Below are 72,089 nucleotides of genomic sequence, written 5' to 3'. Positions count from 1 at the left end.
GTATAAATAGACTCACGCGTGCTACGTTAGTCCTAGAATCGACTAAACTGTAGCTCTGATACCAATAAAATTGTAACACCCCGTACCCGAGTCCGTTACCGGAATCGGACACAAGGTGCACACAGACTTAACTATTTTCACAGTCCATTTAGAAATTTCCAGACTAGCTGGTCACTGCGTCACTGTCGCCTTAAAAATCATATCTTGAGTTTCAAAGCTCGAAAATTAGTTTCGTAATTTTTTCCTGAAACTAAACTCATATGTCCATCTACAGATTTTTTTCTAGAATTTTTGGTCAAGAAAATTAGTACAGTTTATTAGTTAAAGTCTCCCCTATTCCAGGGTTCGACTACACTGACCTTCGTGCGTTACGAATTAAATATCTCCTTGTACAGGGCTTTAATACTGATGCCGTTTGTTTCTATAGAAACTAGACTCAGAGAGGAATCTATACATATATGGAATGACTCCTAATTATCTCTGGTTAATTTACAATGAATTTCCAAAGTCGGAACAGGGGATCCAGAAACCGTTCTGGCCCTGTTTCACGAGAACTTTAATATCTCTTAACATATAACTCATATGACCGTTTCGTTTCTTCCATATGAAAGTAGATTCATCAAAGTTCATTTACATAATTTATTCACTATTTAATACCATTCATACTATTTTTAGTGATTTTTCACATCCACATCACTGCTGCTGTCAGCATCTGCCTTTAAGGTAGGCTTTACCTATTTCATGATTTCCATGATTCAATTGGCCCTTTTTGCATACATAGCACAAAGTGTGATCATGATTAACCATTCCAACGGCTAATCGTTTCAAAACAATTCCATACCTCATAATGATCAACATACAAACGATTATGGTACTATGCTAAAAACGTATATAAGCCATTTTCGCATGGCTATCCAAGTTTACACAAAACCGAAAGGTACATGACCTTCAACAAAAGGGTAGTCCTATACATTAACCAAAATATCCTCTCACTACTAGTCTATTCTACACATGCCATAAGATATTCCAAAACATAGCAGTACCAAACAGTGGATAGTGATAGTGTGACTAGTTGCTGACGATCCCGAGCCCTGTAGCTTCGCAATGAGACCTATGAGGCAGAGGAAACAGAGTAAACGGAGTAAGCATTACAATGCTTAGTAAGTTTTAAGCAGTGTCAACAGATAACAATCAAATTATAACATAGTTGTTCGTATTTTTATTTCACTCTTCCTTGGGCATACCATCCCTTTACCGAATATAGACATCTCATCATATACAATAGGCGATAAACTCTCACATAAAAGTGAGCTCATGTGACATAGATATATCGTAGATTTCACATAACCTCTCACACAAATCAATGTCACATAATCATAGGAATAGTCCCATAGATTGCTCTCGTATGCATCATATATAAACTTGGAGTACATACCTGTTTAACCTTTCGCATTGCGTATATTTATAAGCAATTCTTATTACGAAGTCTTACCCGGACATAATCTCCACACGTAGTCATCGGGTCGTGCCCGGACATAATCTCCACACGTAGTCATCGGGTCTCACCCGGAACATATTTCCAAGTTTCATGTACACTTAATCACATGTTACAACATTCACGTTAGCCATTCGGCTTTACCACATATATATATATACACTTTCACATTCATCACGTCGGCCATTAGGCCTTATCACATATATATACATTTTCACATTCATCACATCGGCCATGAGGCCTTATCACATATATATACCTTTTCACATTCATCACATCGGCCATTAGGCCTTATCACATATAACATATATATACACTTTCACATTCATCACATCGGCCATTAAGCCTTATCACATATATATATACTTTCACAAATTTTGATATCAAAGATCCATCTAACACTCATGTATCATTTTACAATATCACAATTTAGAATTCAAGTATGGGATCAATCAATAGCTGATGGGCAACTAAAACAAGTTTTTATCCATGTTTACAACAAAATCACATATTCGCTACGAGCTGTTTTCCTGAGCAATGGTTACTAAATTATTTATACCCGGAGCTACAAGACTCCAAATCACTTGCCGTTAATTTTCTCAGAATATAGACTCATATATCTTCCATCCATGAAATTTTCAGAATTTTTGGTTTGGCCAATCAATACCAGATTTTTCTTAAAGTTTCCCCTGTTTCACTGTTTGACTAATCTGACCACTCTTCGCTACGAATCAAATTTTTCATTGTACAGAATTCATAATGTGTTCTATTTGGTTCCATTTGAAACTAGACTCATTAAGGAGTCTAAGCATATAAATCTTATCTTATAACCATTTTTGTACAAATCATAATGATTTTACAAAAACAGAACAGGGATTTCGAGTCATTCCGACACTGTCCCACAACTTTAAATATCTCTTTATAGGACATTTCTTTGCTTCCACGGTCTCTTTTATAAGAAACTAGACCAACTAAGCTTTGATTACATATTTTATTCAGCCTATAATTCCACACCAACAATTTATAGTGATTTTCTAAAATCACATTACTGCTGCTGTCCAAGCAAATTATTACAATTTGCTCTTAAATTTCAAGTCCAAACACTTATGAACTTACCATTTGGGTTTAAGACATATCATGGCCACATCATATCTTATTAAATCAACTCAGTATGTCCTATTATGATTGAATTTAATCAACGTTTAATCACTTAAAACTTACCTCGGGAGTGGTCGACGACTAGATATCCACGGCTATTCGTTTACTTTCTCTTTTCCCCTATCCGACTTTGAGCCTCTTTGCTCTTAAGCTTGGATTACACAAATTTAACTTATTGTTAATCAACTAATCAAGCATTGTATCATGAGCATATTCGGCTTTCACACATTTTAAACATAGTAATAATCATGCACATTAAAATCAAAATGCAATTAATCCCATACACAAAAATATAGGACACTTCACTTCCATCTACTTATATACACGTATCACATAAGACTATTTCATACTTTCTATCACCTAAACAAACAACAAATTTTCCAATTAATTTCTTGAGTCCACATTCGGCATCTATATCCACAAAACACATTAGCCAATTACTATAAATCATCTAAACATCTTTCACTTAAATCACACATACATATCATGCTAGCACATAACACCATGATTTTGTCCTAATTTGGACAGCCAATAATTTAAGTATTACAGCAGCATATTAATTAGTAATAAACTATCTTAAGTTCAATTTTAACTCCCTCATGCAACAACCACACAGCATGCAAGTTAACTTCCAACATTCGGTCAAAGCATTTAAATAAAAGAATATGCATGCTAAATTTCCAGCATTTGGACAACATTTCAACTTGAAATTTTCCAGCCTTTCACCTTCAATATTTGAATATTCAAAAGCAAAAAGAAGAGTACAACTAATCAATTAAATTTTTTGAACATAATTCAAGGTATATGTTCAACTAAATATTCATGTTAACTCATAATCAATAAGATATTAAGTAGAAAATAAAAACATTATTAGCATGCATGCTATCTACATACAACAACCATTAGACTTCCATCTATTATCAATCCTCAATACACAAAACATCAAAACCCACATCAAAGAAATATAAACATCTATGACCAAATGTCATCTTCATGACATAGCAAAGATTTGAACCATGGGCTAGCTAGAACTCAAGCTAACAAGTAAAACATGCATGAATCTCATGGCACAACATCAAACATACCTCAATCTAGTTACATGCATGGCGAACCTCTTCGACCTTTTTCTTCCTTCCTCCTTAAAATTTTCAGCCAAGGATGAACCAAAGGATGAACACTTTTTTTTGTTTTCTTTCTTCCATTCACGGCAAAAGGGGGGCATGGATGAGACCATTTTTTTTTTCATCACTCCTCCATTTCATTATTTAATTACCATGCTCTTTATTTTATTTTTCCTAACATACATCACTAACCTAACATGTTTGTGACATGTTTCCACCCATAGCATGGCCAGCCACTATGCCATAATTTGGCTAATTTGACATGCAAGGACAATCACTTTCCCACATATATTAATAGGCCACTTGAACACTTGCCTAGCATATTTCTAAATTGTCTCACATAAGTCCCTACTAATAAATTTCACATACACTGACCAAATTAAAGTATGGAACTATCACACAAGCATTTACGCACATCATAAACACAAAATATAATCTTTAATTATTTATAAGACTCGGTTTCGTGGTCCCGAAACCACTCTCCGACTAGGGTCAATTTAGGGCTGTCACATTTCTAGTGAAATTCACATTTATAACTCTAAATTAAAGCATCAAAAATGTCACATATGAGTTAACACATATTATAGGCAATAAAATAAATATTAAATTATTTTTATGCCTCGATTTTGTGGTCCCGAAACCACATTCCGACTAGGGTCGTTCTAAGGCTGTCACAACTCTCCCCACTTAAGAAATTTTCGTCCCGAAAATCTTACCGTAAATAGATTTGGGTATCGCTCTTTCATAGAGTTCTCGGGTTCCCAAGTAGCTTCTTCCATCCCGTGTTTGAGCCATAACACTTTTACTAACGGAACCCTTTTGTTTCGCAACTCTTTTACTTCACGAGCTAGGATGTGAATCGGTTCTTCTTCATAACTCATATCGGCTTGAATTTCAACCTCTGATGGACTAATTACGTTCGACGGATCAGATCTATAGCGTCGAAGCATTGAAGCGTGAAAGACGTCGTGAATCTTTTCGAGTTCGGGGTAAAATCAAACGATATGCAAGCTGGACCGACTCGTTCGGATATCTCATATGGCCCGATGAACCTCGGACTCAATTTGCCCTTGCGCCCAAATCGAGTATCTTTTTCCAAGGCGAAACTTTAAGAAACACTTTATCTCCCACGATACTCAATGTCTTTTCGTTTCGAGATCCGCGTCGACTTCGATGATCGGAGGCTATCTTGATTTTCACGGATTACTTTTACTTTCATTCAGCATCTTTAATCAAATCCACTCCAAATTTTGCTTTCGCGAGCTCGGTCCAAAACAATGGTGTACGGCATTTACGCCCGTACAAGGCCTCGTAAGCGCCATCTTAATACTTGATTGAAAACTATTGTTGTAGCGAATTCAATCAAAGGTAAATACCATTCCATGAACCATCGAACTCGAGAATGCAACATCTCAACATATCCTCAAGTATCTGAATTATCCGCTCGGATTGACCATCGGTTTGGGGGTGAAAGGCGGTCTTGAAATGCAACTTGGTACCCAAAGCTTCTTGCAATTTCTTCCAAAATCGCGAGGTGAACCTCGGATCTCTATCCGACACAATGCAATCGGTACCCGTGTAATCTCACAATCGAGAAGCGTACAATTCAGCTAGTTTATCCAATGAAAATCCGTGCGCACGGGGATAAAGTGAGCCGACTTAGTCAGTCTATCAACAACAACCCAGATCGCATCCTTCTTACTTGCTGACAATGGCAGTCCGGACACAAAGTCCATTGTGACTCGATCCCATTTCCACTCGGGTATCGTGATCGGCTGAAGTAACCCTGAAGGCACTTGATGTTCCGCTTTCACTTGTTGACATATTAAACATCTCGAAACAAAGTCGGAGATGTCTCGTTTCATACCATGCCACCAAAACCAACGTTTCAAATCGTTGTACATCTTCGTACTCCCCGGGTGGATTGCCATCCGGCTACAATGGGCTTCGTTCAGAATTATCGAAATAAGTTCCGAATTCTTTGGAACACACAGACGACTTCTGAACCTCAAACAATCGTCATCATCAATTTGAAACTCCGATTCCTTGTTGAACACACTCACCCGTTTTGCAACCAACTCATCGTCAACCTTCGAGCTTCACGAATTTGATGAGTCAACAATGGTTTGGCCTTTAATTGGCTATTAACACATTGTCGAGTAGAATAGACAAGTGTACATTCATAGCTCGTAAAGCAAGCAAAGATTTTCGGCTTAAGGCGTCCGCAACCACATTAGCCTTTCGGGTGATAATCAATGACAAGCTCATAATCTTTTAACAACTCGAGCCAACGTCTTTGTCGCAGATTTAAGTCTCTTTGAGTCATCAAATATTTAAGACTTTTGTGATCCGAATACACATGGCACTTCTCACCAAATAAGTAATGTCGCCATATCTTTAAGGCGAATACGATGGCGACCAATTCGAGATCATGGGTCGGATAATTTTCTTATGTGGCTTTAATTGTCTCGACGCATAGGCCACAACTCGACCCTCTTGCATCAATACGCAACCTAACCCAAGTAGGGAAGCGTCACTATAGATGACAAACTCTTTGCTAGATTCGGGTTTGTACTAGTCTTGGAGCTTAGTCAAATGAGTTTTCAATTGGTCGAAACTTTTCGACACTTTTCCATCCATTCAAACTTGACATCTTTACAAGCGGTTTCGTCATGGGTGTGGCTATCATCGAGAATCCTTTTACAAACCGTCGGTAGTAACCAAGCAAGTCCCAAAAACTCCGAACCTCGGTAATATTTCTCGGAGGCTTCCGGTTAAGTATGGCTGAAATTTTACTCGGGTCGACTCGAATACCCGATGCAGATACCACATGGCCCAAGAAGCTAACCTCGCTTAACCAGAACTCACACTCAATAGGTAAAGTCTTACTGGATGCTAAGGTTTCGCATATATAAGAATGAGTAGAACCAGGGTCAATCAAAGCAATCACATTAGTATCAAAGAGAGTGAAAGTACCGGTAATAACATCTGGCGAGGAAGCATCCTCGCGTGCGCATATAGCATAAGCCCTAGCAGGAGCGCGAGCCTCGGATCTGGTCGTAACATCTCTAGATCCTCTCTGACCACCACTAGCATTGCCGTGTTTCTAGATGGTCTACCTCGGCGGTGGTAGCACCGGTTTCCCACTCGATCTACATTCATTCGAGACAACCTCGGGCAATCTTTAATGAAGTGGTCAATGATCCGCACTTATAACAGAGCGGTCACAGAATCTACAACTTCCAGAATGCCATTTGCCACAATACTGGCACTCCGTTCTCTCTCGTCGATCATTCCCACCACTGGCGATCAAAGTGACTCGTGTGGTCACAGGGGGTCGATCGCGATCTCGTCTAGAAAAGCCCGAAGTGTCTCTAGACCGGCCTAAGCCATCTCTAAATTTCTTTGATGACTGTGGGAAGGGCTTCCCCGAAGACCTCTTACGAAACTCCCTTGCTCCCACTTCAGCTTTTCTTTTCTCCATACTGAGCTCCTCGGCTTTGCACGCTCGATCGAAAAAGAGCCACAAACTCTCGGATTTCCAAAATGCCAACATACAGCTTTATCTCATCATTCAGTCCATCTTCGAAGCGTTTACACATCATAGCTTCTGAAGAAATGCATTCTCGCGCGTCTTGGCTCGCCTCACAAATTCGTTCATAGTCGGTGAACCGACATGGAACCTTGTTTAAGTTAGAAATTCCTTCCGTTTTTATCCATAAATTTACGATGATATACTTTTTCCAAACTCGGTTTGGAAAAACTCCCAAGTTACTTGCTCTCGGGCACTGTGAAGTCGAATACTCCACCAATAGTAGGCAAAATCACGTAGCAAGGAGATAGTACACTTTAGGCATTCATCGGTGTACAAGATAGCTCATCGAGTGCGGATCGTGTTGTCCAACCAAAATTCAGCTTGCTCGGCATCGTCGCTATCCGTAGCTTTAAATTCAGTAGCCCCATGTTTTCGGATTCTGTCCACTGGGGGCTTATTCAACCTTATTTGGTCGATTCTGGAGGCATTGTAGGTCTTGGGTCGTATTAGTCGGGAATGGAGGTTGTGGAGCAGTAGTGTTAGTTCGAATGTATTGGTTGAACCAATCATTCATCACGCTATAAAAGGCTTGCCTAGCCTCATCATTTGGATTGCTAGCAATAGGGTGAGAGTCCGCGGAGCTGTCCCTTGTCTTGAGGAGCAGCTACACTCTCAAGATCATCACTACCGCTCGGTCGGGATCGGGATCCATTACTATAAATAAACACATATTCAAACGTCAGAAATCACCACACTATCAAATAATCACATAAAATGGCATGTATAGCTAGACCCAAACGCATTACGGTAGTCCTAGAATCGACTAAACCGTAGCTCTGATACCAATAAAATTGTAACACCCCATGCCCGAGTCCGTTATCAGAGTCGAACACAAGGTGCACACAAACTTAACTTAATCATTTTCACTGTCCATTTAAAAATTTCCAGACAAGCTGGTTACTGCATCACTGTCGCCTTAAAAATCATATCTTGAGTTTCAAAACTCGAAAATCAGTTTCGTAATTTTTCCCCGAAATTAAACTCATATTTCCATCTACAGATTTTTTTCTAGAATTTTTTGTCAAGCCAATTAGTACAGTTTATTAGTTAAAGTCTCCCCTATTCCAAGGTTTGACTACACAGACCTTTATGCATTACGAATTGGATATCTTCCGGTACAGGTCTTCAATATTGATTCTGTTTGTTTCTTTAGAAACTAGTCTCAAAGAGGAATCTATACATATATGGCATGACTCCTAATTATCTCTGGTTAATTTACAATGAATTTCCAAAGTCGGAACAGGGGATCCAGAAACTGTTCTGGCCCTGTTTCACGAGAACTTTAATATCTCTTAACATGTAACTCCTATGACCGTTTCGTTTCTTCCATATGAAATTAGATTCATCAAGGTTCATTTACATAATTTATTCACTATTTAATACCATTCCTACTATTTTTAGTGATTTTTCACATCCACATCACTGCTGCAGTCAGCATCTGTCTTTAAGGTAGGCTTTACCTATTTCATGATTTCCATGATTCAATTGCCCCTTTTTGCATACATAGCACAAAGTGTGATCATGATTAACCATTCCAATGGCTAATCGTTTCAAAACAATTCCATACCTCATAATGATCGACATACAAACGATTATAGTACTATACTAAAAAGCGTATATAAGCCATTTTCGCATGGCTATCCAAGTTTACACAAAACCGAAAGGTACATGACCTTCAACAAAAGGGTAGTCCTATACATGCCATATCCGGAGTTCAACTAAAAGAATACCAAAAGGGCTTTGATAGTGTGGATGACTTGACTTGATGATCCCGAATCCGATAGCTAACGAGCAAAATCTATAAAAGCAGAGAAGCAGAGAAGCGGAGTAAGCAATTTATGCTTAGTAAGTTTGAGCAAGGGATTCCAAGACAACAAAAGCATAGCAATCATATAGCTAACGGATAATTTCGTATGCACAAATTCTCAATGTCATACTTATTTCACATTCCAACCCCTATATTCATACATAAGGGATCATCTTAGCCAAATACCGGAAGCTCATTACTCGACTGAGCGAATATCATTCGAAGGGAATCAACTAATTTCAAGCACATACGAACATACCTCATTGCTGGAATTTTTCAAGCGTATTAACTGAAATTTTTACAGCAAGAACGCTCGTTCTCGAATCACGTACCTTCGGAATTTAACCGGATATAACGACTAGCTCAAATGCCTTCGGGACAAACCCGGTTATAGTAACTTCACGAATGCCTTCGGGACTTAACCGGGTTTAGTAACTCGCACAAATGCCTTGGGCTTAACCGGTTTATTAACTCGTACAAATGCCTTGGCTTAACCTGATTTATTAACTCGCATGAACGCCTTCAGATCTTAGTCCGGATATGGTCACTTAACACAAAGCCTTCGGGACTTAGCAGGACATCATTCAAATAGCCAAGCACAATTATCAATAAATCATGACACATTCAGTATTTCATTCTCATTAGCAAAATTCAAACACAAGTCACTTATCACATTTGCAATTTCGGCTCAATAGCCACACACAAAGAGCATGATCTAATCAAATCATAATCTAAGTTCCATTACTCGAGAACTTACCTCGGGCGTGGTCGAACGATTTCGACGGCTATTCGACGACTTTTCCTTCCCTTATCGGTTTAGCTCCCTTTGTTCTTGAGCTTAATTTAACAAATAAATTGGTTTTATCATTTGAGCATCGAAGAGAATTCAAGGTACTTAGCCCACATATTTTCATTAAACATTAAAGTCACATATGTACGAAATCTTGATTCAACTCAACACATTAGTTAGTACTCTCCTTAGCGGATTTTCTAAGCCAAGAATAGGCATCAATATGCTTGCCTCTAACCGAATGCATGCACACCATTTCCCTCATGTGGCGAATATGCATGTCCATGTTGAGGCCAATTATACATAATACCACACAAAAAAACAGCATACATTTTACTAACTAACGCATTCCATATTGTAACTCAATACACATCTATCATTTCCTTCATAACCAAACATCATCACAAGCAAATATACACCTTCAAATAGTATACATGTCATACCAATACATCATGTGCAAACATATATTCATGTAGGTGCAAGGGCGAATCTCAAGTTGCTTATATCCAAATATAAACATATATCCAAAGCTCAAATCTTAGTTACCATGCAACATGCATGAATCGTACTTATGGATATACCATGGCGAATACACCACCACACCATACCGTTTCAATTTGGTCATGGTTAAACAAAGAACTTAGTATCTCATTCAAAAATGCTAAAAGAAAATCTAAGAGTCCTCAATCCCCCATCACATGTATCATTATCAAGCTTGATATTTAGCATGCAATGGCATTAACACCACATCCACTTTGGCCGAATATCATTCCATGACATAGCAAAGATTTGAACCATGGGCTAATAAAAACATCAAGCTAGCAACTAAAAACATGCATGAATCCCATGGCACTACCTCAAACATGCATGAAGCTTGAAATTGTGTTAAACAACTTTTACTAAGCGATTTTACGTGAAAACGAGTAAAACGACAAAATCGATAAAAATACCTAATGTTCATAAGTACATGTTAGAGTGAGAATTTGATGTTGCCATAGAAGGGAAAAATGATCAGCATGTCTTTAAAACATAATAACATAGGATGAAGTTTAATTTTCGAGCCTTGGGGCAAAAGTGTAAATATGTAAAAGTTTAGGGACAAAAATGTAATTTTGCCAAAGTTTGAGTCAAGGACTGTTTTAATAAATGTGAGTATTAAATAAGCTAAATTTGTTGTTTTAGATCAAGAGAAACAAGATTCGAGTCGTGATCGAGGGAAAAATAAAGTTTACGAGGAATAGGCTCGATTTCTAACATTTTGTACCGAGGTAAGTTCAGGTGTAAATGTAGTAACATAATTGTCATTTTAAGTAATTTAATATTATTTATATGATATGATGATTATTTTCATGAAATATTATGGTTTGTGGATTATTATTTAGTAATATGCAAATTATGTGAGCTACTTGATAAATATGAAATGCTATTAAGTATCGGTTCCGACATTCCGTGGAAGACAGAAAAGATGTGTGATTGAGGAAAATCTCATTTGAACCTTGGGAATAAATTAGGATACAAGTGACATGTCACTAGGATATTTGAGTTTCGAGCTCGTTGAGTTGAGTCCGAGTTCGTGAGATGTAACTAGGCATCCGAACTCGTTGAGTTGAGTCCGAGTTTACTTATGGATGCGAACGCCCGAGCTCGTTCAATTGAGTCCGAGTTTGCTTATGGGCGGGTTACATGGTAGCTTGGCTACATAATTTCCGCAGGCTATTGAGTTTGTCTAGCTGTGGGTATGGCACTTATGTGCATGCAATCCGCGTATCCAAATTATATTCCGATGTGTTCAACGAGTGAATCTTAAGTGAATAAGGAGAATACTTAAGACGAAGGTGACATGTTGGTAAGTGTGGTGAATGAGAAAATTTGGGCAGGTATGCGCTTAAACCCTCGGGTTGAGAACTTGGTATAATGAAATCGTGGTAAGATAGTAAATCAAATGTAACATGAATGTCTTGGTGATATTTATACAAATGATGTTTTATGTTGGATTGCATGATTATCTTAATTGCTATTTACATGTGAACTTACTAAGCATTTTGGCTTACTCCCTCCTTTCCATTCTTTGTAGTTTTGACAAGCCAGCTCAAAAATTGGGAACGGTCAGAGGCTCGCTCACACTATCCGTGGACCATTTTGGTATAGTGGCTTGTATATTTTGAGTATGGCATGTATAGCATTATAATCATTTTGTGTATATGATCTTATGATATGGCTATTGGGTGGTAAAGAAATGTTTGGTGATGATTAGCCATTGGAATGACTAATCAAGATCATATTTTGTGTTATGTATACTTAATGTACTATCTAATCCATGGAAATTCATAAAAAGGTAAAATTTGCTATAAAATAGTATCATACAACAACAATAACGTGAGTTTGAAAAATCACTAAAAATAGTAGAGATAGAATTAGATAATTAATAAAATATGAAATTGAATAATATTGAGTCTATTTTCATACGGAAGAAACAAAATAGATAAATGAGTTCTATTTTATGAGAAATTTGAGTTTCAGTGGAACAGGGTCAGAGTAATTTCTGAATCCCTTATTATTAATTTAGAAATTCACTAAAAATTGTAAAAAAATAATTAGGAGTCATAATTTATATGTATAGATTCTTTATTGAGACTGATTTTAAGAGAAATAAATGGAATAGTCATCTGAATTCTGTATAAAGAGAAAAGTGATTTGTAATGGATAGAGGTCAGAGTAGTCGAACACTAAAACAAGGGAAAATTTAACTAATAAACTGTACTAATTGGCCTGACCAAAAATTCTGGAAAACAATTAGTAAATATATATATGAGTATAGTTTCAGTGAAAATTTACGGATTTTAATTTTGAGTTTCGTAACTCGAAATATGATTGTTTTTAGCAACTGTGACACAGATGGGTGGTTTATTACAAAAGGTGAAATAAATTGTTTGAAATTGTTTAAGTGATAATTTAAGTCTGTTAACGCCTTGTGCTCGACTCCGGCGACGGTCGCGGGTAAGGGGGTGTTACATTTGGTGGTATCAAAGTTACGTTTTAGTCGGTTCTCGGACTAACGTGGCGTATGTACGGGTTTTGCTATACATGCCATATATATATTGTGATAGTGTGACAACTCTTGACCTTTAAAATGACTTTTTTTATAGTAAATGGATCCCGATCCAGCTGTGGCTGATGATGTAGAGAGCAATGCGCCAGCTCCTACTGAAGGGGCGATGTCGACTGAAAACTGACCTCTTATTGCTAGTCAAGGAGAAGTAGAAGGGGCTCAAGAAGCCTTTCTCCAGATAATAAATGCATGGTACACTGAGTTCGTTCGTACGAACCCAAATGCTCAACAACCTCCTCTACCTCCCTCGATTCCTCAACCTGTACCCCCGATGCCTCAAGGTATGGATCTGACGAAATTTTATAGAACCCCAGTTGACAGAATTCACAAGCAAGGGGCTGAAGAATTCAAGGCAAATGTTGATGATGATGCCGAGAAAGCAGAATTTTGGCTTGAGAATTCTATTCGGGTATTTGATGAATTGTCTTGTACATCTGAAGAGTGCTTAAAATGTGCTATATCCTTATTGAGAGAGTCAGCCTATTATTGGTAGAAGACATTGATTTTAGTGGTACCGAAAGAGAAAGTGACTTGGAAGTTCTTTCAAGAAGAATTTTGGAAGAAATACATCAGTAAAAGATTTGTTGAACAGAAGCATAAAGAGTTTCTCGAGTTGAAACAAGGCAACATGACAGTTACTGAGAATGAAAGGGAGTTCGTTCGGTTGAGTAAGTATGCTAGAGAATGTATTCCTTCAGAGGCTAAAATGTGTAGACAATTTAAAGACGGACTCAATGAAGACATCAAAGTATTTGTGGGAATTCTTGAGTTGAAAGAGTTCATAGTACTTGTTTATTGGGATTGCAAGGCTGAAGAACTAATTAAAGAAAAGAGAAAGGCAGAGGATGAGACTAGAAATTTGAAGAAAGGACCGATGAGCAGTGCATTCCCACCGCAATCTAGAAATCTAGAAATTTGTATTCACGTTCTCATGTTTCGGCCAGACATTCATATGGGAATTGTAAGAAGCAAAATGCGGGTTTTAAATCTCAGACTACTTCTGTGGCTAGTGTGGGAAATTCGAGATTTGTTAGACCCGAGTGCCAACGATGTGGTAGAAGTTACCTTGGTCCATGTAGAACTAATGAATGTTACCAGTGTAGTTCTCCAGATTATTTTATTAGAGACTGTCCTGAGAGAGTTGAGAAAGAAAAATTTCAGAGTGCAAAACCTAGTGGTGCAGTTTCAAGAGGAAGATCTTCGAGAAATGCTGGGAATAAAACGAGCAGCAAGAATGTAGTCAGAGATTCAGCATTTAAATCTGAAGCTAGAGCTCCGGCTAGAGCTTATGCCATAAGGGCGCGTGAAGGTGCTTCATCTCCCGATGTGATCACTGATATTTTCTCTCTTTATGATGTTAACGTTATTGTTTTGATTGACCCTGGTTCTACTCATTCATATGTGTGCATGAAATTGGTGTCTAATATGAGTATACCAGTTAAGTCTACAGAATTTATGATTAAAGTGTCAAACCCATTAGCCAAATATGCTATAGTTTATAAAGTAAGCAAGAAATGTCCTTTGATGATTAAAGGTCACTATTTTCCGGCCAACTTGATGTTGTTACCGTTTGACGATTTTGATGTTATTTTGGGTATGGATTGGTTGACATTGCATGATGCTATAGTAAATTGTAAACAAAATGTTATTAAATTAAAATTTGAAAATGGTAAAATTCTGCGGGTTGAATCAGACAAATCAAAGGCATTGCCTAGTGTGATTTCTTCGATGTCGGCTCAGAGATATTTGAGAAAGGGTTATGAAGCTTATTTGGCTATGTGTTGAATACAAAGGAATTTGAGAAGAAAATTGAATCAGTGCCGATTGTATGTGAATTTGCGGATGTATTTCTAGAAGAGTTGTTGGGTTTGCCTCCTGTCAGAGAAGTAGAATTTGGTATTGAGTTGATACCGGGAACAACTCTGATCTTGATTGCTCCATATAGAATGGCACCAGCAGAGTTGAAAGAATTAAAGTCACAGTTGCAAGAGTTGATTGCCAAAAGCTTTGTGAGACCGAGTTTTTCACCTTGGGGTGCTCCCGTATTATTTGTGAAAAAGAAGGATGGTTATATGAGATTGTGTGTAGACTATCGGTAGTTAAATAAGGTAACAATCAAGAACAAGTATCTGTTGCTGAGAATTGACGATTTGTTTGATCAGCTAAAAGGAGCAACATGGTTTTCAAAGAGTGACTTGAGTCTGGATATTTCCAGCTGCGAGTAAAAGTGCCAGATGTGCCTAAAACTGCTTTTAGAACAAGGTACGACCATTATGAATTTTTAGTTATGCCATTTGGTTTAACAAATGCTCCTACTGCGTTTATAGATTTAATGAGTCACATATTTCAACCATACTTGGACAAGTTTGTTGTGGTATTTATTGATGATATATTAATTTATTCAAAAGATGAGATAGAGCATGCTGAGCACTTGAGGATAGTTTTGCAAACTTTGAGAGATAAGCAGTTGTATGCCAAATTTAGTAAGAGTGAATTTTGGCTTCGAGAAGTTGGATTTTTGGGTCATATTGTTTCAGGTGATGGTATACGGGTTGATCCCAGTAAAATTTCAGCTATTGCTGATTGGAAACTGTCGAAGAACGTAACTGAGGTTAGAAGTTTCTTGGGTCTAGCTGGTTATTGACGACGGTTTGTAAATGGAATTTCTCAATAATTGCTACTCCTATGACCAGACTACTCCAAAAGGGTGTTAAATTTTAATAAACGGAAGAATGTCAACAAAGCTTTGAGAAATTGAAAAAGTTACTGACTGAGGCACCAGTGTTAGTACAACCCGAGTCAGGTAAAGAATTTGTGGTGTATGGTGATGCTTCTCTAACTGGCTTGGGATGTGTACTTATGCAAGAACGAAAAGTAGTGGGTTATGCTTCGAGGCAGTTGAAACCGCATGAAAGGAATTATTTGACTCATGATTTGGAACTGGCTGCTATAGTGTTTGCTTTGAAGATTTGGTGACATTATTTGTATGGTGAAAAGTGCCGAGTATATACCGACCACAAAAGTCTCAAGTACTTGATTTCACAAAAAGACTTGAATTTGAGACAGCGGAGATGGTTAGAATTATTGAAATATTACGAGCTTGTGATTGACTACCATCTGGGGAAAGCGAATGTCATTACCGATGCTTTGAGTAGAAAGTCGTTGTTTGCTTTGAGAGCTATGAATACTCAGTTGATGATGTCTGACGATGGTTCGATTCTAGTAGAGTTGAGAACAAGACCGATGTTTTTACAAGAGATTTGTGAAGCTCAGAAAAGTGACAAAGATTTGCAAGCCAAGAGGAAGCAATGTGAGGCGTCTGAGGATCGATTTGAATCGATTCGATGGTTGCTTGATGTTTAAAGATCAGATTTGTGTACCAAAAAATGATGAGTTGATCTAAAAGATCTTGCATGAAGCACATTCACCTGGGCAGTACAAAAATGTATAATGACTTGGAGAAAATGTATTGGTGGAACGGAATGAAAAGAGATATCTCCGAGTTCGTATCGAAATGCTTAATTTGTCAACAAGTGAAAGTTGAACACCCAGTGCCTGGGACTACTTCAGCCTATCATGGTTCCCGAGTAAAAGTGGGATCAAATTACTATGGATTTTGTATCAGGGTTACCGTTAACTCTGAGGAAGAAAGATGTCGTCTAGGTAACAGTCAACAGATTGACTAAATCGACTCATTTTATTCTGATATATATTGATTATTCTCCTAATAAGTTGGCTGAATTATATATAGTGAGATTGTTAGACTTCACAGAGTACCTTTGTCAATCATTTCGGATAGAGATCCGAGATTTACATCGCAGTTTTGGAAAAAGTTGCAAGAGGGATTAGGTACAAAGTTAAATTTCAGCACTGCCTTCCAACCACAAACTGATGGGCAATCAGAGAGAGTAATTCAGATTCTTGAAGACATGTTCAGATGTTCTGTATTGGAATTTCAAGGTAGTTGGGAAAGATACTTACCGTTGGTAGAATTTGCCTACAATAATAGTTATCAGACGAGTTTGAAGATGGCACCTTATGAAGCATTGTACGGTCGTAAGTGTCGGAGGCCATTGTATTGGACTGAACTCAAAGAAAATTAGATTTACGGAGTAGATCTAATTAAAAAAATCGAAGAAAAAGTGAAAGTGATTCGAGATTGTTTGAAAGCTGCTTCAGATAGACAGAAATCCTACGCGGATTTGAAAGGAAAAGAAATCGAGTTTCAAGTCAGCAATAAGGTATTTTTAAAAGTGTCTCCATGGAAGAAAGTTATTAGATTTGGTCGGAAAGGCAAGTTGAGTCCGCGTTTTATCGGGTCGTATGAGATAATTTAAAGAGTTGGACCGGTAGTATATCGGTTAGCATTACCACCTGAATTAGAGAAGATTCATGATGTGTTCCATGTATCTATGTTACGCCGGTATCATTCGGATCCTTCACATGTAATTTCACCGACGGAAATTGAGCTACAACCGGATATGACTTACAATGAAGAACCGATTAAGGTTTTAGCTCGAGAGGTCAAGCAACTAAGAAATAAAAGTATCGCTCTCGTGAAAGTATTGTGGAAAAAGCACAGCGTAAAAGAGGCTACATGGGAGCCCGAGGAAACTATGAGGAATCAATACCCACACCTGTTTACCGGTAAGATTTTCGGGGACGAAAATCCTAAAGGAGGGAGAGTTGTAATATCCCGAATTAGGGCCTAATCGAAATAGTGATTTTGAGACCAGAAATTCGAGATAGAAATAATTATTTATTATCATTTTAAGGTCTATGGCATGATTTCATGATTGTGTGAAAATTTCATTTAAAAATTTTATCGATAGAGGGTCTAATTTGATATTTAGGACTAAATTGCAAAAGTTGTAAATTGTGTGTTCTAGTTCACAAAGGTACTAAGTACTTGTGAGTAATGGGTTTTTAAAGTGGAGGTCCTTGGATAGTAATTATACCATTATACTAGTTTGGACATGAATACCTAAAGGAAGATAAAACACCATAGTTTTTAATTAGGGGCATTTTGGTCATTTAGTTATTAAAAAGAATTAAAAACAAAATTAAAAGCCAATATTTGTCCATCATCAACCCCTTGGCAAAATTTCACATGAGGAAGACATAGCTAGGGGTTTTCAAGCTTCCAACCTCGATTGTAAGTCCATTTTAGCCCAGTTTTTAATGTTCTTTATGTTTTTTAGAGTCTCGGTAACCTGATTAAGCTTCTTCTAGCAATAATTTAACCTAGGGTTTATATTTGGAAAAATACCCATAGGTGAAATGTGTTTATTTTGATTTTTTATGGTAGAATATGAAGCTTGAAAATGTGTTAAACAACTTTTGCTAAGCGATTTTACGTGAAAACGAGTAAAACGACATAATCGGTAAAAATACCTAATTTAGGGGTAAAAATACCTAATTTAGGGGCAAAACATAATCGGGAAAAATGATAAGCATGTCACAAAACATAAGAAAATAGGATGAAGTTTAATTTTCGATCCTTGGGGCAAAAGTGTAAATATGTAAAAGTTTAGGGGCAAAAATATAATTTTGCCAAAGTTTGAGTCAATGACTGTTTTAATAAATGTGAGTATTAAATAAGCTAATTTTTTTTTTGTTTTAGATCAAGAGAAACAAGATTCGAGTCATGATCGAGGGAAAAATAAAATTTACGAGGAATAGGCTTGATTTCTAACATTTTGTACCGAGGTAAGTTCAGGTGTAAATGTAGTAACATAATTTTCATTTTAAGTAATTTAATATTATTTATATGATATGATGATTATTATCATGAAATATTATACTTTGTGGATTATTATTTAGTAATATGCAAACTATGTGAGCTACTTGATAAATATGAAATGCTATCAAGTATCGGTTCCGACATTCTGTGGAAGACAGCAAAGATGTGTGATTGAGGAAAATCCCGTTTGAACCTTGGGAATAGATTAGGATACTAGTGACATGTCACTAGGATATTTGAGTTCCGAGCTCATTGAGTTGAATCTGAGTTCGTGAGATGTAACTAGGCATTCAAACTTGTTGAGTTGAGTCTGAGTTCACTTATGGATGCGAACACCCGAGCTCATTGAGTTGAGTCTGAGTTCCCTTATGGGCAAGTTACATGGTAGCTTGACTACATAATTTCCGCAGGCTATTGAGTTTGTTTAGCTGTGGGTATGGCACTTATGTGCATGCAATCTGTGTATCCAAATTATATTTCGATGTGTTCAACGGGTGAATCTTAAGTGAATAAAGAGAATACTTAAGACGAAGGTGACATGCTGTAGGTGTGGTGAATGAGAAAATTTGGACAGGTATGCACTTAAACCCTCGGGTTGAGAACTTGGTATGATGAAATCGTGGTAAGATAGTAAATGCAAATGTAACATGAATGTCTTGGTGATATTTATACAAATGATGTTTTATGTTGGATTGCATGATTATGTTACTTGCTATTTACATGTGAACTTACTAAGCATTTATGTTTACTCCCTCATTTCCATTCTTTGTAGTTTTGAGAAGTCAGCTCGAAAATTGGGAACGGTCGGAGGCTCGCTTACACTATCCGTGTACCATATTGGTATAGTGGCTTGTATATTTTAAGTATGGCATGTATAGCATTATAATCATTTTGTGTATATGATAGTATGATATGGCTATTGGGTGGTAAGAAAATGTTTGGTAATGATTAGCCATTGGAATGGCTAATCAAGATCATATTTGGTGTTATGTATACTTAATGTGCTATCTAATCCATGGAAATTTATAAAAAGATGAAATTTGCTATAAAACAGTATCATACAACAGCAATGACATGAGTTTGAAAAATCACTAAAAATAGTATTGACAGAATTAGATGATGAATAAAATATGAAATTGAATCTTACTGAGTCTATTTTCATATGGAAGAAATAAAACAGGTAAATGAGTTGTATTTTATGATAAAGTTGAGTTTTTGTGGAATAGGGTTAGAGCGATTTTTGAATCCCCTATTATGACTTTAGAAATTCACTAAAAATTGTAAAAAAAAAACAACTAGGAGTCATACTTTATATTTATAGATTTCTTATTGAGTCTACTTTTAATAGAAAAAACGAAATAGTCATATGAATTCTTTACAGAGAGAAAAGTGATTCGTAGTGAACAGAGGTCAGAGCAGTTGAACACTAAAATAGGGGAAAGTTTAACTAATAAACTGTACTAATTGGCCTGACCAAAAATTCTGGAAACAAATTGGTAAATAGATATCTGAGTCTAGTTTCAGGGAAAATTTACAGATTTTAATTTTGAGTTTTTTAACTTGAGATATGATTTTTTTTAGAAACTGTGACGCAGATGGGCAGTTTATTACGAAAGGTGAAATAAATTGTTTGAAATTGTTTAAATGGTAATTTAAGTCTGTTAACGCCTCCTGCTCGACTCCGGCGATGGTCTTGGGTAAAGGGGTGTTACAGTTACAGTCTTGGTCTTCAAAAGAAATTGGGACAGATCTATGAATGTTAAGATTGAAGGATATAACTGATGGTTTGAAGGCAACAATTAAGAAATGGAAATGGGTACAGATAAAGGGAAGGCAGTTAACTTATATGTAAAGGTTTGAGATTGGAAAACACTAGCCAAAAGTATGATCAAGAGTCTATGAACAAAACAATCGTTATAATGAATCATCAAATACCTTATTCAAGTATCAATTAAGGAAAAAAGGGCATTTTTCTCACTAAGTTCTTGTGAACTTATTTTTGTTTCATATTATGTTTTAGGTTTGTTGATATAAGTCTGCACTAGGAGGGACGATGCCAAGACTATGCCAATGGAGTGTCGTATTGGGTTATATGTATACAGAGCAAGCTCGGTAGCGTATTAAAAATTAGTAGTACTACATAGAAGTTTATACTTAGAATAAATGTAATAAGTTATGATATTAAATGATAACTTTTGTAATTAAATTACTCTACTTATATTTGTATATGTCATTGTTATTTATGTGACCAATTGAATTGGTAAAAAATCGTGGTTCCTGATAATAGATTAAACTTATATTTGTATTTGTGTGGTAACACCCAAGATAGGGATCCGATGAATCGGATTGAGTTGAGGGCATTACATTAACAATACACAGTCTACACAAAAACATAGAAGAACAACAACAACATAGAGTTTGGACTGTAGAAAGGGAAATAATAAGAGAGTGCTCACGTCAGATTATAGTAGGAGCCAAAATCAAGAAAAGTAAAGAAAGAAAATAGAGGTGAAAAGATAGAGAAAATTCGGCACTAGATAAAAAAAAACTCAGTAAACAAAAAAAATGGAAAAAGAAATGAAATATGTAATACCCCTAACCCGTATCCATCACCAGAATGGGGTTATGAGGTATTACCTGACAAAACACAACTTGAAATTTACACGCATTTCATTTCATACTCAATATATTATTCCCATCAAATAACTCAAGCCATTCAATTTTAAAACCTTATACCTAACGTAATCTCTTTACAAATCATTTCATATCATAGAACGAACATATATGTAGTCACATAATTCATAAGCAATAAAAATCAATTATATCATTTTACCACATAAGCATGTGCGCATATCTAAACTAATATAATTATTTCATTCCATTATTTCATACATGAATCATATAATCAAACAATCAAAACACATATCATTTTGACCATATCATAATCGGCACAACATGCATTTTCATTCTACGATTAAGTTGGTTTATGACCTAAATGGTTATCTAACCAAATTTAAATCATGTCTGAACATTATCGTTTCCTATCATCAATTTGGCTAACAAATAAACCATGAAATCAAAATCCAAATCAAACATTTCCAACTGTGACATAAGCATACTATTTATTTGGTCATTTTTCAATGTCTTAGCCGAATATAAACTTGCTAAATGCATATGCTTATTCAAAGTCCACTTTCTTTTTACTCAACCATATCACACGCATGTAACGTTGCATATAATTAATTCCATACATCAACCATAATTTACATTACATGTCAAACACTTCACAAGTTTATATATATATACACATAATTTAACCAACTTTCAAATAAAAAACAAACATATCAACAAAACATATAAATATAAACATGATCGAAATGCATAAAATTGAATATTAATCATAGCCATTTATGAATGAACATTAATTTCTTAATTAATCTATTGCCGAATTACTAAGTCATTTACATATGTGTCCTATTTGTACACCACATAACCAAATACATAGAAAAACTAAATAAAACATGTTTCATATATTTGTACATAGCATGGCCGAATCATCAATCAAATATATCCATTACCTGAATTCAACATTTAGCCCAATACATTCGTTAACCAAATTAAACCATTACTATCAAATACAAGACATAACCGAATCATTAAAACCATGAGTAAAATAATAAGCATAATTCATACTTATGTACATACCATAACCTATTCAATCAAACCAAATAAAATCATCACTTGAGCAAAGCATATGAACCAAACTTAATAAAATAAACAAGCCATTCATAATACATATATATACACTTTAGTCGAATCAACCAAACCACATCGAAAATCACCAACCATTTTCAATGGATACGACACATATAAACTTGACTAAAATTTCATATACTTACATAACATGTAACACCCCAAACCTAGCCTAGACACTATGGCTGAAATTTGGCGTGTCACATTGAAGTCTTTTTCGAAAACCATGTTCTTATTGAAAATCCTTCTTGCTATTTTAAAACTTTGTGAAAACTATAGTCTTTAAAACTAAGTTTTTAGTCATTAAATCGCATGTTTTGAATAAAAGCCGAAAATTGGCTCATTAATGGTGAATTTTGAGATTCTGGGTAAAAACATGGTTTCAATGTATTTTCAATTAGTTTTGATGTGATTATAAGGTTTCTAAACTAACTTTGAAGTTTTGTTAAATAATTCTTGAGTTTTAATGAATTTTTGGAAATAACCAAAAACATGTCAAAAAAGTCGATATCATGAATTGAGTAGTTTTGTGTAGTTTAAAAGTTGGGAATTAGTCGTTGACAAATAATTGGATGAATGGAACTCATTTTAGGTGAAAAGATTAAGTTTAGATCGAGATATTTGGATTTCAAGTTGGTTATGTTAAAGGTTTAGGCTACCAGAGAATATAGCTTAGGCTTATGTTTTTTATTGCTTATTGTAACACCCCAGACCCGTATCCGTCGCCGGACTAGGGTTAAGAGGTATTACCAGATGTATCAAAACATTTTATGATCAATTCACAAACATCATCCACACATCATATCATAATAGTCAAACATCATCACAAAGTCTCTTTCTTAGGTCAACGAGACCTTAAACATACTTTAGGAAGGGGTCAGGACTAAACTGAGCACATACAAAATTTTTCTAAAACTTAACAAATTTTTCAAAGTTACAGAGGTCACACGCCCATGTAGGCAGGCCGTGTGCCTCACACGGCATTAGACATGTCCATGTGTCTAGGCCGTGGCAAAGCAGGGCATACATATTGACTTACCACATGGCTACATAACAAGCCCGTATGTTAGGCTGTGTGAAAATTAAGGAGGTTACTGACTTGGGTCATACGGTCGACCACATGCCCATGTACCAGACCGTGTACTACACATGGCAAATAGATATGCCCGTATGTCTATGCCATATAACTCACTGACTTATTTTGACTAAGATGTAAGGGTTACACGGTCGAATAACACGCCCGTGTGCTCAGGCCGTGCGGCATAAAAATAGGCTTGATTAAAGCCACATTTCACACCCTTCTCAAGCATACCTAGAAGCATCAAATGACACATAATTCATACCCAATTTGCAGCCAAAACATGCTTAATTCACATAACAAATCTATTCATTCATCTATGATCAACATTACTAATTTCACATCAAATCTTATGCCAAAATCATACCAAATTCTCAACTAAATCTCATATCAAACTTGCCAAATTGACCATTTTCACTAAGCCATATATGAACACGTTATGAACATCTAATTTTATCACAAATCATAAGCAAAATAAGTTCTTAATCTCAAGCCATATCACATGGCAAGATTCACTAAACAAAACATAACATATTCCCCCTAGCCTATACATGGCATACACCAATATTTACAGCTTCAAATGTACCAAAATATCAATTGATAATGTGATGACGATCCATGACGATCCCCGAGCTCACGGTAGCTTCGATAATCTATAAAACAATTGAAAAACACACAAAGTAAGCTTTCCAAAGCTTAGTAAGCCATATACAAATAAACTTATCACATAAACAATTATAGACCAATTCATACATATGAATCATAGAAAAACACAATTGCAAAATCATATTTCTCATATAGCTCAATTTTTCATAATCACTTGCTTATAAACACATCACATTTTTCATATAATTCACATCTCAAATGATCATATTCATTTTTCCTTGTTATTGCCAAATTTTATATACCTTCCGTCCATACCTGAATCAGATACACATTCACTTGATCATTTATTTCTCAATAATGCCCGTTGAACAGTTCGAAAGCAATAAGGATACTCAGATAGCTCAGAAAGCTCGTACAATGCCAATGTGCCAGACGTGGTCTTACATATAATCGAATATCGATGCCATTGTCATAGACACGGTCTTACATGAAATCATATACAATGTCGATGCCCCAAACATGGTCTTACACGTAAATCTCAAGTCGTGCCAACGTCCCAGATGTGGTCTTACATGATATCACACCTCGGAATCCTATGTCATGACATATGTATCCTATACTATTCCTATGGTTCGTACGGGGCTTTCGGATGTTGTAACTTTGTCGATACTTTATCGGATTCAATTATTCAGCTCTCATAGCAATTCAATACATTTCCACAACAATTAAACATATATAATTCAATTGAAATACGTTTATTTGCATATGAACTTACCTCGAAAATGAGAACGGCTAAACGAGTCGATTATTCTACAACCTTCGACTTTTCCCGATTGAATTCCAATTTCTTTCGTTCTTGATCTATATAAATTCAGATTTTACTAAATTAATCACACATTTATTCATTTCAATCCAAAAACACATAATTAGGGCATTTTACACTTTAGCCCCTAAATTTCACATTTTAACATTTTAGTCCCTATTTAAAAAAAAACACAAAATACACATAATTTCACATTTCTCATGCTTAGCCGAATTTCCATATAGTCTCTAGTCGCCTATAACTTTCACTTATTTCACATTTTAACCCTTCAATTTCCCACTTTCACAAATTAGCCCATAATAATCAAATTCACCAAAAATCCCAATACAAAACATGTTAACCCAACACATATCTTTCATTTTTCATCAATTAACAACAAAACTCATGGATTCATCCATGGCATATCTCAAAATCATCATCAAATTCAAAAATTCAAGCATGGGCTAGCTAGAGTACTAAGCAACAATCACAAAAACATAGAAATCATCAAAAATGGATCACAAATCACATACCAATTAGCCAAGATAAGTGCTGAATGTTTGAAGGCTTAGAAACCTTTCTTTCTTCAAATTCGGCTAAATGATGAACATATTAGCTAATTTAATGTTTTGTTTTGTGTAATGCACATTAATAAACCATTTACCAATTTAACATTAATTATAAAATTACTAATCCACTAACTCATGTATAACTTTGTCCATGCATTAATCCAAGGGTCTATTTACAACATAAGGACCTCACATTTAATATATCAAATAAATTTAGCACTTATTCATGTAGCACACAACTTTTGCATTTTCTGCGATTTAGTCCTTTTATCCAATTGGACACTCACGCAATAAAATTAATTCACAGAATTTTCACACATATCATATAACATACTGTAAACATAGAAAATAATATTAAAATATTTTTCTGACTCAGATTTGTGGTCCCAAAACCACTGTTCCGACTAGGGTCTAAACCCGGCTGTTACACTTATGATAAGTCCTTTGCTGATTTTTTAATGTACTATGGTGTGAATTATTCTGTTGAAGCTTCAGATTTGTTAAGACCTTCTACAAGTAAAGATAAAGGCAAGGAAAAGCTAGTTTGAGCTTTCAACTTTTCGGCGAAAGCGTAATTGGTAAGTGTTTGGATAATTTCTTATGGACATGATTCAATGTGTTATTTGGGAATTTAGTAGTATCCTAAACCCCTACTCTAAACTTTGAGTGCAAGCTTTCTTATACCTATGTTATCTTGTGAACAATGTGCTTATGTGTTTGTGAATATGTGAATTGAGATGAAATGCTATAACATGTGATATGTGGTTATGATAACCATTGTGAAAGTGAAAATGTGCACATGTTATGTATATGTTAAATGTTAGTGACAATGTTTGCTAAAGATGCAAATATACAATGATACTGCACGGATAATCGATAAGTGATATGTGTGTAATCTTAAAACCGTTAGATATAGTTGGCATGCCATAGGATTGTGAGTACTTACCTATATGTACATTGATTGTGAGTGTTGAGGCCCTGGGACATGTTGGAGGGATAAGGGAATGTGAGCAAAACTCCATTCAATGAGACATGTGAGGGGAAATAAGGAGAGTGTTAGCTTTATGCTTCACTTTTGTGACATGTTTGATTCTATGAGTCTATGTAGTATGTTGGAGATCCGTGTACCCGATGAGTGATGGTAGAGCTCACTTTTATGTTTCATAGCTCAAGTCTCAAATTATCTTAAATTATGAATATGTTTGTATTGTGATATGTGTTTATATGACATATGACCATTATGCAATTTATTTATAAATATGTTTACGAGTATTGTGATATATATGCTTGAATATTATGTGATTATATGAGTATTGTGATATATGTTTGAACATTATGTAATTATATGAGTATTGTGATATATGCTTAAGTGTTATGTGATTATATGTGTAATGTGATATATGCTTAAAAGTGAATATATTAACCATGTAAAAGAACTAGAAAATAATGCACGAGTAAATATAATATGACATTAGAGTTGCAACTGTTAATATTATGCTATATGGTTGTTTTTTTATGCCTGATGAATTTTTTGCATGGCAGTTGTTCTAGGCATTCACTAAGCTTGTTAAGCTTACTCACTCCCTTCTTAAACCATTATAGATTAGTAATGTGCCAGTGTGAGCAGTGTGGTTCCAATGGGTGATTCAAGCAAGTCATTTTCTGTTATTTCGTAGGTGTTATTGTTATTTGTTTTCATTTTGGGAATAAGGAAATGTGGTTTACTTTTACTAATAATTTTCATGATGTTTTGGACGTTTCCATAGACTATATGCTCCTAAGTTTATGAGATCCATTTTGTATTATGTCGGTTATTGCTTGGACTTATTCTCGATGTTTTGAAACTATGATTATAGTCGTCTTGATGTTTATTTGATGATGATATGAAAATTTGATGAATTGGTACAAGTTGGAATGACTTATATGCTTAAAAATGTTGGATTTTTCTGGTCTGAAGCAGAGGTATTGATATTCGTTTGTAAAAATGATACCTCAGTGATTTTGAAATGTGCAGGAAGTTAGAATTGTAAATTGGTATCGATACCATATCACAAGTATCGATACTCGGGACAATTTTATTGATACTTTTGTAAAGGTATCGATATTTTCTGAGATTTTGATTTTAGATGAGAAATAGAATACTGATTTGGTACCGATTTTGAAAATAGTATCGATACCGTACCAGGAAAATATTGATACCCTTATCCTAGTAACGATACCTACGTGATTGTCTTGGAAATTTTGGTAACTGGTCCTAATGCATGTTTAAAGTTTATTTAATGTATATTTGGCATGTACTAATGATGGTTGATATATGTTTGATTAAAAATTTATAAGATCCTTGATAAAAAGGATGATTTATTAATAATGTGGCAATTTACTGTGAGTATGACATGAGATGGTGATGTGGCATCCAAACATTTAGGCTAAGCGACCAAGCCGAGTATAGGGTGCTACAAGAATGGATAGTGAATGTACATGGTATCACATCAATCGCGTCTCTCTCTTCACAATGTCTTGTCGTATAAACCAACACAAGCTATTAAGCCTTAATCTAATTAGCACTCTGACCCGGTGCCCTCTGTCCTCGACCTATACCATTACCATCCCTAACCTGCCCCCAACCCTTCAAAGGCTACTAAACAACCCTTTGTGGTTGAACCCTATTCTGAATTGGAGCTCGTGTCAGTTCAGCTCGACATAGACACTTACTAATCTGATGTTCTATAGACCCACATCTAAAGTATTCCCCCATTCTCCTCTAACACTCGTCCTGGTGACGCCTATCACAAAAAGTACAAATTGAAGCCTGATCAGTAGCCATAGTTGCCTTAACCTGCTAAAGTTTATCCACTCTAGCCCGTTTCTTAGGCCGCGGAGCTAAACCAAAAGGACCTAACTCCCTCTTATTCTTATTTTGATTCTTGATTTATTCCCTTCTTTCATGCTCCACGCGTGATCTGCATAAATCGATCTAGCAAATTAGGCTTTTCCGACATACTTAAGGAGCTTTTTCTTGAGCAAAACAGAGTTTTTAGCTTAGTTTTTCGTTGTTTTTGTATTTTAATATTTTTTGGGTAATAAGTGAAAATCTCTTACTTTTGTCTATTTTTTACCGAAAGTGGTCGATAATGCCATTGGGAGGTCTAACGTGTGATTGAGTGATGTAGGGACATGTCGAAGGTCGAAAACGAGCAAGAATAACATCTAGGGTAAGGGTATTATGATATCCAACCCCTAGAATCGCGATACCTCCGACGATATAGAATATCAATGAGACCCTTTAGTGGTATCACGACATCCTCCTTGGGTATAGTGACATCTATCTCTCAAAGAAGACCCCCAAGTTCAATATTACCCGAGATATCGTGATATCCTCATCTAGTATCGCAATATCTCTTTCGTCAAAAGGAAAAACGTAGACAAAAAGGGCAACCTTTGTCTACCCAACCCACCAATCACACAAGGCCCTTGTAAGGGTAATTTTGGCATTGAAAAGTCATCAGAACACCCTTCAAAATAACCAAAAATTGTTGAGGAGGAGAAAAATACATTAGCTTAATTTTGGTTTAGTTTTCTCTAGGCTTTCTTTGGTTTTTCTCTGCACTTTTCTAGTGTTTTTATTTTTCCCTTCTTCTACTTTAGATTAAAGTTTATTTTTCTAAATTTACTTCTTGTTCTTGTTTTTCTCTATGTTATTTAAGTTACTTCTTGTTCTTACTGTACCTTGTTTTCAAAACTCTTTAAGCTTTAATTTAATGTATTTTACTTTATTTTACTTTAAATTTGTTAAAGCTTATTCCTTTTATGTTTCGTGCTTTAGATTTCTCTGTTAAATGATTTTGGTTTCATGCTATTTAAGTTTTCTTGCATAAAAATCTCAACTTTCAGATTTTTCTCAAGCTTTACTTTCATGGCTACTTTGTTTTCCATTGTTATGTTCATTTCTTTAACTTTGAGTATGTGTAGCTAAATGTAACGCTGGGTTTGTGCAAGTGTACACAGTCGTTATCAAGTAATAAGTAAGTATCGAGTTATCGTCTCCACAGGGATTGTATTTGTGCTAAGTCACTTAATTTGTAAAATTATATTAACAAATTGGTAAATAAAAACACAATATAGTTGAGAAATGATGACAAATATATTAAACTAAATTCATTGATCCCTAATGCAAATTATCCTAAGTATGACAACTATATGAATGAAATAATTTTATCAAAATTAAACACAATTTGCAACAATTATAACATAAATAAACTAGGACAATTACTTTAGTTAAACTTAATTTATTATCAACATGCTTAATAATATTCGAAAAAACATTCCATGGCAACTCAATCTTTCATGAGTTTGGAAACCCCATTAGGTCCTTTCGGAATCCTTTACTTAGTAAATACACATTTTACTGATCCTTATTTACTAAAGGTTTCTTAGCATTCGTGCGAGGAAATAGGGATGTGTTAGGTTTGAAACAGTTTAATCACATAAATCTAAAAACTATGCAAATAACAAAGCCTGGTTAGGGTTGTTATGCAACCTGCAATTTAGTCGGGTTAGGATCTAAATTGAGCATGCACATTTCAATTATGCGTCCACTAGCAGTCGTCTAGTTAGAATTGCTCATCTAATTCAGGGGCATTTCAATCACGTATGAATGAAATACAAACTTGATTTTAATTGAAAACATGATTGATTAAGGTACAAACATTATAAGCATGGATCTAATAAATATTATTTAATCAAAGCAATCATCCTAGCTTAAATAAAATTAAGCTATCATTGTTGTAAACAAAAACAGTGAACACATAGCAAACATTTTTAAATTAAATTTAAGAAAAAAAAAAGATTAAACCCAATTCAGAGTGGCTGTCACCCAAGACTCTGACTGACAAGGCTCCTTCATTCCTTTGCTTCGCTTCTTTGCTGATGGCGCTCCAAGGTAGCCGACCAAGGGTTCTTTAAGAGGCTCAAAGGCTAAAATCTTTATGAAAAGATGATGATAGGCATGGGGAGAAAAGCAGAATGCTAGGATAATTTAGAAAGGAGAGAATGATAAGGGATGAGTAGAAATGTGAGAATGAGGTCTTATTTATATGTGAGGAGAGGGGGATAGTTTACTAAAAATAGGAGTTTTCATCTTTTAAAGCATCTTCCATGGGTGACCGGCCATAAATTGAGGAAGTTGAGTTGATATTTTCTTGATTTTTGGTCAATTTGAGTGCCACAACAACTCAAGACTGAGACTCGGTCAAGTGCAAATCTTCAGGTAAATCTCTAGTTTCTTCAACTCTTCAAGGACCTTGTGCAATTAAACCAAAATGTGGTTTATGGACAGCCATGTGGAGCCATATTTTGGGTTGACTTGGTTCTTAATTTGGACGATTTTGTAATCCAGCAAAGCTATCAAACCTGTCCAGAATAAATCAACAATTAGAGGACTAAAAAATAAAATTTATCCAATTTAATTAATTAATTTAAAACCCAAATTATTAATGAAATATTTTAAAATAAATTATTAAATATAATTTTATATTTTATTATTTAATTTAATCATGCATGGCCCACTTTGTCTTAAAAATATAAGATATTCAAATCAATATAAACTAAGCCATTTATCGCATGAAAACTATATAATAAAGCATAAAATCACATTTTAATAATTTCTATGTCTTAATTTCATATTTTCACATATTTCATTAATTTATTAAATAATTACTTAGTTTTAACAACAATTTTAAGTAAAAGGTGATAAATTACATAGGAAAAATCCTATATTTTTCCGTTTACACACTCTCAAACTTAAATCATTGCTCGTCCCGAGTAATGTTCATGCACAGCAAAAGGTCTTGCTAAGGCAAAATTGCTAATTGTGTAAGTAGCATCAATCTTTATCTCATAATCATGCATTAATAACTTCATGCTCATCAGTCTTCTTTGTTAACAAGTAATTCATATGCAAACATTCCTTAAGATAATACTAAGCTTCAAAATATGCCAACATGAATCATAGTTTGCGTGTATGTCACAGTCATAGATAACATTCTTCGTTCAACATAATTTCCTATCAATCAAGCAAAGAATCATAAGGCTTAATTATGATCTTCATATGTTTAACTTAGGACTTCCTCTCCACTAATATAGGTGACATAATCATCAAATCAATAGGTATTTTATAAGGTTGTAATGGGGCTCGGTTAAAGGTAGGGATTTTAAGAGATAGGACATTTCAGTTTTAAAAATCTTAACCTTTAACTATGTATTGGTTTTCTCGTAATACAACTTTTTTCTTTAAGTGAACCTTTGGAACACCCCCAAATTTATTTTGAACTCAAGCTCATACATTTTTCCTTTCTGGAGACTGATTTTTCTTCGCTCTTTTTTCTTAATCATTAGCACATACATCTTTATGAAAACTTTCTCAAATGTTGATTACCAAGACAACTTTAGTTAAGATACATGCACAAAATTAGGATAACTTTAAAAGATGGTAATGTGGCCTATAATGTAGGTTCATTGCAATAAACAGGCCTTTAAGCTCAAAATTTTAGTTTCGAGGGTCAAATATCATAGGGTTGGCTTGAAAATGCTCAAACGATCCAAAGAAATAGTGCCTATATCATTTTAGATTTTTATGTCCCCTAGGATTTCACCTCAAGAAAGTTACGAAGTCATTTCTAAAGATATAAACCTTCATGTATGTCTAATCTCAAAAGAAACTAAGTTTTCATGGTAAATATTACTAAGGCTAAGATCATACAAGCATTCCATTCTTCATGATAACATACTTTCACTCAGATAAAATCATCATTCATACTTGCATACAAACTATCTTATTAAAAAAATATCTCTAAACATTCATTTATTAAAACATACTTATGAAAGAAATGATTGAAACATACTTGAAAAAAATTTAAAAGTTTGAGCAATTTATTTGCCTTACCCCCTTTAAAAAGAAGCAATGTCCTCATTGTAAGAACAAAGTAATGAATGAAAACTGAACACAAGGTAGGGTTGTAAAGAAAGAGAGGTGAGTCATTAAGACTACTTAAATACCAAGTCTTTCCTAATAACCCAATCCTAGACATGTTTATTCCCATTACCACATCACTTAGTCTTTTTCTTTTTAAAAAAGTGTTAAGTTTATTCATGCTTTCTATGTTTTATTCTGCATAAATTAAATACTAATTATAAAAGAAATAAATTCCTAATGACCTAAAAATAAATAAATAATAAGACAAGAGTCCCCCCTTTTATTTTCTTAACTCATTCCCTTTTCCTTTTTCAGATCCATCTCCACTTGCATCGTCAGTATCTTCCATCCATGTCTCAAAGATAGCATCTAGGAACCCAGGAACAAAAGTATTAGAGATATTCTTAAAAGAATTTTGAATTGAGTCATCTCTATTTTTTGTATATTTCTAGTAAGTTTGTTGTTGATTGTGTATGAACTTGCAATATCCATCAAATTGACAACTCCAATTTCTTTAAAGCACTTGGAAAATTCGGCATAAGAGTTGCAGATTCAAGTTCAACACTTAGCTTGGCTGGTTCTTCTTCTGGCTCAACCCTTGGCTCAGGGTTTTTAGATCCTTCAATTGGTTTAGGACTGTTCAGTTCCTTAACAGATTCTTCCTCTTCAGTGTTTGTAATTGAATTAGCTTCAGTCTCAGTTTCATTTGTTGACTCCTCGGTATCTGGCTCAGTTGGCTCTTCTTGCTTGCCTTGATTCAGCTCATGCACCCTCTCTACTAACCTTTCAAGATCATAAGTTGAAATGTACCTTGAACATATCGCCCCTTCAGAGTTGTTTGTATTTTAACACAGGCCCTTAAGCAAAGTGAAGTGATTAATGATGGGAAATAAGCACTTCTTGCCTTCTTTTTAGCACAATCGTGAATATCCTTGAGGATAACTTTCCCAACATTAATGGATTTTTCTGTCAAGATTGCATATAACAAAAGCATTCGTTCCATCGAGATGGTGGAACTATGTGAGATAGGCATAAAACTATAGCGAACAAAATAAAACCACACCTTTGCTACTAGTTTTAGGTATTCCCTTCGACAAGAAGGGCTTCCATACTTTCTTATAATCCATTGGAATCCCGAATTTGTCACAACATCAAGCACTTGTTGAAGAAAATCCCAATTGATATTGTCCATCATAGAGTAGTACTCATCTTCTTCAACATCAGGTAAGTTAAACAAATCATTTATGGACTTAGAAGTAAGAGGTACCTTTTTCTTTTGAACGATGACCTTAGTAGCATCTTGTGTAGTCAAACTTGCATAGAATTCTCAAACTAGTTCATAATTGGGAAATGAACGAGCATCACAAAATCGTTCCCACTTGAGGGCATTGATTATCTTTCTAATTGGCACAGGAACAACCATCAAATCATTACTTTTCAAGTTAAAGCCTTTTTCCGGCATCATAGGTTGATGCTTGAAAATTGAATCAAATCTCTCTTTCACTTCTTCATCGATTAAAATCAGGTTTTCAGGAGTAGTCATTGATGATCTAGTTTTTTTGTGAGACATGGTATCTTTTCTCAAAAATTTGGCAAAGTTTCTGCTTACTGGGAAGAAGAGAAATCGGCAAGTGGACAGAACTTGCTACGGCAAAAATCGTGTGACGAAAAGGAAGGTACAGTGACAACAATAGCGTGTGACAGCAACGGCGGTGACGACGGTGACAACGATGATGTGCGATAGCAAAGTTGTTGCTTTGGCAATCTTCTTGAGGTGGCAATAGGTGATTTCAAAAAAAAAGGAAGAGAACTAGGGTTTCTTTCAGGATTTGAGGTTAACGACACAAAAGGAAGATTTAGGGATTTTTAGTGTGTAAGCAAATTGCTTTGAGGGATATGAAAAATAGTAGAATGAAGAAGGGTTTATATAGGAAAAATGAGGGCAACATGTGGCAAAAATTTAGCTACATTAGGATTACTTGGGCAGCAAGCAATAGGAGTGGCGGCTAGGTATGGATTTTTCCCTTTTTTTTTTGCTATCTTGGGGCTCAAACTCAAATGTTAGGTTTGAAACAGTTTAATCACACAAATCTAAAAACTATACAGATAACAGAGCCTGGTTAGGGTTGTTATGCAACTTGTAATTTAATCGGGTTAGGATCTAAATTGAGCATGCACATTTCAATTATGTGTCCACTAGCTGTCTTTTGGTTAGGATCGCTCAGCTAATTCAAGTGCATTTCAATCACGTATGAATGGAATACAAACTTGATTTTAAATGAAAACATGATCGATTGAGGCATAAACCTTATAAGCATGAATCTAATAAATATTATTTAATCAAAGCAATCATCCTAGCTTAAATAAAATTAAGCTATCATTGTTATAAACAAGAACATTGAACACATAGTAAACATTTTTAGATTAAATTAGAGAAAAGAATGATTAAACCCAATTCAGAGTGGCTATCACCCAAGACTCTGAATGACGAGGCTCCTTCGTTCCTTTGTTTCGCTCCTTTGATGGCTCTCCAAGGTGGCCAACCAAGGGTTCTTTAAGAGGCTCAAAGGCTAAAATATTTATAAAAAGATGATGATAGGCGTTGGGAGAAAAGAAGAATGCTAGGAGAATTTAGAAATGAGAGAATGATAAATGATGAGGGATGATTAGAAATGTGAGAATGAGGTCTTATTTATAGGTGAGGAGAGAGGGATAGTTTACTAAAAATAGAAGTTTTCATCTTTTGAAGTATCCTCCATGGGTGGCCAGCCATAAATTGAGGAAGTTGAGTTGATTTTTTCTTAATTTTTGGTTAATTTGAGTGCCACAACAACTCAGGACTGAGACTCGGTCAAGTGCAAATCTTCAGGTAAATCTCTAATTTATTCAAGTCTTCAAGGACCTTGTGCAATTAAACCAAAAAGTGGTTTATGGGTAGCCATGTGCAGCTGAATTTTGGGTTGACTTGGTCCCCAATTTGGATGGTTTTGTAATCCAGCAAAGCTATCAGACCTGTCCAGAATAAATCAACAATTAGAGGACTAAAAAATAAAATTTATCCAATTTAATTAATTAATTTAAAACCCAAATTATTAATGAAATATTTTAAAATGAATTATTAAATATAATTTTATATTTTATTATTTAATTTAATCATGCATGACCCACTTTATGTCTTAAAATATAATATATTCAAATTAATATGAAATAAGCCATTTATTGCATGAAATCTATATAATAAAGCATAAAATCACATTTTAATAATTTCTATGTCCTAATTTCATATTTTCACATATTTCATTAATTTATTAAACAATTACTTAGTTTTAACAACAATTTTAAGTAAAAAGGTGATAAATTACATAGGCAAAATCCTTATATTTTCCCGTTTAAACTAAATCCTCAAGAAAGTTGGTTGATGGAGATGTGGATAAACTAAAATCTTTGGAAAAAGGTCTAAATTATAACTAATTTGACTAATTTGAATAGAATTAAGAACTTTGGTAGTGATGCCCCTAAAAGAATATTAAGATAAAGTGAGACCGGAAGGTAATCTTGTCGCACACCCGTTTCTTAGTCCTTGATTCACCAGCGAGATCGAAAGATAAAACGAACTTAATTCGTCTAAGTCAGTAAAACTAATAGCAGAAGATAAAATGGAGCCACTTGGTAATTTACGTGATTTATGTCCCTAATCCATGATTTGGTGAATGACATCGAAGTTAACCAACCCTCACTAGTCATTTGCTAGATAATCCATCTAGTTTACATTTCTTTCAATATAGTCCCTAGGGTAGAATATTTATTTTTCTTGCAAACTCATCTTTTATGAATTACTGTAATATAAAATCGTATTACTAGCCACTTAGCCTCTATTGTGTATGCTAGTTATTGCTCAATCGCCTCTTCCATTAGGTTCGATCCTTGGAATACTCCAGTGTTCTATTGTAATACTATCAATATTACAATTGACTTGTACGCTTGTAGTAAAACCGAGCTTTAAAAATTATTGTATAAATTCGTTGTGTTAATGCACATGCGCGCAGTCGGTCAACGCACTTAATCTCCTCCACAAACTTAGTCTTCTCTATCGAGGTTTCAAAGATCCACTCTTGTTGTGGAGTTACCAAAACTTTCAGGTCATAGCGGAGTTCATCCATAAATTGAACACTCTTATCATAACCTGTGGACACCAAACTCTGAACATATCTTCTCAGCCTTAGAAATTTAACCTCATACTCGGCTACCGATATCTCACCCTGCTTAAGCCCAATAAACTTTAACCTATGGGCCTCAATGTATCTTGCCCCCACATATTTCTTTTGGAAGGCACTCTAAAAAAATGCCCATGTCACACCTCAGCCTGTATGCCCTACACCACAAACTACCAACACTGATAGGCCTCATCTCAAAGCAAAGATAATGCACCCTTCAACTTCAACTCTGGGGTGCAATCCAGATCATCCATAATCCTCTCAATGGCCTCTATCCAATACTCGGTCACTCTTGGGGTAATCCTAGTGACACCTCAAAATACTTTAGCACCATTAGACCGGAGTCACTTAGTCACAAACCCTCGGCCCATAGATCTGGATTGGGCACTAACAACCCTCTGCAAAACCCTAAGAATAGCATAGGGCACTATATTTTCCCTTATGCCCTGATTACTGGTCTCAACGGTAGGTATTTCAACTGTCTCACTAGTTTCCAAATTGGGCATGCTGTCCAAAGAAGAGGACTCAGCTTGAGCCACTCAACGGCGTCAACCATGCCCTCACGTTCTCATTTTACTTATCTACAGTTCATAAGTCTAAAGATTAGTTTAGGTTATTTTTAAATCCTAAGTCTAAAGCCTTACAAAAATACATATCTTAAATTGGAAATTTTTTATTCTACGGTCTCTAAAGTCCAACGGTTTTACTACAGTAACTACAGAAAAAGTAACTAAAGTGACTAAAGTAAAAAGTTTCTTACTTTGATCGGCACCAAAGTCTCAAATTCTCTCTTTTTTCAAGAAAACAATTTTCCTAACATTTTTAACCTAAAAACCATAGTCCGAATTTTGGACTAAGGCTCTAATACCATCAAATGTAACACCCCAAATTCGGCCTAGATATTATGACCAAATCTTGAGGGTCACATTAACAACCTAAAACTTTGATAAATTTCTTTCTAAACATAAATTATTCTAGCATCAGTAACTTTGCAAAAACTTGTATTATTTTATTAATTAGAAAACTTGGCAGTTCTTTAAGTATGTGTTTTCCAAAACATTTAAATATAATTTCAGGTTTATTTAAAGTGTCATGTTATTGAATTTATTTAATTCTTTCATAAAAACTTATTTTCTCGATTAAAATTTGTAGCAGAAATTCTTTAACTTGTTTAATTTGGAAAAGGATATTCAAAATTTAGTTTACAAAATAATTCAGTATATTGTTTAGCTTAATAAAACCAACCAAAAACCCATAACGTTAATAATGTCCAAAAACCTATAAACAGTCACACATAAAAGGCCATAAAGCTTAATTAAAAATAAAATTTAACTGACTTATGAGAAAATGTTCAATTCGAGCTCCCAAATGCCACCCAATCCTAAGTCCATACATCACTTGAGAAAATATTTTAATTAGGTGAGCTAGAAAGCTCAGTGTGAGCCTTAGCCCACAACAAAATCATATATAGAATCATGCACATATGCACACATCAGAACAGATAGATTAGACACTATAACATGCTTAACAAAGCAATATCATAGAAAACAATCCTACCTCCAACTGCTACACACCAACTCCGTCCATCCAATCACACAAATTAGGGTTATTAGTACCCATCCATCCATCATACCTAGTTGTAGTCGTATGCCACTCAAATGATATGCAGCTGTGCTGTCAGATATGTTGTGGAAATATTAACAAATTTATTTAACGTAGTATAACTGCTAGAATCAGACTTCCTCCATAATATAACCATATCCCACTCCAATACATGTGCAAATTCATACTATGTGATCATACAATAACCATCTTAACATATTCACACATCAAAACAGATAGATTAGACACTATAACATGCTTAGCAAAGCAATATCATAGAAAACAATCCTACCTCCAACTGCTACACACCAACTCTGTCCATCCAATCACACCAATTAGGGTTATTAGAACCCATCAATCCATCACACTAAGTTGTAGTCGTATGCTACTCAAATGATATGTAGCTATGCTGTCAGATATGTTGTGGAAATATTAACAGAATTATTTAACGTAGTATAACTGCCAAAATCAGACTTCCTCCATAATATAACCATATCCCACTCCAATGCATGTGCAAATTCATACTATGTGATCATACAATAACCATCTTAACATGCCACATATACTCCTAACAAATCAGAAATATGTCATTCATACATAAAAGCTAAAAGAAAAAAAGCATACTGTTTAGCTTACTCAGAGTTTTACTGATCAGAACCATACTTATGTTAACATACGTATGCACAGATTCACGAATTTACATGACCTAGCATGCTTATAGAATATTTACACCTAGCATTATTTACAAATTAGAATCTAGAATTTTTACATTCAGCTCGAACCTAACCCAATTAATAGTTCAAAATAGCTCACACACCCGTGTGGCCCACACGCTCTACCTGACCAACTCGTGTGACTCATAGCCTATATGCCTGGAAACACGAAAGTATACACACTTTTTCATGCCCTTTTTAACTCAAATTCATGCAGTTCCGGTAAAATTCTTGTCACAAAAATATATAATAATTATAAGATAATTTAATTGCACTTAAAATTTTAACATATTGAATTTTAATTCATTTTAATTAATTTTGATTTATTTTCGACAGATTCGCACAAAGGGCGAAAAACAGCTCGACAGACACTGTTAGAAGCGCAAAACCGAGAAGCGATTTTGAAGCATCGAGGAGAATTAATTTTTTAGCCTAAGATGGTCCAAATTATGAATATTACTTCATAATGTAATTAATTTTAATTTTAATCCAAATTATGTTGCGTTAAATAATTATTATTAATTAATTATGAAAAGAGGCCTAATTGAGCTGAACCGAGAAAATCGATCCAGCTGAGCACTAGGCTACCCAAAACTGTCCCACATGCTGACCCAATCAGCTTGTTTGGCTGATTATTTGGCTTGCAAAATAGTCCTTGAATACTCCTTGAATTTGCATTCAAACCCCTTCACTTATCATGCCTTCTTAGATTTGTTCCTACCTTAAGATAGTAAGTTTGAAACCTTCAAACTTGCCACATGTGTGGTCGGACATGAGGGGAGTCCATTGTTGCTGATTTTTGCAATTTTTAGCAGCCATCTCAACCTATAAATACCTTCCTTCGCTTCTCATTTCAAGCACATCTCAAACCCTCTCATCTTTTCACTTCTCTCCCACTCTCTCCTTTCAAAGCCCCTTCTTGTTCTTCATCTTTTTCCCCATTCCCTTGCTGATTTCACCTCTTGAGAAAGAGTCTTTTAACCACAATTGGAAGCATCATTCAAGTGTTCATGGAAGCCACGGTTCAACAAAGACAAGTAGAGAAGGAAGAGTGGAGCAAACTATTCAAGCCTCTGAGAAACACCAGATTTGATTCTTGTTCCTTAGCCTTTTAACTTTATTGTTATTGTTATGAACATGCCTATGAATATTTGTGATGTCGATATGTTTAATTTAATTAATATGGCTTAAATTTAATTCATGTTAGGTTGATTGCATTTTGTCCACTTAATTTATTAAAATTGTGTTTGTGTTGTTATAGGCCTTGGGAAGATGTTTGATTAAGTAAAATCATGACTAAGTTATTCTTGCATTACAATTGTAAGGTAACTAATGAATTAATTATTTAAGCGAATTGAAATTGTAATTAATTGACACAATACTTAATCAATGCATGTTTAATCACCTAAGGTAGTTGAGGGTTAAATTAGCAACGGTATCTAATAATACATTAGCCTTGCATAACTTGCAAGATTATTGTGATTAAAATGTTTCAAGGTAGGAATACATTGTTACCTCACATAATCTTTTATGTGCTTATGAGATTGAATTAATTGTTTGAATTAACATAGAGATATGTATAATAGATTATTTTAATTTCATAAGTATGTATGTGCATTAACACATTTACTTATTAAAATTTGTTTAATCAGTTGAATTGACATAAAGATATAGTCAAGAGATAAATGGATTTTGGTAGGTGAGTATGTTCATAAGTTAGCAAATTACTGAGTTACTGTGAATTAAATTTGTAACAACATGAACATGAGTAATTCTAAGTTAAGAAATGTAATTAATCTAACAAAACTATGTCATCTTGATTAAAATCATCTTTTGAAATCGTGCATTGAAACTTTTATTTTTCTTTTTATTTATTTTACTTAGTTAAAATCTTAGTTTTTAATCACTTCCTCAAATAAAAATATTTTTCTTCACAAGTGTTTCTAATTGCATTCATAAATAATTCTTTTCACAGTCCTTATGGGTATGGTAACTCGACATTTACTTATCACTTTATTACTTGTTCTGATTGTGTACACTTGCACATTTCCATCATTCCAGTGCCTCACACGGCCGAGCACACAACCAGGCACATGCTTGTGTGCCGTTGACTACCACTTTCGACTTTCCATACAATTTCCAATTTTCCATGTTTTTTTCAGAGTTTTTCGTGTTCGAACACACATTTTATTGCTAATAGAGGGTCGACACCACAGCAGCTAACAGAACTCTACACATGACTCCAAACCAAATCTATTAGAAAAAAAAAATCATCGTGTCATCCTAGGCATTCGACACTTGTTCACTTAACAAAACTAGCCCATAAACTTAGGCATTCAGTCATTTAGCTAGAAAAGCAGTGGTCCTACAGCATCAAGTTCGTTGGAAGAAAGCTGCACATCTCACGATCTTCTCCTAATAGGACATAAAAAATGATCAAACTAAGCACCAACAACCAGTTAAAAAGATCACTTACCCTCCAACAACAAAAAGTACTACATCACTAACAGGAATACCACCACTTTTACCCGAGATATAACACCCTATCCCAACACTTCAACCACACATAGTTAGCACCAAAACAGAGAAGAACTGCAACAACACAAAGTTTAGGATGATAAAAAGGAAAAGAACAAAAGAGTGCTCACGTTAGATTATAGTAGGAATCAAAATCAAAAAAAGAAAAAAAAAGTTGAAAATAGAGAGCAAATTCAGAAATAGAGAAAAACAAAAAACTCAGTAAACAAAAATGAAAAAAGAAATGAAACAGTAGGGAATGGGAGAAGCGGGGGAGTTGGACAACACTACATGCTAAATCCTAACAAGATGCTAAGAGTTTGAATTTAACCAACATTCTAATGCTTTGAGGCACAAAAAGAGGGAAACAAAAATTAATTTCATTTTAGCACTATAGGATTCAAACTTGGGAACATAAAGGATGCTTTATTTTAATCATTGAACTAACAAGCCCATACTTGCTAATAACTTACGGAAAATTAAAGATAACCTAAACATGACGAGCTAGGTGTAGAAACAAAAATACTCAAAATTCAAGGAAAAAGGATTCGAACACAAAACCTCAAGCACATACTAAAGCACCTAACCACAGGCCAAGATCGAATTACTTGATACAAATAATTACCTAGAAATTAAAGAATTTTGGGGCATTACATAATATCATATGCATTGAATGTGATTTCAATTATCTATACTATATATAAATTGCTTAACTGAGTTGCTGTCACAAGTCAACTCGACACCAACTCAACTATATAATTACTAAAATACTTTTACGTTAAAGGATAATTAATATGATTATAAGGATATTTTCATCTTTTCATACTTTTATATAATATTCAAATAAAACAACTAAAAAATATTATTTGAGAATCAAACTCATGAACAACAACTTCATATTAAAAATTTTTACCACTCCACTAATAATCATCATTAATATATCTTTATAAAAAAATTTTGATATAAAATATTTCTATTTACCCACATCTTAGGTGTAATAAAATCCAATAATAATAATGATTAAAAATACTTGTTGAAACTTGACTTTGTTTTTGAAACAAACTCACAAAACATTTTTACCTACAAGAAACAAATAATGAAATATAAAAAAATGATTTTAAGAGCGTTTGTTTCACATAATTTAAACAACATACAATCTTTTTATAAAAAATCTTAACATTATATTATCTCATTATCGATTAGAATAATCTTCCAATGTTCTTTAATGTCACTATTGTTCAAATATGATTCAATATTCCCTCTTCAAGAATCATTGCTTTAATGTTTCATTTATATATATAATTTTAATTTATTAATACTAATAATCTCTTTTCTTTACTGATAATTTTCTTAGATACTACTTATTAAATATGTCTAATTATGAAATGCTATTTATAAAACTATAAAAATTAAGCGTACATGATCTGACGTAAAAGTTAATGCTTTTACTTTTCCAAAATCAGTGATGTGACTAATCAAGTAATAAGAGTTCTGTTAATTATTTTTTCTTTAACCAAACAAGGGGTTATTTCAAACCGACATATTAAAGGTTGTATTTGAATTATAATGTCTCTCCAAATGTGATTATTTAAGTAATAATTCTATTTTAAATTTTAGTTCAATACAAGATTTAAATTTGTGCTTTTTGCATACTAGTTTCTAATGTTGTATAGTTACATATGATTTTATGTAATTAATATTTAATTAATTTTTTAATATTTTATTTTTAATTACAATAATTAGCATAAAATAATATTTATTAAAATATATTAACTTTTCAATTCAAATATTATAATAGGAATTTTAAAATAATAATTAAAATGTTTTTAACATATTCAACCTACAATATGGTTTTGCTTTATGTAATTAATGTAAAATAACATTATTTAAAATAATAATTAATTAAAATAATAAACTCTAATATTAATTAAGTTTTAATTAATATGTTTAAAATTCTATTCAAGTAATAACTCGTTTGAAAACTAACACAATTTTTTAAATAATAATTACAATTTAAATTCTAATTATTTTTAAATTCTAATTATTCTTAAATGTATAATTATCACAAATTTTATTTTATTTAAATTTTAAATAATAATTTTAAATTATATATTATAATTATTTTTAAATATAATTTTTAGTAATGCGATGAAAAATAAAATGTATTATCGTAAATTCAAAAAAATTTAAACTTATACTTTTATATAATATAGATTATGAAAAATATAGGTTTAAATAAAATAATTATAAATTATAAATTTAAGGATGAAACGAATGTTTAATAATATTATTAAAATACAAATTGATTACTATTGAACAGATTTAAAAAACTAATTAACACGATTTAAATGGTAAATGACTTCAAAAACTTGTCATTAAACCAAATCATTCCCTGTCTATTATATTATAATATCATATTAGATTGGAAAGAAACTTCACAATCTTCAGCATCATCAGAGGGGAGCTTTTTGATTTGTTGATATTGTACAATTTGAAGGTTTGTACTCCTACATTTATGGTAGAAACATCGCATCTACACACGATATCTAAAAGAGTAGTTTAAATAAATATTTAATATTTGTATGTCTTAAAAGTTAAAACTAATAAAATTATATATTTTATAATGGTAAAAATAAAATTTTATTATTTTAATAATCGATAAAATTAACTTTTTTCATTATTTAAGGGTCAAAGCGTAATTTTATTATATATTAATTTAAATTCTTTTAAAATTATAAAATAACTAAAGGTAAAATTAATTTCACTCCTGCTTGAGTGATAGGTCAAAGCAAAGCGACTTAAAATGAAAACTTTTCTTTTTAATTTATTTATAATTTATAAAATTTTAAATTAATAATAATAAAATTATATTTTATTTTTTAAGAATAATAATAATTTAACTTAATTTAATTTAATTCCTAAAATTATAAAAATATAAATTATTAAAATTATAAAATTATATTTTTACTTATCGTAAAAATATATAATTTAATTTCAATTCTTTCAAAAATAATTTCAATCCTTTAAAAAAAACTTTTTGTTACTTTGTCGTTTGAAGTTAGCAGTGTTTTTATAGGCTTATGGTACTTATGGCTATGGATCCTTAACTTTTATGCATGCTTCTTTCTGATAAAAAATTGCAAGTGGACCCCCCTATCATGGCCGTCAATCTTTTCCATGCTTTTCTTGACCTCATTTCTCCCATTCCTTCCCCCTATCCAAGCTTTACAACTTCATCTTCTTTGAATTCCAAGCAAGTGGATACAAATCTGTTCCTTGTGAATATACTTCGTTTCTGAGAGATATGAATATACTTAAATTTTAAAATGTTTTTCATATATTTAATGTATTATGCTCCACATTTGCTTTTATTCAACTATATATGGGGCGTAAATTTCTTTCTTAAAGAAAAAAAGACTCCACATCCTCCAAATATATACACATATTATATTATTTCTTTTTTAAATACATCTATTCATGCATACACATAAAATTTTTTGCTACATATTTCAAGTCTAAAATGTCCACGGTTCCCACTCCTTAAATTTGAATGTACCAAAAATGGAACTTCAATGAGAAAATTAAGTTAATTTCGACAACTTTTCAGCCTTCAAATTTTTTAACCGTCATTTTCGAATTCTAAGCTTAGATTACAATTTACATGATATTATTGTCAATTTACGATAATTAATATTGATATTACTTGTTAAGAAAAACAATGGCTAAAGTACAACACATATATAAGAGATTACTGAACATATTCTTTAACATTCTAGATTTTGGTTTATAGTTCATTGTTGGCAATTGCTACTGAGCTGTTGGCATAGGTGGTTTGATGTTGAATTCCATCTGCAGCAAAGTTTTTAACTGTGATCTTTTGATATGATGCTAACAACCCTATAATATATATATATATATATATACATGGAACCCACCCTTTTTATGTAAAAGACTGAGGTTCATTTAACTTAGAAGATCCCTTCCTCTATTATTGATTTTTGGGAATCTTTACTAATTGTTTTTTTCATTTATTATTGTCTTCCACTTTCGAAGATATCCCTAAGGATATTTTTTAAATTAATTGAAGAGTGAAAAGTATGGCTACCGAAGAACAAGAGAGCATGATGTACCACTAAAGAGCACAAGGTGGCTTGATCCTGGGACCTCTAGGATGTAGATGCTGTTTTGCTCTTCATCAATCATGGTTTTCGTTCTTCAACAGCTTCAGAAGATGTCCTTAGACCCTCTACAAAGCCGAGCGACAAATCCTTGAGGTGCATAAGTTTGTGCTATCAGCATCTACACGCAAAATTATGAGAATGACAACTTCTAAAATTTTGAGTCTTCAACAAATTTCTAGTCGAAAATTTTAGCGAGTTCTCACAAAACCTTAGGGGGCAGTCCAGAAATTTTTGGGAGCTAAAAGCGGCAAACAAAAAGGATAATATCTTTGTGCTATCAGCATCTACATGCAAATTTTGAGTTGAAAATTGACGTCAAAAATTTGGAAACAAATTTTATTTAGCTATATTGAAAGAGTTACAATATCTGAGTATCTCTTAATCACAAAGAAAATTCCTCTAATTCTTCTCTGGAGTTTCAATACAAAATCATCTAGGAATAATCTTGAAAAGATATGGTTTACTTCAAGTGTTGTGGTAATCTACTCTTAAAACAGATTTTGACTTCCTTTTTTTAATTGAAAAATATCAAAAAGCAGTTTTGTTCAAAAATAACTTTTGATGTCCCTTTTTTCAGTTGAACAAGATAAAAATGAGGCTTTCTTCTTAATTGATATGGTATTCTTTAGGAATTTTTCAAGTTTTTCTATTTCTTCAAAAATTTTAATGGGAATTTCTAGTCTTTAGAATCTGCTCATCAAGATTCTTAGAAATCTTCAATTTCAACTTTTGAACAGGTTAGAGGTGACCTCTTTTACAATGTTAAATGGAGTTATCTAAACTCTTCATTTAAGTGATCTACAGATATTTAAATTTTTTATATATTATTTATCTTATATCAATTTGATGAATGAGAGATAAAATAATCATTGAATATTATCACTTAATTAATTTAATTTATTTAGTGATAATATAAAATTTATTATTTATTTATTAATTAATTTAAAATAATTAGAAAAAACAATTATGTGATATTATGTGAAGCACTTTATAATTAGTCAAAAAGAATTTTTTTTTTTTTCATTTACACAGCGTTGTATGTTCTATCATCAATTCATCATCACTATTATAGGTTTTACATATGAAATAAACCCATCTAGTTAAGAATGAATAGAACTTGTTTCCATCCCATACCAAAATACCTAATATCTGTGGAGCCCAATTAGGTTCTTTCAAATTCTGATAAATGAAGCAATTTATAAGTTCGGGATTGAACTAGTTTTCTTAAAATAAAAAAACTTAAAAAGAAAAGAAGAATTTATGGTGGGTAAAGCTTGCCTGCCAAAAGTTGATACTTTTGTGTGATAGGGGCAAAAGTTGACTGATATTTTAGGTATGTGAATGTGATTGATGGTTATAAGTCAAGAACTTCCATTATTCCCCTTGGATAAAAAAAAAAAATCATCTCTAATCATTATATTAGCTCAAGGAAATTTCTCTATGCTTTATTAATTAACCCTTTGCTCAGCTTGGGTCACATATCTAAATATCACTACTCTCTAAAAATACATGTTCACATAGATATTAGTTTATTAAGGGGTCAAAACAAGTTTCTACCAAAGACAAATAAAGCAGAAGTACCAGAAAGGAATTTATATGACTCTAATTAATTAGCCCATATTCATTTCTCAAGCAAATCTTTACGTATTATATAAGAAAATTATTGGGTATAGTATAACATTGTTTTAATTGATTAAAAATCCGAGTTTGTCTGTATAATTCCATGCATGATGGGAGCTTGTTATATAACAATCGAAATCAAGGTACCGTCACCCTATAAAGTAAATTGATTATTCGAAAAAATATTGTTCATAATCTTTGTCACTGAGAATATGCTAATTAAAGATAGGAAATGTTGAATCTTAAATAAGTGATGCACTTTTGTAAACCATTGAGGTAAGCTTTTTTAAAACGTAACCATGATTCATCATTTTCAAATGGTGGAAGTGAATAAGACCCAAAAACCAGTTTTTTATATATACCTTTAATAATTGAATGTGCTTAATTTAATGTACGAATGAATTATATCGTTTCCTTTTCAACCTTTTCTTCTTTTCTTTTCTAAAGGGTTAATGTATTATTTATCACCTAATTGTTATTTGGTATAATGCTTTATTTGGTCCTTCAATTTTATAAAAAATTTATTTTAGTCTTATATTTAATTTATTTTATCTTTTTAACCCTTCAACTTGTATTATTTTTCAAATCACCCTCAAAATAAATAGGAAAGTTAACGTATGTTAAGTTTATTGATGTGACATCTACATGGCAATCTACATGTATACCACGTTAGAAACCAATTAATTTTTAAAAATTTAAAACTATTTTAATAATTTTATATTTTTATATTTTTTAAAATTTTAAAAAATCAATTAATTGTTGGTGTGACATCAATAAAGTTAACATATGTTAACTTTTTTATCCATTTTGAAGGTGATTTGACAAACAATGCAAATTTAATGGCTAAAAGAGGTCAAAATTAAAGAGAGGACTAAATTAACTTTTTTTTAAAAAAAATTTGGAGGGCCAAACAAGTCATTATGCCTTATCACTTTAGTACTTAAAGAATTTTTTTTATCAATTTGGTACCTAAAGTTTCCTATCATGTATCACATTGACCCAAGGCAATTATACGGGGTAACTTGATATATGATTAGAAACTTTAGGTTCCAAACTGATACAAAAAAAAAATAGATGCCAACTTAATAATTGGTGCAACTTTGGGGGCTAAATAATGCATTACTAAAAGTATTTTCATGACCGTTTTATAATTCATGAAGACTAATCCTTTCAAAGTTCGTGACTACCCCCTCAACTTTCAAAGCTCAAATTTGAATTCTCTTCTTACTAATGGAATATACCTTAGCATTACACTTAACACTTTTCATTTTTTTTTCCTTCCTATATTTGATCCTTTATGAAACTTTTTTTTGAAAAATGATGTGATTGTTGCAATAAATAAATTAATCATTATTGCCAACGAAGAATATTCAAATTTTAACAATAAAACTTTTTTTCTCTAATAAGAAAACCGACATGATATAAAACAAAATTTACATTTGTAGAACATTGTTGAAAGGGCCAAAAAAAGTTTTATGGTAGTGTAATTGGTTTAAATTATAATTTCTTATTTTTTTATTTGCATCATTTTGTTATATTTATAGACATAATATATACTAAAAATTCTATTATACGTGTATGCGTGTGGAAATCACATTTTAAAATGCATGGATGTATTTATAAATAACATGTAATAAATAATAAAATGTAAGATTCGAACTAATAATAATAACAACGCATATGTAATATGTACAAAATTAAAATAAAAAATTAAATTATGAGTAAAATGAAATTTAAATATGTAAATATATCATATTAAGAATATTAAATGCACTCCAATTGTTTATCATAACATTGTCGTTTTCTTGAGTTAATATCAAGTTAACTTCGACACTAACTCATTCAATAACATTATTAATAAGATTATGACATAGCTATTATGTGGGTGAAAGTACTTACATAATATATTTATTAAGAATTAATATAGAATTTAAATGGTTACTAATGGAAAAGTTGATAGAGTATATGTTTAGTGTTTTGGGTATAACCATGTTTTTTCTCTAGATTTTATATAAAAGACAAAAATACCCTTCAATTAATATTTATTGTTTTGTTAAAATAAAAGTATTTTGGTAATTTAAAGTCGGGACCCGATTATGGGTGACATCAACTCAGTCGGAACTTATATATAGTATAGATAGATATAGTAGGATTAACATACTATTTGGCATATGAGTTTTTTAATTTAGTACTTGAATTTTCTTTCCCAATTTAGTGGCTATATTTTTTTACTAAAGCATAGTTGTCAAATATTCATTAAATCATGTGATGCAGTTTAATTTAAAATACTAAATTGAATTCTAAAACTAAATTTAAATATCAAATAAAATTACAAATAAATTCAAATATTAAATTAAATATAAAATTAAACACAATTACTAAATGATATATTAATCCTAGATAATAGTATGAATAATCAATTGCATTAAGGTTGGTATTTAAATCTCTAATAATAAGTACGGTCCATTTCTAGATCCTAAAATAGCAACCTCATTGGCTTGTCTAAATAAATGAGTGAGTTCATGCTCTTGAAACTGTGGTGGTCCTGCAATATACAAAAGAATACAGGATAAAGGATAATGGGCAAGCTGGTGTCCATCTCTGAATACAGAGTGGCAGTGCGGCCAATTTGATATTGTAGTACCAAAGCAACCCATTTACGAAGTTTGGAGACGCACATGCAACTTTTCTTTGCTAACCCCTTACTTTTGATCCCATCTGCCTTTTTGCCTTAATTGTCTCGACCATGGGAATTAGGGACTTTCCGATCAAAGAATTACATAATGATTGCAACTAAAGAAATAATAACTCAATGTGAATATAAAACGGCTACAAAGTGTATATATATATATATATATATCTAATGATGATATTAGAAAAGAAATGAATATCATGATGTTATTTTATTATTGTTAGAAATGAAATAGATTCATCAATTAAATTGAAAATCGATTGGTATATCTATTCAAACAAAAGGAGTAAAATCAGTTTTTTAAGTAAACTAATCTAAACCAATTAAATTAAGATAAGAAGTTAATTGAGCCGATCGGATCGATTGAACCGAAAATTGGTGGCAAGTTCGATTTGACCATCGATTCGATTTCAAAATCATGCATTGTAATTAATAAAATAAAGTTATTTGTTTTTATCTTTAAATATTTTATTTCAACTATGTTGAAATTTACATAATAACAAAAATGTTAAAAAAAGTCATTCGCTGAAATTAGAAGTAAAAATTTTGGTAGATAAGGATCCCGTAAAAACTTCTTTAGAGGAATGGGCTAGGCCGGGCCATTTCTCAAGAACAATAGCTAAGAGACCCGATACTACCACTTGGATCTGGAACCTACATGTCGATGCTCATAATTTCAATAGCCATACCAGTGATTTGGAGAAGATCTCTTGCAAATTATTTAGTACACATTTCAGCCAACTCTCCATCATCTAACTTTGGCTGAGTAGCATGTATTTCCACAATGCTCGTTTTTCCGATTATGAAGCATGGCTCAGCAATCCTACTCACATTGGACCCCAGTGCTCAAGTGGTTTGGCATTTATTTCCAGTACTTTTATTTATAGGAATTTGGCATTTCTATTTTTAAGATTTTAAAATTTAAGTCTAACTGTTAATAATATTTTGTTTAAGTTTAGGTTCATTACAACATCTTTTTAGTTACATTGCTACAAAGTAAGTATTTTTTTTTAATTTCAAAATGTCATACCAACAAATTTAACAAAAGAATAATAGTATTAACAATTGGACTTGAATTTCAAATTTTGAAAAGTAAGACTAAAATCCCAAAAATAAAGAATAAAATAACTAAATTTGAAATTTATTAAAAGTACATAAACCTATGGTATATCTTTAACATAACAAAAATGATGCATCACATGTAAAGCTATATATATTCAAAATCTAACAAACTTAACAAGGGGTATATAAATAATTCGTAAATTACACCAATAGATGCTCAAATTTGATGCAACTGACAAAACAGTCACTCTAATTTCAATTCAGCCACTCAACTTTTGAAAAGTAACAAATTAGTCCTACTAACCATTTTTCGTTACCGACGTAACGGAAAAGTGACATGGCATTTAACAAGTTACTGTTGTAATTTAACCGACCAGTTGGAGGGTCTTTACTTTTCTCTTTCTTCGTGTCTTTCTTCTTCTTCTTTTTCTTCTCATCTTTACTTCGCATCTGCCCCTTTTAGCCACTCAAGATACATACCTCTCTAGATTTGGTTTTTGGATACCTCTCTAGATTTGGTTTTTGGATGTTTCAACATTTTTCTTATTTATCTATTCTACCCATTTCTTTTTATGTCTGCTTGCTAATATAAAGGTTCCATTTTTATTGATCCTTTCTTTGGGAATTTGAATCTGGTTTTTTTTTTCTTGGTTTGTAAAGTGATCTGTAGATATTCCTCCAAGAACGAATAACAAGTTCTATTTTTTTTTTTGGTTAATAACATAATTATAGTTTAGATTTAAGGGAAGATATCAATATATTTCAAGAAGCATGTGCTTCTCTTTCATTCCCTTTTAATCATCTTCATAAAACTGTTCCTTTGTATTGGTCTAGTAGCAACTTCTTAGTTTCTTTCTTCTTACAATAATTCAAGTTTGTAATGGCTTGTCATCTAGGTCGTAGGGGTTGTAATGATGATTGGAGAGTGGTTGAATCTAGTAGCAATGGAGTTTCTGCTCCCTACAGTAGTGTAGTATGATTAATTATGCACGGTTACAATGTCGAACTAGGTTTGGAAAATGTTTTTGATATCTAAATCCATTTCTTATATGCATGTGTATGTCATCGGTCTATATTAACCATCTTCTTCAAAGTGAAATAGGTATAGGGAGTAAGAAAATGCTAAGGGTATGGAAAAACTTGTGTTGATTTATCATTGAAACCTTTTATGCTACCACTATTTTTCCTGCTATTATATTTTCTTGAAATGTCAATTTTCTCATTCAATTGAATCAAATTAGTATAACTTCTTTTTGGGTTTCGTTGTGGTTTAATTTTCTCTTCCTTTTAACATATGATGGTAGTGAAAGTATTCGGAATCAAGTTAGTTGAAGGACATAAATTCATCCTTGCATAAAAGTCAGATCACTTTTTTGTTTGAAACTTTGAACATCATGCTTCTACTATCAGAAGTTTTGTTCTAAACTTGCTTTTATGTGTAATGCTAGTAGTTGTAATATAACAACCATCATGTTCTGTAATGAATCATATAGGTTGTTCATGTTTGGCTATATTTTGTCCGTGTTTATTTATATCCAGCATTCTTTTAGGGAATTTGCTAAAAAATCAGGAGGGACTTACATTCGAGTTTCAGTTTGTGGCAAAGGGTTCTAAGTTCCAAGGTATATTTGATTCAATTGTCAGTAGAGGAAAAAAGGTGAAGAAGAAAGAACTGCATTTCAAAGCGAAAGTGAAAGATATGGAGCCAAACCATGAGAAGGAAGAAAAGATGACCAAATCAGTAGAGAAGGAAAACTCGAAGCATAAAGAGGATAAGGGACTGAAACATAAAGAGAAGGATAAGGAAAAACACGAGGATAGTGAAATTGGAGAAATGAAGAATAAAGAGGAGAAAAACGAGAACAAAGAGAAGATGTACAAAGATGAAAAAGGTGATGAGAACACAGAGAAGAAAAAGGAAAAAGACAAGGAGGCGGAGATGAAGAAAGAAGGAAATCACGAAGATAAAAAAGTGGTAAAAGAATAGAAGAAAAAGAAAAAAAAATAAAAGAAGCATAAGGAGAAAGAGGTCGAGGGAGAAGAAGATGAAGAGAAAGATGAGAAGAAAAATAAGAAAAAAGACAAGGAGAAGGAGAAAAGTAAAAACCCAACCGATACTTTCTCTTTTTACCATAAATCAATCCATCTTTTCTTTTTTTTCTCTAAACCCGTCCAAACCTTAGATCCTTTAGCTCCTTACCCAATGTGTCAAGTTAACTGGCCACGTCAGCTAACTAGCCACGTCACTAGTCTTGTTAGATCTATAACGGAAATTGTTAATGGGTGATTGATTTGTCATTTTTCGACGTTAGTGACTCATTTGTTACTTTTTGAAAGTTGAATGACTGAATTGAAATCAGAGTGACTATTTTGTCAGTCGCATTAAAGTTGAGTGACTATTGGTGTAATTTACCCTAAATAATTACCCTAAGCATTATCTAAAAAAAAGTATGAAAATAAAAATAAGTAAAAAACTATTATAAAAAAGTTAATGGGATGTTTATAAAAAGAAATCTTCTTGATAAATGATAGATTAATGTTTAAAAAATAAAATCTTATAAAACAACTCGTGTAAGAAATTCTAAATGAAAAAAAAGTAATAGAAGAAGGAAAATACGAAGCTATATGTAAACTACAAATAGGGGGATTAGAGGAGTGATCCACCAATGCCAATATAAAACTTAAATAATTTTATACTCTTTTGTAATTTTTTATATAATTAATATTTTAACAATGGCTTAAGGGAACACAAAGCCCTTAAACTTTTTCAAAAAAAATCAATTAAGTCCCTATTATTTTTTGCATACAATTGTACACTTGAATAGTAAAATACACTCAATTAGATCCTTTGATTGTTAACTTTAACAATTAATTGTTAAAGTTTAATGATTTTAGTTTTTTTCTATTTCTTAGGTTATGTTTGTCACATGACATGTTATGGTTATGCCACCGAGAAATTGATATTTCTTTATAAATTTGTGAAAAATATAAAAATTAATGGAAATCATAAAATTAATAAAAATATAAAATAAATATTTTTAAATATATAAAATAATAAAAGTGATTAAAATCGATAAATAATTTAGAAAATTTATAAAAAATTACATAAAAATTATAGAAATTATAAATATACAAAAATAAATAATAAATATTGTAAATAATTATAAAATTATAAACATTTTGGAAAATTATGAAAATTACAAAATTATAAAATATTCTTTTCATTTTCCCAAGAAAAAAATTATATTATATTCAAAGACTAGGGAGGAGCATGATCAGCATTTAAGGGTTGTATTGCATAAATTATGAAAAAACCAACTTTATGGGAAACTTAGCAAATGTGAGTTTTGGTTATCTGAGGTAATCTTCCTCGAGCATATAGTTCTGACCAAAGGTATCAATATAGATTCAAAGAAAGTTGAGGCCATTTTGGAATAGAAACAACTGAAAAATGTTTAAAAGATTTGCAGTTTTCAAGGATTAGTAGGATACTACTGGAAACTCATTGAAGGATTTTTAAAGATAACTTTGCCCTTGACCCAACTACTCCAGAAGAATATACCATTCAAATGGGATGAGTGGTGCTAGGAAAGCTTTGATATGCTTAAGAAATTGTTGATAGAGGCTCCAATGTTAACATTTTCAAAATCGGGAAAGTTTGTAGTATATAATGATGCTTCGCTTAATGGTCTTGGTTGCATTTTGATGCAAGATAGAAAAGTGATTGTATATGCTTCTCGACAACTAAGACTATGTAAACGCAACTGGCCGATGCATGATTTAAAACTGGTAGCAGTGGTTTTTCCATTAAAAATCTAGAGATACTATTTATATGATGAAAAGTGCTACATTTAAACAGATCACAAAAGTTTGAAATATCTTCTTACTCATAAAGAATTAAACTTGAGACAATGTCATTGAATAAAGTTGTTTAAATATTATGATTTTATGATTGATTGTCATTCGAGAAAAGCAAATGTTGTTGCTGATGCTTTAAGCCAAAATTCCTTTGCTCAATTGAGATCAATGTTTCCATAGTTGAGTGTTTGTGATAATGGTGCATTATTAGCTGAATTAAAAGTGAAGTCACAGTTAATTGAGAACATTAGAGAGGCTCAACAAAATGATGACAAGGTGATGGAAAATTGAAGATGAATTGAACATAATAGTTCGGGAGACTTCGATATTGGGGATAATGGTTGTGTAAGATTTCATGAAAGAATTTATTTGCCAAACAATGTTGAATTGAAGAATGAGATACTTCAAAAGGTGCAAGTCCTTACCCTATGCATCTAGGAAGTACCAAGATGTATCAAGATTTGCAAGAATTGTGTTGGTGGCTAGGTTTGAAGAAAGAGATTATAGAATATGCTACAAAGTGTTTAACTTGTCAAAGGGTGAAAGCTGAATTTCAAGTTTCGACGAGATTACTGCAGCCTATATCGATTCCTGAGTGGAAATGGGATAGAATAACTATAGATTTCGTCAGTGGTTTACCTCTCACTCGAAAGATGCATAATGCAATATGGGTTATAGTGGATTGATTGACAAAGTCAGCTCATTTTCTACCAGTAAGGACAAATTGGTCACTAGATAAGCTTGCAGAATTATACATAGTTGAGATAGCGAGATTGCATGGTGTGCCAAAGTCTATTATTTTTTACCGTGATCCTTGATTTACTGTAAGATTTTGGAGGAAGTTACATGAATTACTTGGCACCAGATTGAATTTTAGCACAACCTTTCATCCTAAAACAGATGACCAATCAGAACGAGTGATTCAATTTTTGGAAGATAAGTTACTAGCTTCTATTATTGAATTTGATAGTGATTGGGAACAATATATACCACTTGCAGAATTTGCATATAAAAATAGTTTTCAATCAAGTATTCAAATGACATTGTATGAAGCTCTATATTAACATAAATGTCATATTCCTTTGTGTTGGACTGAACTTGGTGAAAAGAAGATAGTTGGCCCAAAATTAATACAAGAAATAGAAGAAAAGGTTTGACTAATTAAAGAAAAATTAAAAGCAGCTTCAGACCGGTAGAAGTTATATGTTGATTTGAAAAGAAGAAAACTTGAATACAAAGTATGAGATAAAGTATTTCTAAAAGCGTAACACCCCTTACCAGGCCCAGTTGTCGGACACGAGTAATAAGATGCTACGACAAAATTCAACAACCAACATATACTTTACTAAACAAAATTCCAAATACTTAACACCAAATCACATATAGTCCAGCATATTGAAAATTTGTAATCTACATGGACCTACTTGTGAAATTTAGGCATATGGTAGGATTACATTGTAAAATTTTAAAGTTTAAAATTCAATATTGAAAATTCACAGTTTGTATCGATACCAAATCAATACATTAATGAAAGTCGATGCCAAAATTCAATTATGTTTTCTTTGCAAAATAAGGGTATCGATATTTTATGAAAAATTATCGATACTTAAGTAAATATTGATGCCATTTATGCATTCTGTTTGTTTTAAAACTATTAATTTGGTTAAGTATCAATATCAGATGTAAAAATATTGATACTTGGGTTTAGAAATGGTGAAAACTACTTTTTAAGAGATGCACTCTTGCTCAAAACTTGCCTAAACTCAATTAGCATACCTAAATGTTAGGATCGACCCGATTAATCAACGAACAAGAAAAATAGTAAATTAGGAAATTGAACACACAAATTTAACTTGGAAAAACCCCTCCAAAGAGGATAAAAAACCACAGGTAAAGATAATTTTACTATAATGGCAAAAGAACGAAGAGTAAAAAAGATTGAGATAAAGACTAAACCCCGAAAACCCAAAAATAAAGAACCCTCAAAACGTAAACACAAAATTCTCTAAATGTGTTATGAGTTCTTGTAACACCCCGTACCCGAGACCGTTGTCGGAGTCGGACACGAGGGGTTTGCAGACTTAAATCACTTGCTTTCACAGTCCATTTTAAATATTTCCAGGCAGTTGGCTAACTGCGTCACTGTCACTTTAAAAATCATATCTTGAGTTCCAAAACTCGAAAATCAGTTTCATAAATTTTTTCCTGAAACTAGACTCATATGCCCATCTACAGATTTTTTTCTAGGATTTTTGATTGGGCCAATTAGTACAGTTTATTAGTTAAAGTCTCCCCTGTTACAGGGTGCAACTACACTGACCGTCATGCATTATGATTCTGATATCTCCCTGTACAGGGCTTCAATACTGATACCGTTTATTTATATAGAAACTAGACTCAAAAAGGAATCTATACATATATGGCATGACTTCTAAATGTCTCTGGTTAATTTATAATGAATTTCCAAAGTCGGAACAGGGACTCCAGAAATCGTTCTGGCCCTGTCTCACGAAGACTTAAATATCTCTTAACATACTGTCCATATGATTGTTTCGTTACTTTCCTATGAAAATAGACTCGTCAAGGTTCATTTACATAATTTATTCGCTATTTAATTCCATTCCTACTATTTTTAGAGATTTTTCACATTCACATCACTGCTGCTGTCGGCATCAATTTTTTTAAGGTAAACTTTACCTATCTCATGATCCTCCATGGATCAACTAGAGTTTGTCATACATATACCAAAAGTGATCATGAATAACCATTCCCATGACTAACCGTTACCAACATTTCCATACCTCTCGACGGACGACATACAAAATGATTATAATGCTATGATCAAAATATACTTAAAGCCATTTTCGCATGGCTTATATACATTAACCAAAATATCCTCCCACTACTAGTCTATTCTATACATGCCATAAGATAATCCAAAACATAGCAGTACCAAACAAAGGAATAGTGATAGTGTGACTAGTTGCTTTGACGATCCCCGAGCACCTGTAGCTTCCAAATAAGATCTATAAAACAGAGGAAACAAAGTAAACGGAGTAAGCATTACAATGCTTAGTAAGTTTTAAGCAAGGTCAACAGATAGCAACCAAATTATAACATAGTTGTTCGTATTTTATTTCACTCTTCCTTCTAGCATACCATCCCTTTACCGAATATGCACATCTCATCATATATAATAGGCAGATAAATTCTCACTTGATAGTGATCTCTTGTAAACATGGGTACATTACATATTTTCACCTAACTTTCCACATCGACCAAATGCACAATAATCATAGAACGTCTTATTACTTTACTCACATATGCATCATATAACGACCTTGTGATTTAGTCCAAATCAAGCTTAAATATAATCTCAAAATACATACCTGACCAACTTAACGCATTGAATGTATTTATTACCAATTGTTACTGTGAAGTCGTATAATCTTACGCTTTACTCGAATCTTCAGCGAAACCTTTAGTTCGGGGCTTACCCGGACAAAATCTCCACCCGTGGTCATCGGGTCTTACCCGGACATAATCTCCACACGTAGTCATCGGGTCTTTAGAGCTCGGATATGGTACGAGCACGAGCTTACGGACATTAATCGGGATAATATTCTCGCATAAAGCTCGGGGTTTTAACCCGGATATAATCTTGACACAAATGCCCTTCGGGACTTATCACATTTATACACTTTCACATCCATCACATTGGCCACTCGGCCTTATCACATATATACACTTTCACATTCATCACATTGGCCATTCGGCCTTATCACATATATGCACTTTCACATTCATCACATGGGCCATTAGGCCTTGTCACATATATACACTTTCACATTCATCACATCGGCCGTTAGGCCTTATCTCATATATGCACTTTCACATTCATCACATTGGTCATTCGGCCTTATCACATATATACACTTTCACATTCATCACATCGGCCATTAGGCCTTATCACATATATACACTTTCACATTCATCACATCGGCCATTAGGCCTTATCACATATATACACTTTCACATTCATCACATCGGCCATTAGGCCTTATCACATATATACATCTCATACATATTTCATATTTTTCTTGTACATCAATTTCAGCAATAGCTTATAAGCAACTCAAATAGTTTCATCAAAGTTTACAACAAAATCACATATTCACTACAAGCAGTTTTCCTGAGCAACAGTCACTAAATTGTTTATAACTGGAGCTACAAAACTCAAAATCAATTTCCGTTAATTTTCCCCGAATGTAGACTCATGTATCTTTCATCCATAAAATTTTCAGAATTTTAGGTGTGGCCAATCAATACCAGATATTTCTTAAAGTTTTCCCCTGTTTCACTGTTTGACTAATCTGACCACTCCTCACTACGAATCAGATTTCTCATTGTACAGAATTAAAAATGTGTTATATTCAATTTCATTTGAAACTAGACTCATTAAGGAGTCTAAGCATATAAATTTTACCTTATAACCATTTTTGTGCAAATTATAACGATTTTCTAAAAAGAGAACAGGGGATTTCGGAGTCATTCTGACACCATCTCACACAACTTTAAATATCTCTTTATAGGAAATTTCTTTGCTCACACGGCCTCTTTTATAAGGAACTAGACTAATTAAGCTTTGATTAAATATTTTATTCAGCCTATAATTCCACACCAACAATTTATGGTGGTTTTCTAAAATCACATTACTGCTGCTGTCCTAAGCAAATTATTACAATTTGCTCTTAAATTTTCAAGTCCAAACACTTATGAACTTACCATTTGAGTTTAAAACATATCATGGCCACATCATATCTTATTAAATCAACTTATTATGTTCTATTATGATTGAATTTACTCAATGTTTAATCACTTAAAACTTACCTCGAAAGTGGTCGATTTACTAGATATTCGCGGCTATTCGCTTACTTCCTCTTTTCCCTATCCGACTTTGATCCTCTTTGCTCTTAAGCTTAAGTAAAACAATAGATTTGCTTAAGTACTTAACTAATATTATTCACTTAACAATCACATTTGGCAATCACATATCATTTAACCTATATCTAAAACAATAGATTTCAATATGTATCATATTTATGGTCAAACATAGCAAGAAAACTAAATAGGCTTTACTAGCCACACTTAGTTCTATTATAACATAACTCCACTTACTTATATGCACATTCGCACAAGCAAACTTCATTTCAATTTTGCCACTCTTGAACTTATCCATAATATCCTAAGTTCATTTAGTAGCTAGGCAACAATTATACAAATCAACAAGCATTTAACAACAATGTACTTAACCAATCCTTCAAGCATACATTCGGCAATATATATATATGTTAATGACGAAAACACTTAGGCCAATTCTAAAACTTCCACAAATCTTCATGCTTACATGCCATAACCGTATGGTTCTTATCACACTTGGACCACAAAATGCATAAATTTGCCAAATTCTAATTACTATCATAAGCTCAATTTAGCACTCATTTAGCACTTCAACATAGCCGATTGTCATTAAGCAATTAAGCCACAACTATTCAAATTTTACCAAGCTCAACTCATCTATAGTCAACCTTCAATACACTAAAGCATCAAAAACAACATAAAAAAAATACAAACATCCATGACCGAATGTCATCTTCATAAATTTACAAAAACATTTGCCATGAGCTAGCTTCTATACTTGATGACCACACATCCATGACCGAATGTCATCTTCATAAATTTACAAAAACATTTGCCATGAGCTAGCTTCTATACTTGATGACCACTCCAAATATACAAAGATTTTCAATGAAAGAGCATTAACATACCTTAATCCCTTAAAGGTGACCAAATGCCTTAACTTCAATTTCTCCTTTTCTCTTTAGGTACGGCAATGGAGAAGAGAAAGATGAACCAACTTTGTTTTTATCACCCATTTCTTTTAATATAAGTCCATACTTCATATTATTTATTCATTTAACATTTAATTTATTAATATAAAAGGCATAAAATGGCAATCATCCACTAGCCTTGCCGTCCACTAACTTGAGGGAGGGATATTTGACATGCAAGTCCTCATACTTTAAACCATACAATATTTGGCCACTACAAATCAACCTATCACATTTTCAAGTTTCTCACATAAGTCCTTTTTAATAATTCCACATTCAAATGACAAAATTAAAACACGACACTTTCACACATGAAACTTTACATATAATAAACATAGAAAAGAAAATTTATATACTTTTGTGACTTGATTTTGTGGTCCCGAAACCACTTTCCGACCAGGGTCAAGTTAGGAGTGTCACAGTTCTAATCTCTAATGGGTGTATTTTTCTAAGGTTGTAAAAGAGCCTATTTATAGGCTAAATTCATAGGTCAAATATAATAAAATAATTTAAAGTAATCAATGCTTGATTGAAACAAGTAAACAGAGTTTAACTGAAAGATTATTTTTCAAATTTGACCGAAATAGGAGTCATATTTAAAAATACTCCACCTTGACTCATATTTCCATAACGCCATCTTTGCCAAAGCCCGCCACGAGCCTATCTTGAACTATGGAGGGAATTAACTGAGTCGAATTTGTGCTTAGAAATTAGAAGACTTCTAGCTTTCGACTTGTACACTATCAAATCAAAACTAACTTGGGTTTGATTTTCACGAACACAGTGCCCTAACTTTTCAAAACCTGCATCCAAAAGAAAATCTCTCTTCAACGAAAAGGTCATACATTTTTCCCTCTTATAACCAAGTTGCCTCCGCTCCAAACGAGTTGACTTCAACTCTGTAACGGACGAGGGACATTCGATTTCACCGGTCACTGTAGAACCTTCTAGAATATAAAGACTACCGATTCTTTTTCCTTTTAACAAAACGAGAGCTCCACGAGATACTTTAATGTCGCTCGACTCGATGTTAATTCTGCATCCTTTTAAGTCTAAAATACTCAAGGAGATGAGGTTCTTTCATAAATCAGGTACATATCTGACATCTAAGAGTGTCCTAATCGTCCTATCGTGTATCTTAATTTTAACAGTACCAATACCAATTACCTTACTAGATGAATCGTTTCCCATGCACACAACTCCACCTTCAACTGAACTGTATGTGGAGAACCATTCTCTATTGGGACGCATGTGGAAAGAACATCTTGAATCTAGGATCCACTCGGACGTGAGCTTGAAGTTATCGCTTGTTGAAACTAACAAGAAATCATCACCATTTTCGTCGGCCAAATTAGCACCAGCTACATCTTCCTCTTTACCCGAGTAGCTCTTTTATTTCACAGTTTATAACAATTAGCTTTAAAGTGTCCTAACTTTTTACAATAGTGACACCTTTTGTCTCGTTTCTTTGATGTTACCAAAATGGAAGCTTGCCTATCTGTCTTGCTATCCAAATGAAGCTCATCATCGAGTTTGTCTCTACTCAACAAATGACCTTTCGCATCTTCGAACGAGAGTTTGTCTCTGCCATAAATCAAGGTCTCCCTAAAAGACTTGTATGAAGGAGGTAAATAGCACAATAATAGCAGAGCTTGATCTTCATCATCAATATGAACCTCAACGTTCTTTAAATCATTTAAAAGAGTAATAAATTGACTGATGTGATCTCTAAGAAGCTCACCTTCGTTCATGCGAAACGTAAATAGACGTTGTTTCAACACTAAACAGTTAGCCAGAGACTTAGTCGCATAAAGAGTTTCTAACCTTTTCCACAAGGCAGATGAGATCTTCTCCATCAATACCTCCTGCAATACCGTAGTTGCGAGGCATAACTAGATTGCAGATAAAGCCTTTTCATCAAGCTCTTCCCATTCTGTTCTATTTAGATTCTCAGGCTTTTTCTCTGTAACAACCTTTTTCAAATCAGATTGAACTAGAATTGCCATCATCTAAACTTGCACAGATTGAAATTTGTCTCACCATCGAACTTCTCAATTTCAAACCTTATTATTGCCATCTATGAAAATCAAACTAGCTCTGTTACCAATTGTTAGGATCGACCTGATTAAGTAACGAATAAGAAAAATAGCGGAATAAATTAAGAAATTGAACACACAATTTTAACGTGGAAAAACCCCTCCAAAGAGGATAAAAAACCACGAGCAAAGATAATTTTACTATAATGGCAAAAGATCGAAGAGTACAAAAGATGGAGATAAAGATTAAACCCCGAAAACCCAAAAATAAAGAACCCTCAAAACGTAAACACAAAATTCTCTAAATGTGTTATGAGTTCTAATCTCTAATGGGTGTATTTTTCTAAGGTTGTAAAAGAGCCTATTTATAGGTTAAATTCATAGGTTAAATAATAATAAAATAATCTAAACTAATCAGTGTTTGATTGAAACAAGTAAACAGAGTTTAACTGAAAGATTATTTTTCTAATTTGACCAATAATAGGAGTCATTTTTAACACTAAACATAAATAAAGGCATGCAAATCATCATCTAAACATCTTATCCATGTACAACTAAATTCAATATATCAAAATCTAAGCCAAATATATATTATTAAGATTAACCAACTGAAATAATTATACATTAAGGTACCTTAACATGAACAACAAAGCATTCAATTTTCATTTATAAAGCATACAACAAAGCATTATCATTTATTCAGATCAAACAATATTTAACTATCATTCTCACAACTATGCATTAACCAAAAACTCATCCAACATAACAACACCTCAACTGTTTAATCATCATACATATCACCAAATTACTCTAGCAAGGCATCTTTGAAATGATCATTCCTATCAACCACATATATATACACAATACTTATGAACTTAGAACTTAAATACCATCAAGACACAAAATTAACATTACATATATCTAAAACATCCAAGGTACATGCTAAGATCAAAAGAACATTTCACCAACAATTGAGTTTGGGATGTGTAACAACCCGTTGTTGGGTCAAATCAGAACTGTGGTTTTGGGAGCACAAATCTGAAGAGAAATATTTATATTATTATTTATTTAACATCTACACAGGGGCAAAGCCAGAATAAATATTTAGGGGGGCCCCGATAAAATTTAAATTTTTTATAGTTTATATTTTTATAATTTTTAAAGGATTAAATTGAATTTTTATAAATTTAGGGGGGCAAAGTGCAATTTTACCTTTACTAATTTATTTTTTAAAAAATTTTAAGGGCTAAAAGAGCAAATTTACATTTTATAGGGGCAGGGCCCATGCCAGCCCCCTAGCTTCACCCCTGCATCTACAACATGATAGAATGATTGCGTAAAAATTTTGTTAAGAAATTTTATCGATTGAGTGCTCAGTTTAGCTAGAATGATTAAATTGCAATAGGTGCAAAATTTGAGCTCTATATGTTAAAGGTGTCTAATTGCTATGGAATTTTAAATTGGAGGTCCTTAAATGGTAATTAGACCATTAAACCTCAGGATGGACAAAAATGAACTTAGTTAGGTGAAATTTCAAAGTTATGCATTAAGGGTATTTTAGTAATTTGGCTAATAAGGACACAATTAACTAAATAAAAGATGTCCATCTTCTTAATTTCATCCCCCCATGCCAAAATTCACAAGGAAGACATAGCTAGGGTTTTGGCCGATCTTTCAAGCTCGATTGTAAGTCCGTTCTTGTCCCGTTTTTAATGATTTTTATATTTTTGAAATCCTTGTAACTTGATTTATCTATTTCAAGGACTAATTTGAAAGAAATTTAAAGTCTAAAATTTTACCCATGTTGAATATGTTTGTATTTTGATGTTTAATGATAGAAAATGCATGTTCGTTGTTAGTTAAATAACATTTGTAAAGTGATTTTTGACAAAAACATTAAATAGGGACTTATTTGTAAAACTCTATAAATTGTGTAGAAAAGTGTGAATAAATGAAAAATATGGGTTATTATGAGTACAAATAATATTCGGCTCAGCTTGGGTTGTGATGAAATTGAAAGAAATTCATTTTACGAGCCTAGGGACTAAATTGTAAAATGTTGAAAGTTAGGGGCAAAAATATAAATTTTTCCATAATATGTTTTTGGGCTGAATTGAATAATGTGATGATTAAATAAGTTAAATATGGTATTATAGATCAAGAAAAATGATGTTCGAGTCTAGATTGGGGAAAAATAAAGTAATTGACGAATAGATCCCTTTGGACATTTTTGTAATCGAGGTAAGTTCCTATGTTAAATAAGCTTTATCATAATTGTATTTTAAATGCTTTAATACTTCATGAATTGTGTAAATGACTCTATGGACATGTTCGACGATGTTTTGGCAAGCAAGAAATCTTAATTGAACCTTAGGAATAGATTAGGATACAAGTGACATGTCACTAGGGTTTTACGTTATGTGATGTGGGTGCTGTCCTATACATCCTACCAGTGGCTGAGTATACTAGCATATGTTGCGGTTACTTGACAGCTTGTGTTAGCAGCACCGAGTAGCTACGTCTTGATTGACAGCTTGTGTGAGTAAGTCCGTTAATGGCTCAAGAGCGAGCATATAAGTGTTATGAGATAGAGGTAACAATGGCTACGTATGTGGCACCTTGTGTGCAAGGTTTTCTCGAGTATCAATTATTATTATTCTGAGTGGTTCATTGGGTATGACAAAGATAAGAATAAGTATGAAACCATTATGAGTGGTACAGGTATGTGCACAAAACTTATGATTATTAAATTCGTGAAATGATGAACTCAAGGTAAGTTGTGATGGAATGAATCATGATCATGAGAATATGGTAAATTACATTATCTTATGTTATATTACTTGCATGTTAATGTGTGGTAAGCTTAGCTTATTTCTTTCATACGAGCTTACTAAGCTATATAGCTTACTCCGTTTTACTTTCCATGTTTTACAGTGTCACCAAGCTAGCTCGGGTTGGAGATCATTGGAGATCGCATCATACTATCAAACTGTCATTTTCGGTATCGACAATCTTAATATTTTGAGTATATGGCATGTTTAGGGACTTGGTAATTTTGTTGTATGTGTCATTATGAATTTGGCCAAATGTATTAGCTTGTAATTTTCAAAGGCTTGATGTGGTATTTGGCCATGTAACTTTGCTCATTTTGGTGGAATTGGTTGTAAGCATATATATATTTATATATGCATGTAGGTGTAATTATATCTTGTCTGATATGGTTTATAAATGCTTGGTAAATGGTTGAATGTGACTTAATGGTTTTTTTGTTGAATTGGTAAGATTGGCTCATTGGTATGCTAGGAAAACTGAGTAAACATTATGTATGTCATTGGTAGCGATATTGAAACTTGTAGAATGTGAGTTTGGTATGATTGGGTTTGGAAAAATATGATGTTGTAAATATGGTGAGAGTGGATAATGAAATAACATGATTTGGCCTTGCTTTGTGGATGTTTTGGTTGCCTACGTATGCCTTTTGTGGATGTTTTGGTTACCTATGTATGCCATGATTAATGCCATTAAGATAGTGGATGTGCATGTGCAAATATAGGTGACAAATGACTTGGTAAATAGCCTTTATTTTATCCACATGGTTAGACAAACAGGCGTGAATATAGACCATGTAAGACATACGGCTTGTCCCATGGGCATGTGTTTCGACCGTGTGTCCCCTGCACCTTAATTTTGAAAAATAGAATGCTCGGAATTAAGCACACGAGCAGAGACATGGGTGTGTGTCTTAGCCATGTGAGGGACACAGCCTCAGGCACTGGCATGTGTCCCGACCGTGTGAAGTCTGCACCTATTTTATGAAAATCAAATTAACCATATGGCCTAGTACACGGGCGTATGACTTGGCCGTGTGGCTTCAATTTGTTCATGCTTTGCAAAACAGAGAGTTACATGGGTTAAGGACACTGGCATGTGTGACTACACGGGCGTGTGACCCTTGTACGTAGCAAAAATTTTCTAAGTTTTGTAAAAATTCCCTGAGTTATCAGTTTAGTTCTGAACCACCTCCAGAGCATGTTTTGGGTCTCGCAGGCTCATATTATGGACTTTATGATTAAATACAAATGGTTTTAAATTGGATGAAAATTTATGACTTGGAATTGTATGTTTGTTTGCGATGTAAGTCAGGTAATGCCTCGTACCCTGTTCCAGCGTTGAATATAGGTAATGAGTGGTACATTTAGTGGTATCAAAACGACGTTTTAGTCGATTCTCAGACTAACGTAGCATGCGTGAGAGTCTAGCTATATATGCCATATATAATTTGTGATAGTGTGACGACTCCTGACAGTTTTAATTGTATTTTCATATAGTAAATGGATTCTGACCGAGATGTAGCTGATGATGTTGAAAGTAATGCACCGGCTCCCGCCCTAGGGATAGCACCATCTAAAAGTAGACCAATAACAGTTAGTCAATGAGGAGAGGCTAAGGAAGCCTTCTTCCAAAGGATGAATGAGTGGTTCACCGAGTTTGTTCGAATAAATCCGGTTGCCCAACATCCTCCACCCACACCTACCCTGCAACCGGTTCTCGTAGCTCCCCAAGGTGTGGAATTGTTAAGACTGAACAAACCTCCAGTTGATAAGATTCAGAAAAAAAAGGGCTGAAAAATTTAAAGCCAATGTTGACGATGATCCCGAGAGAGCGAAGTTTTGGCTTGAGAACTCTATCAGGGTATTTGATGAGCTTTCTTGCACACTAGATGAGTGCTTGAAATGTGCTATATCACTTCTGAGGGACTCGGCAAATCAGTGGTGGAATACTCTAGTATCAGTGGTACCGAGAGAAAGGCTTACTTGGAAATTCTTTTAGGATGATTTCAGAAAGAAATATATCAACGGTTCATTGATAAAAAACGCAAATAGTTTTTAGAGCTGAAATAGGGTCGTATGTCCGTGACTAAATATGAGCGAGAGTTTGTTAGGCTCAGTAAGTATGCTCAGGAATGTGTTTCAACAAAGGCTATCATGTGGAAGAGATTCGAAGATGGGTTGAACGAGGATATCAGATTATAAGTAGGGATCCTAGAGTTGAAAGAATTTGTGGTGCTAGTCAACCAAGCTTGCAAAGCCAAAGAGTTGAGCAAAGAAAAGAGAAAAGCTGAGTTTGAGACTAGAGAATCAAGAAAAAGACCGATGAATAAGTCATTTCAATCTTCATAAAAAAACTCAAGGGATTTGTATACTCGTTCGAATGTTTCAGTTGGGTATCCCAACAGAGATCGTGGGAAGCAATATTCGGGTTCTAAGGCCCAAACTACGTCAATAGTGAGCATTGGTAATGCTAGGTCTAATAAACTTGAATGTCAACACTGTGGTAGACGATATCCCGATGAATGTAAAATGAGTAACCGGGCTTGCTTTAAATGTGGCTCCCCATATCACTTTATTCAAGATTGCCCTGAAATGGCTGAAAAAGATAATTTGTAAAATGCAAGACCGAGCAACACTGCCACTAGAGGGAAGCCACCGAGAAATACAGGAAATGGGAATAGTAGTAGAGGTGTAACGAAAGATTTAACAAAAAGATCAAGGTCAGAGCGCCTGCTAGAACCTATGCTATTCGCGCTCGCGAAGATGCATCATCCCCTAATGTTTCTCTGGTACATTTTCTCTCTATGACACTAATGCAGTTGCACTGATTGATCTTGGATCGACTCATTCTTATATTTTCCTGTTGAGTCTATTGAGTATGTGATTAAAGTGTTGAACCCTTTAGGAAAATATGTTCTAGTTGATAAAGTTTGCAATAGTTGTCCTTTAATGATTCAGGGCCACTGTTTTCTGGCTGATTTAATACTTTTACTGTTTGATGAGTTCGATGTAATTCTTGGAATGAATTGGTTGACTCTACATGATGTCGTAGTAATTTGTAAACGGAAGGTTATTTAATTGAAATGTCAAAATAATAAAATTCTTTGAATTGAACCGGATGAGTTGGGTGAGTTGCTTATTGTGATTTCGTCGATGTCGGCTTAGAAGTATGTAAGAAAAGGTTGTGAAGCTTATCTTGCATATGTACTGAATACAAAAGTGTTTGAATTGAAAATCGAATCCGTGCTGGTAGTTTGTGAGTATCCAGATGTGTTCCCAGAAAAGTTGTCTGGATTACCACCGATTAGAGAGGTTGAGTTTACTATTGGTTTAGTACCAGAAACTTCACCGATATCGATAGCTTTGTATAGAATGGCTCCGACCTAATTGAAATAATTGAAGTCTCAGTTGCAAGAGTTGACAGATAAGGATTTTGCAAGACCGAGTTTTTCTCTCTGGGTGTACTAGTGTTATTTGTCAAGAAGAAAGACGGATCCATGAGACTTTGTATTGACTATCGTCAGCTTAATAAGGTTACAATAAAGAACAAGTATCCTTCACCAAGAATTGATGATTTGTTCGATCAGTTGAAAGGGGCAACAATGTTCTCGAAGATAGATTTGGGATCTGGTTATTATCAACTGAGAGTTAAAGATTCAGATATGCCGAAGACTGCGTTCAGAACAAGGTACAGGCATTATGAATTCCTTGTTATGCCGTTTGGGTTAACTAATGCTCCTGCAGTTTTTATAGACTTGATGAATCGAATCTTTCTACCGTATTTAGATAAGTTTGTGGTTGTATTTATCAATGACATTCTAATTTATTCCCGAGATGAGTCTGAGCATGCCGAACATTGAAAAATCATATTGCAGACTTTGAGAGATAAGAAATTGTTTGCTAAATTCAACAAAAGTGAGTTTTGGATCCGAGAAGTTAGATTTTTGGGATACATTTTTTCACCAAAGGTATACAAGTTGATCTGAGTAAGATTTATGCAATTGTTGATTAGAAACCACCGAGAAATGTATCCGAAGTCAGAAGCTTTTTAGGTTTGGCTAGATACTATCGACGTTTTGTTAAGGGATTTTCGATGATTGCTACACCTATAACCAAATTGTTACAAAAAGATGTGAAATTCAAGTGGTTTGAGAAATGTCAATAGAGTTTCGAGCAGCTGAAAGTATTGTTGACTGAGGCACTAGTGTTAGTGCAACTTGAGTAGGGAAAAGAGTTTGTGATTATCAGTGAAGTGTCATTGACCAGTCTTGGTTGTGTGTTGGTGCAAGAGGGTAAAGTGATAGCTTATGCCTTGAGACAGTTGAAACCGTATGAAAAGAATTATCTGACGTACGACTTAGAATTGACTGCTGTTGTGTTCGCTTAAAAATTTGGAGACGCTACTTATTTGGTGAGAAGTGTCACATCTTTACTGATCACAAGAGTTTAGAGTATTCAATGACTCGGAAAGATTTGAATTTGAGACAATGGAGATGGCTCGAACTACTGAAAGATTATGAATTAGTGATCGATTATCACCCGGGGAAAGCGAACGTAGTCGCAGACGCTTTAAGTAGAAAGACTTTGTTTGCTTTGAGAGTGATGAATACGGGTTAACCTTATTTGATGATAGATCGATTTTGGCCGAGTTGAGAGCTAGACCAGTATTTCTTCAGCAAATTTGCAAGGCTCAGAAAGGTGATAATGAGTTTCAAACTAAAAGAGTTCAATGCAAATCAAATAGTGATTTAGAATATCAGATGGGATCCGATGATTGTTTGAGGTTCTGAGGTAGGATTTGTGTACCAAAAGATACAAAACTAATTCAAAAAATTTTTCATGAGGCACATAATGGTTGTTTATCTATCCATCTTGGAAGTGCAAAGATGTACAATGATTTGAAGAAATTGTACTGGTGGTCAGGCATGAAATGAGCCATTTTAGAGTTTGTAACGAGATGTTTGATTTGTCAACAAGTGAAAGCCGAACATCAAGTTCCTTCGAGTTTACTTCAGCCTGCGATGGTACCCGAGTGGAAATGGGATAGAGTTACGATGGATTTCGTATCGGAGTTACCTCTGACTCCAAAAAAGAAAGATGTTGTATGGGTCGTTGTTGATAGATTGACAAAATTGGCTCATTTTATTCTGGTACATATCAATATTCACTTAATTAACTAGCTGAATTGTACATTTTTGAGATTGATAGATTGCACGGGGTGCCTACTTCTATTATTTCAGATAGAGATTCGAGGTTCACGTCAAGATTTTGGAAGAAATTGCAAGAAGCATTGGGTACAAAGTCGAGTTTTAGTACGGAATTTCATCCACAAACCGACTGTCGGTCAGAGAGGGTAATTCAAATTCTCGAAGATATGCTTTGCTGTTGTGTTTTAGAGTTCAAAGGTAGTTGGGAGAAATATCTGCCATTAGTTGAATTTGCTTAAAACAACAATTATCAATTGAGTATAAAGATAGCACCGTATGAAGCATTGTATGGCCGCAAGTGTCGAACACCATTGCATTGGATTGAGCTTTGTAATAGCCCAAAATTGGGTCTAGTTGGAACAGAGGTTTCGGGACCACAAAATCTGAGATATAAATAATTATTTTATGATTATTTTGAGGTCTATGATATGATTGCATGATTGTGTAAAAATTTCGTGAAGAAATTCTATGCATAAAGTGCTTAATTCGAAGTTAGGGACTAAATTGAATAAGTTGCAAAACTTGCATTCTAGAAGTTTCTAGTATGAAATTGATTTGAAATATTAATTAGGAGGTTTTAGATAGCAATTTGACCAATTTCTAAGTTATGGACAAAAATTGGACATGGATGGAATTTTTGGAAAGTTTAGTAGTAAGGGTATTTTGGTCATTTAGGGGTAAAATGAATTAAAATACAAAATTAAAAGCCAATTTTGCTCATCTTCTTCACCATGGACGTGTAAACCAAGGGAGACTCCATGGATAGGGTTTTCAAGCTTCCCAAGCTCAATTGTAAGTCCGTTCTAACCCCGTTTTTCAAGTTCTTTACGTTTTTGGAGTCCCGGTAACTTGATTTAGCTTATGCTAGCAATAATTCAACCTAGGGTTCATATTTGGAAAAATAACCATAGGTAAAATTTGTGTATTCTGGTGTTTTATGATACAATATGAGGTTTTAAATTATGTTAGACAACTTGTGCTACCGTTTTTAAGTGAAAACGAGCAAAAGGACTTAATTGGTAAAAATACCTGATAGTCATAAGTATATGTTAGAGTGAGAATTTGATGT

This window comes from Gossypium arboreum, chromosome 2 (assembly GCF_025698485.1).
Source record: "Gossypium arboreum isolate Shixiya-1 chromosome 2, ASM2569848v2, whole genome shotgun sequence".
NCBI lineage: Eukaryota > Viridiplantae > Streptophyta > Magnoliopsida > Malvales > Malvaceae > Gossypium > Gossypium arboreum.
Note: the sequence above shows the minus strand (reverse complement) of the source record.